Source organism: Triticum aestivum, chromosome 2A, assembly GCF_018294505.1.
Source record: "Triticum aestivum cultivar Chinese Spring chromosome 2A, IWGSC CS RefSeq v2.1, whole genome shotgun sequence".
In the NCBI taxonomy this organism is placed as follows: domain Eukaryota; kingdom Viridiplantae; phylum Streptophyta; class Magnoliopsida; order Poales; family Poaceae; genus Triticum; species Triticum aestivum.
In genome coordinates, this window is record NC_057797.1 from 632,839,682 (window position 1) to 632,911,770 (window position 72,089).

The 72,089-nt window shown below is 48.1% G+C and overlaps 1 protein-coding gene and 1 long non-coding RNA gene across 2 annotated transcripts; both read left to right on the forward strand.

Moving 5' to 3' along the window:
* Positions 1-1,366: 1,366 nt before the first annotated feature.
* Positions 1,367-5,807, forward strand: LOC123189898 (beta-glucosidase 16). The gene is made up of 12 exons (XM_044602415.1): positions 1,367-1,665; positions 1,801-1,867; positions 2,661-2,722; positions 2,840-2,915; positions 3,009-3,083; positions 3,207-3,294; positions 3,468-3,720; positions 3,817-3,932; positions 4,065-4,314; positions 4,407-4,509; positions 4,644-4,746; positions 5,362-5,807. Exons 1-12 carry the CDS (start codon positions 1,537-1,539, stop codon positions 5,567-5,569), a joined length of 1,530 nt encoding a protein of 509 aa, XP_044458350.1. The 5' UTR covers positions 1,367-1,536; the 3' UTR covers positions 5,570-5,807.
* Positions 5,808-6,258: 451 nt separating this feature from the next.
* On the forward strand, positions 6,259-8,312 carry LOC123189899 (uncharacterized). Its single transcript, XR_006496040.1, has 2 exons — positions 6,259-7,161; positions 7,259-8,312. It is a non-coding gene; the product is annotated as an uncharacterized lncRNA (long non-coding RNA).
* The last annotated feature ends 63,777 nt before the right edge of the window (positions 8,313-72,089 follow it).

A 72,089-nucleotide genomic window follows, 5' to 3' on the forward strand; every position in this document is an offset into this window, starting at 1 on the left:
AAAAGTTTGAGTCATTTTGTCCCTCTAATCTTTGATTCTTGGCTTCGCCACCGGCAATGTTGCAAGGTGAAGCATGTTGAAACAACCAACACTGAAGAAGCAGAGAGTTTGTTTGGATTTCTGATGCATTTAACTCAAAATAAACCTGAGTGGTTTGGATGTATCTTTTAATTATGTAAGGAGGTTTTTATAAGGATACTATGATAATCCCTATGTTAAGAGCGTTTATAGGTCAGTAATGTACTTAATTTACAACTTTTGACCCTTTCGTAACAAGAAAAGAAACGTCTACACCCAAGTCATGAACCTAGTCTCTTATGATACTATTTGCCAGATCTAATCAAAGGTCCTTGCGGTACTCCAGGTCAATCGATCAGCTGCAATGCATCTAGTCTCTCCTGTTTTTGCTGCTTGCTTTCATTTTTTAAGCCATGCCCTTTGACCCCCTGTCCCCCTTGCATGCACTTCGAATGTGCACCGACCAACCACTGATGGGCTTCCTGGCCCTTGGCCATGCACCTGGCCACACATGCATGGCAATATCTGCTCTGACATGGTCGAACAAGTGCCGCCTATCCGTCCACCGCCAGATTTTATTCTCGCCTCCGCTGTTGTACTGTACTCCCACGGAACTTGTTCCCAGAGGAAACAAACAGACAGTCACCCTGCGCAGAGCGAGCCAGCGACACCCTCTCGAGTCCACACCATGAACCACACGACACGTCAGGTCACACCTATCGAGGTGGCCAGCCCATCCGTTGGAGATAAGATGAACCAGTTCCGGTGGTTGGTGGCTCGCCGCGCGCGGCCACGGTTTTCCTGTGGCAAACTCTGGCGAGACGCACCCCGCCCCACGTGAGCGACACATGTCGCCGCCATGCCGCGCACAAATTCTCCGGCTACACGCAAGGCCGCACCGGCCCGACCAGACCGGATCAGGCAATGCTTACCTACCCTGTGAGGCGACGACCCTGTCGCGTGCCGGTCAGGTTGCTTTCCCCGGCTTGTTTCTTCCCCCGGACGACGCATCAGAGGACGTACGAGCGAGAGCAAGCTTGCCAGCATCGAGGACCCGGCGCTTTGGGAGAGCTGATTCGACGGGCATCGTCTAGTCCGCCAACGAGCCAGCGCCATTTTGTGGTGCGTCATGGCTAGCTTTCATCCATCATCGCCCTTCAGTCGCACGTCGCTCTCACGCGCACCATGTGGATCTCAGTTACCCCAAGTCCCCAGCCAAAGCTTGGCCTGGCCTTGTGGCTTGTGGGCGGTGAGCCGGCCGGCGCGGTAAATATCGGCGGGGCCGTACGTACTGCGTAGTATATCGGCACTTCGGCAGCGGCCCGAGGCAGATGACCGCGACTCCCTCCGTAGGAGTAGCAGTTTATATAATCGGTAGTGACAGGGACATGGCGTAGTACTTCGCTGTTGCCTTTAAATAAGCTTTGGCCGAGGCGGGGCTAGACCAGACCACAGAGCCCTCGTAGAAACGAAGAGGCGTCGCCTTTCTACCTAAGCTTAGCTAGCTACCTTGAGGAAATGGCCGCGGCGACGGCAATGGTCATCATGCTGGCGGCGCTGGCGATCCTCGCGCCGTCCGCGCGGGGGCTCGACCGGGCCGAGTTCCCGCCCGGGTTCCTCTTCGGCGCCGCCACGTCTTCTTACCAGGTTAGTAAGTGGTGGAGCTTGGCCGGCTTCACCCTCGTCGTACTTCTTCTCTCTACCATTCGTTCCCAAGGCTCACTTCAAAGAGAGCAGCCAATTTAATTACCACGGCGCATGAACTATCATCTCTGGTCCCAGATCGAGGGCGCGTACCTGGAGGACGGCAAGGGCCTCAGCAACTGGGATGTCTTCACCCACACCCAGTGTAAGCAATCACCTCCCCAATGGTTTTCTTCTTCCTTGCGCTTCTCCGATTAATCCATCTTGCTGAGGACAAAGCTGAAACTGAGCGTGCTTGCTTACGTCCACCGAAACCTAGAGACAGTGATAGCTCATAAGGCCGTACGTAAATAGCAATCACGCGAGTAATTTACCACATGCGGCTGGATTATTTTACTGCCGACAAATTATTACCAGCAAGACAGAGACATAAGCCAGCCATGTCCTAGTACTGCTAGGGTCCAAAAAAGATAACCTTGAAAGATTCAGGTTTGAGTAGTGAGATCCCTAGGCCGGACATCGGAAAGATACGGAGGCCAGCACCCATTTCACTGTCACCGATGCAGGTGTGGCAAACACATCTCCTTTTCCTCGAGTTTATATAACTTAGAAAGAAACGGCGTCGCCCTGTAGTATTTTCTTTATCTCCCAAGTGGGATTTGAATATTTCATTTATCCAGTAGGCGTGTATTCTTATGAGACAGCGATGCCACAACTGCAGCAACACTCTGCCGATAATAATGCGGGTTTTTCTTTTCAAAAAGGAGGATTCTGCATCAAGCGATGCACACAACCATAGTAATAATACAAGTGGTCATAGAATTTTTGCGCTTTATCGGTGTTCTATATGGCAATTGATGTCGAGCGGATGAACTAACACCACAACCATTGTCCGATCTGCATACATCTGAAAGAAGATCAGCCAACGCATGTGATCCTCTCTATTTTAAAACTTAGGCAAAGCTTATGTGCTCTGAAAATGTTTTCGTTTGCCACAGCTAGGGAAATCAACGATGGACGGAACGGAGACGTGGCGGATGACCACTACCACCGTTACATGGTACAGAGTTGATTAGCCCAACATACAATCATCAGTAGTACTTGTCATGTGATTACGCATCTCTTAATTTACTGTGCCTGCCTATGTAACCCTTGACACTACCTTGTTGTTGACCAGGAAGACGTGGAGATCATGCATGATCTGGGTGTCAACTCCTACAGATTCTCGATCTCATGGGCGAGACTCCTACCAAGTATGCATGCCAACACGAATCAATACACAAAATTAGCATTACCAAAATTTTGCTTATAGCTAATTAACTGTCGTTGAATCATGGTCCTCGTAGGAGGCCGGCTTGGAGGCGTTAACACGGCTGCAATAGCTTTCTACGACCGCCTGATCGCCGCGCTCCTTGAGAAAGGTAGGTAGTCTCACACGCCACGCCACACATCTGATCGAACGAGGAGATTCAACTCTAGCTAATCTTCAACGAAGAGCAATCCTAAAACGCACGCGGTAATTAAATGCCAAAAATGTCAAGCAGGGATAGAGCCGTTCGTGACGCTGCATCACTTCGATCTGCCGCACGAGCTGGAGACCCGGTACGGCGGTTGGCTGGGCGCCGGAATCAGGTACGTGCATGCGACTCCTACTGGTTGCACATGCTCTGCTCCCTCCCTCTGACTTGACTTTAGCCACGTTCCCGGTCTTTCCGTCTACTACGTTTCTGCCTAAATCAGGAATGTGCATGCGACTCCTACTGGCGCACATGCTCATGCTATAATTAACTTTTGTTCCTTCACAGGGAGGAGTTTGATTACTACGCGGATGTGTGCTTCAAGGCGTTCGGCGACCGGGTCAAGTTCTGGACCACGCTCAACGAGCCCAACCTCTTCACCAAGTTCGCCTACATGCTGGGCATGTACCCGCCCAAGCACTGCTCCCCGCCGTTCGGGACCTGCAACAGCGGCAACTCTCGCCGGGAGCCCTACGTCGCCGCCCATAACATGATCCTGTCGCACGCCGCCGTCGTCGACAACTACAAGAGGAACTATCAGGTGAACCCAAGAAACTGTAATTTGTCACCGGGAGATCATTTCTCAAGAGCCGAGACGCCTTTGTCTTAGCCGTTCTGATGCGTGTGTACATGCTAGGCAACGCAAGGAGGATCGATCGGGATTGTGATCGCCATGAAATGGTATGAGCCCCTTACCAACTCCACGAAGGATATCCTGGCTGCAAGACGGGCCTTGTCCTTTGAGGTGGACTGGTATGTCCTTTCTTCTTTCACCTTCTATGCAACATGAAGTATGACCTTTTTTTTTATGTTCGCATTAGCTTTACAATAACAACAAAAACTGATAGTACTATGACATTTCTAATCTTTCCTTTTCTTTTGCAGGTTTCTGGATCCGATATTCTTTGGTGACTATCCCAGAGAAATGCGCGAGATGTTATCATCAAACTTACCAAAGTTCACCTCCGAGGAGAAGAGGTTACTCCAGAGCAAGGCAGATTTTATCGGTGTAAACCATTACACGGCGATCTACGCCAAGGATTGCATCTCTTCTCCATGCGACATTAAGACCTACGAGGGAAACGCAATGGTCCAAGCTGTAGGCGAAAGAGACGGCGTTGCAATTGGAAGACCTGTAAGAACTACTTCCATCTGTTACCATCATACACACACACACACACTCTTCTCTCTCTGACATGTTTGTATATACGGTGATCAACCATGCAGACTGCATTCCATGGTTACTATGACGTTCCGGAAGGTATGGACCTGATCGTCAAGTATGTCAATCAGAGATACGAGAACACGCCTGTCTACATTACTGAAAATGGTGAGTGGCAAGAGGGTCTTTAGGAATTCACAGTGCATTCAGTAAACTCCCTAGGGATTGAGAAGTTTCTAGTGTCTCCTAATTTGCTTCCATAGGTTTTCAATGACCATGTGTTCTCGTACGCTTTATCTCAGGCTACTCGCAGCTTAGCCATAACAGTATGGAGGACTTGATCAATGACGTTGGAAGAGTGAACTACCTGCAAGGTTATCTCACATGTATCTCTTCAGCAGTCAGGTAACGTGCCACCATTTGTGATCATCATGCACATTACACTATTTATCGGTGGAGTCTTTAATAAATCATAAACCTTCCTCAAAATAGTATACATTGAGTATATTGCTAGATGTTACCCCGATAAATTCACATTGAAGCAAGCACTTTGAAATAGTATGCCCATAAAGAATGTTAATTCTTTTCATTTGTTACGTGCACTAGTAAAAATGAAAATTGAAGAAATAAGAATCAGTTCCTGCAACTCCTGCATTCCGAATGTGTGTACTGACCTGGATGTAAATTTAATTCAGTTTTGCTAAAGCACATCTAGATGTGCCATAAGTATTGCACATCTAAGTCATATATTATTGATCTTACGTTGAGATTGGTGTGGATATTTTCTTTTTCTCTTTTCTTTTTCTCTTCATGCTTAATTCACTCACTTAGATATGCAATAAGTAGGGCACATCTAGATGTGCCCTAGACATTCCCAATTTAATTCTAGTGTTCTTTATACTACCTTGACAATTGATAAATAGATCGGAAGTTTTCCGGCAAAAAAAAAACTCTTTGTTTATGCAAATTTGTTAAACCTTGTCTAACACAACGTATACCGGACCTGTGGCATGCTTACAGGAAAGGAGCAAACGTACATGGCTACTTCGTGTGGAGCCTCATGGACAACTTCGAATGGGGTTTCGGTTTCACCGTGAGGTTCGGGATTTATCACGTGGATTTTGAAACGCAAGAGAGGACTCCAAAGATGTCAGGGAAGTGGTATCGAGACTTCCTCACGGGCTCTAGGCCGGTCGACCAAGCGCAGACGCTAAGAGCAGATTCATGATACTTGCAACCATTATATTGTCAGATCCAGTTACCCCTGAAATGAGAGTATAGATACTGTTTTTAATAGGGAAAAAATAAAGATAACGCTAGTTTGCTAAACATCGTTCCAACACTTCCCTAATAGCGTGCCTAGTAGAAATGTAAATCTAGGGTGCTGTAAAGGTATATACCACCGACTCTGCCACTCTGGAGGTTGTCATCACTTTGGGTAATGGAGGGGCTAGTGATGCATTGGAGCAATGCCTGCTCCATGTGGTGGACCAGGTGTGTGTGCATTCCATCGCATGCGTAATCTGTTCAAATCATAGGCACTATTGACGGTTATATAAGGCGGGTTAGGGACCCCCATGGCGGAGGAAGAGAAACCACGGGGCTTACTTGCTTTCCATGAATCCCATCCTTAGCCGCCAAGGAAGGGAGATTGTAATATGCAAGACAGGTCTTGCTGGTGATTTTGTACATCTCCAGCGACCACTGTAATACAAAAGACAACAAGGCAGGAGTAAGGCCTTACCTCTCCCCTAGAGGACCAAAACTTAGGTAACCTGCCATGTCCCCGACTTACCATTCCGATCCTCCGTGCGCTCGCCCTTGCAGTACAAATTGTAGCTCCCATAGGCCATTTGTCGGGCAATGGAGGTGATGGGCAGCGCGCGGGGGGGGGGGGGTGGGCTTTCATAGCCACAAATGAAGCCGCGTGGCCATCCAAACAACCTCTTGGGGAATCGGGGGGAGTGGTGGACGCCATCAATGGGCACGGTGGCGCACGTAGCCATGTACGCACATCACACAACTTCAAAGTCCGGTTGTGGCACAAGGAGGAAGAAGCTTAAACTACCAACCTCCCAAGTCTTGAAATATGGAGGCTACATGGCTGTTCATGACGCAAGCTCCATGAATTATGACGATCAGGGGCCATATGACGACTGTGCTAAGCTATCATTTTGATATAAAAAACCATCAATTTAGCACTTATTATGGTGATGGGGTCACATGGCGGCTCTTCTACAGTTGCTCTTAGCACTACTAGGGTAAATCTTATAGGTAGAGACTTAGCAATAGTGCGGCTCTGTAACACGCGTTACTACTAACTTACAACACCGCCGGGAGGAAAAGAACGCTACAGGTAAGCCTGTCAGTAGCGCGGGCAAGCCGAACCGCGCTGCTGCTAAGTGGTCCCCACAATACCCACCAGGCTACCTATAGTTGCAGCATGTTCCACTAAACCCCTACTATTGCTAAACCGATAGCCGTAGCACGTGTTACAGACCCACTACTGCAACTATTGTGAGAACGAAGGGAGGAGCGACCATCATCGACGGTCGAATATATCAGAGGGGGAGTGACCATCATATACACCACGTGAGATGAGAGTTTTCAAGGATGACTCGACAGACCAAAAGTCAACCTGTGCCGAATAGTGATATGTGTGTTAAGTTCCTGATAATTGTTGAGTTCCTAAAATGTCTGGCGATGATAGGATCCTGAGTGCGATTACTGCGGCGACGACCGAGGTATGTGCAACATGCATCACCTGGAAAATGGTAGGTTCTTCACCATCAAGCTAGATGAGACGCTCGATGTTTTTAGGTATGTAATTAACGACTACAAGTATTTTTTTGTAATTAAGCATGACTTGTGCTTCTTTACTTCAATGTGTAATTTCCATTTTTTACTATTCAACTAGTGCATCGTCCCCTGCCATGCAAGACTGTATGACTTGGAGAAGCTCGGTTTCCAAGATACTGACAATATGGAGACGAAGATATCTCACCATAAGACTCAACATGGTTACACTTTTTGGGTTAAGCTCTACAATACAGTTAATCACTCACATTTTGGTTGCTCAAATTGAAGAGCTCTATGCAAGGCCTATGTATTTCAGGAGGATATGCAAATAACCTTCGATATTCATCTTGAAGATGATATTGAAGATAATATCAACATTTGGGTGGATGTCGATGTGCTTCCAGTTCTACCTCTATGTGAGTTTGTCAAACAATTTTTTTATTTTTTATTTTTATTTAAAAATAGTTAACAGCTTATTTCCATCCTTCAACAAATATACGAAAGGTAGTAGTCAAAACCTACTACATTTATGGCTCTGAACTAACTTGCGAGGACAAAATTCATCTTGTCTCATTTATTAATGATGTTGAGACTTTCAAGAGCAATTACGAAATTAACTCCAATTATGCTCAATACGTGCCATTAGTCCATGTGTCGAACTACGGTAACATCCATGAAAATAGCATGGTAAGATTTTTTATTATTATGTCTCCAGTGCATCTTTTGCATACATTCTTCTTAAGTTAAACTACATTGCTAACCATGTTATTATTATGTTCTTCAACACAAACTCCTGAAGGATCGTGTGCCTCATATGATGTATATGAAAGGTGACACGAATATTATTAGCTTACGGCCAAGTCTGCCTATGGTTCACCGCAGTGCATACTCGATTTCTCGAAGAGATGAAGACCTCACAATCAAAGGATGGAGAAAAGTTATGAATGATCGCAGGGAACTACTTGGAAGCAACATGGTGCGCAACCCACAAATTGGAGCGAAGTGGATCTCTATTCTCCATAATGGAGATTTAGGGGCTATCCTGTTTTATACTATTTTACCTGAGCGAGAGTAGCAGGTCCTAGCTCGTACGCATCATGTGCTAAGAACAATTAGCTAGTGTTGGTTATGACTATGATGACGATGATGAGTTATTATCATTATTACGATGATGAGTTATGTGCTAGAATGTGCTAGAATGATGACTTGTTATATGACTATGATGATGAGCAGGAGGACTTGTTATTACGATGATGATGATATAATAACTCATCATGATATAAGAATCGCTTAATTGCTACCGTGTCAAAACTTGTATAACGGTGTATAAATACAGTATAAGACAAAAGAAATGAAATACAAACGAATAGTAGTAGCAAGGGGTAAAGGCACACGCTGCTAGTACTTAGCAGTAGCACCGGTCTAACCCCATGCTACTTGATAACTGACTTAGCAGTAGCGTGTGTCAGACCAGCGCTACTGATAGCTGACTTAGCAGCAGCGCGTGTCAGACTAGCGCTACTGCTAAAAGGTAGCTGTAGCGCCTGTGCTACTACTAGGCAAAAAACCCGCGCTACTATTAGGGTTTTCCATCCAATGAGATGACAAACTGTTGTCTGTTGAGGTTGCTTTCGATGGCTTATTTCTTCCCCTGGACCGCGCATCAGAGAAAGACCAACTAGTTTGAAAGTGCTAGTTATCGACTAGAGGGGGGGGGGTGACTGGGCGATTTTTATGAAAGTCTTCAAAACACGAGGTCTTTGAAGATAAACAGTAGAAATTGACCTATTGATATGCAGCGGAAGGAAGACTACACTAGACCAGCCATAGTCAAGTAAGCAATGAAGTGAAAGCACGAAGACTATCAGCAACTAGGTAGTATGGATCAGGATGAAAGACAGTATGAAGCCAAACAGTAAACAGTCTTCACTTAGTGAAGTCAATCAGATTAGAGAAGTAGGCAATGACTTCACGAAGACAAACTATAAAGTAAAGGGAGTGGGAGATACAACCAGTTGCTTGGTGAAGACAGGGATTTGGTAGACTAGTTCTAGTTGCTGTGACAACTGTACGTCTGGTTAGGGAGGCTGAGATTTAACTCAGAAGACCGTGTCTTCACCTTATTCCCCTTGAGCTAAGGACACCCAGTCCTCGCCCAATCACTCTGGTAAGTCTTCAAGGTAGACTTCTAAACCTTCACAGACTCCGTTCACCGGCGATCCACAATGACTCTTGGATGCTCAGAACGCGACGCCTAACCGGCTGGAGGATTCACAGTCCTCAAGTGTAACAAGTCTTCAGGTCACGCGGACAGAAAGACTTCAGTGATGCCTAACACTCTTTTGCTCTGGGTGTTTTGGGCTTTGTCCTCGCAAGGATCTCTCTCTCAAATGCTTCGGAGGTGGGTTGCTCTCAAACGACAAAAGCCGTGCACTAACTCTAAGCAACCACTAATTTATGGTCTAGGGGGTGGGATATTTTAGCCAGGAGGCAACCCGACCTGATTTGTCCGAAATGACCCTGGGTCACTAAGTAACCGACATGTGTCCAGCGGTCGGATTTCAAACACACGCGACAGCTTGACTTGGGCTAGAAGTAAAGCTGACTCATCCCGCTTTGGACAAGATTTGCTCTCATTGTCTTCGCTGTAAGACATAGGATTTTGGTTGAGCATCACTTCAGTCACTCTTACTTTGTTCACTTGGACCCCACTTAACAGTACAGTGGTTCCTATGACTCAACAAAGAAGAAAAGGAAACTACGAAACAACTATGTCTTCGCACTCCATAGTCTTCACATGAATGTCTTCTCATGTCATAATCTTCACTGTGAATGTCTTCACAAACCACCATTGTCTTCAATGTCTTCACACATTTGTAGGGGTCATCTCTGGTAGGTAAACTGAATCAATAAGGGACTACTACCTGTGTTATCCTGCAATTCTCACAGACACATTAGTCCCTCAACCAAGTTTGTCGTCAATACTCCAAAACCAACTAGGGGTGGCACTAAATGCATTTACAATCTCCCCCTTTTTGGTGATTGATGAAAAACTGGTTGAAGTTTTCAATGGGGATAAAAGTATGTGAAAGTTAAGGATTAAGGCATTGTCTTCATAAGTATCAATAGGCTCCCCCGGAAGATGTGCATATAAATAGTTTGCTTTTGAATGCAAATGCACATGGCAGGTTTTACTCTGTGGAGATCCTCTTCAACTTACAAAGACAATTCATCATGCATATATAAGAATAATGAAGATAATGACATGCACAATGAAAAATGGGCATCTGCAAAATGACTTCATGCAGAATTACATCACAAAGTAACAGTAAAAGGTAGCAGACGACCATCGAGTTTAAGTGTTACAACTCAAAAGCCAAATAGTTTCAAAATGAGAGTTGCAAGAACTTAGCACATCCATATGGACCCGCTTGAAGACTATCAACTCATATGATTCTCCCCCTTTTGTCAGTAATGACCAAAAAGGTTGGAAGACATAGAGTATCTACTCGTTCCCAGCAGGAGTAGACGTTGGAGCAGGGTCACCGTTTGAGTTTGGTGGTGCAGAGGGGCCTGACATAGTATCATGATGCAGTGCAGTTAAGGTTGGTGAAGTGGCGTCGTGTTCTTCATTGACGACTCGGGCAACAACAGTTGCAACCGAAGATGAATGCTCAGAATCTTCAATTGAGGGAGTGCGACACCAACTTGCATTTTGAGGAGGCCTAGAGTCAAACTTGAAGTTCTCGGTGAAGCCGTCTTCGTGAAGATCTTCTTCACGACAGAGCATTGGGAGTCCTGGACTAAGGGCTCCTCGGGTGTCCGGGCTATTTGATATGGGCCGGACTTATGGGCCATGAAGATATAAGGCAGAAAACCCTTCCCCGTGTCCGGATGGGACTCACCTTTGTGTGGATAGCAAGCCTAGCATTCGGATGTGTTATTTCCTTTCTCTGTAAACCGACTATGTACAACCCTAGACCCCTCCGGTGTCTATATAAACCGGAGGGTTTAGTCCATAGAGGCTAAGACAAATCACGTAGGCTAGACATCTAGGGTTTAGCCATTACGATCTTGAGGTAGATCGACTCTTGTAACCCCTATACCCATCAAATACAATCAAACATGACGTAGGGTTTTACCTCCATTAAGAGGGCCCGAACCTAGGTGTAACATCCCAAATTTTCAATTTGGAATGTTATACACTAGATCATCTATGCATATCATATTTTATTTTGCATTTTGGTTGATCCTAGAAATTCTACGCAACTCAATGACCCACGGAGAGAGTTGGGGATTTCGTTATTTTCATATTTGAGTTTTCTCAAATTTTGAGAACCGGATCATTTGATTTTATTTATTTTATCATCAATTATTTCTATTACAAAAATATGAGAGAGGGAATAAAATGACTTTCCCAAAATAAAGAAATATCGAGGATCAAATAATAAAATCAAATAAGATTTTATTTTGGAGTTTTTCGGTGTTTTATTTGAATTTAGGAAAAATGTGCATTTTTCAAAATTGCATTTCGGTCCCAAATAAATGTTCACCTTGTGCGTCTTGATTTTCGAAGCCCATGAAAATTTATTTCGGAATTTTTGGAGTCCTTTTAGTATTTCTTCTTATTTTTCTTCTGCGCGTAATAAAAAAAACGAACCGACCTATGGGCCCTGCCCGACAAGGACTCCGGCCCGCCAGGGCTTTATAAGCCGGGGCAGCCCACCCGGGGCAAGCCCAAGCTGCCAGCCCCACCTCGAGCCCTGTGCCCCGCGCCGCCGTGCCGCCTCGCCGCCCGCCGCCGCCGCCGCACGCAGCCCGAGGTTCGCCGCCGCCTCGATTTCCGTGCTGCCGTTTTTTTCTCCGAAAAACCGTCGGTTTTTTGTCGGTTTTTTTAGTTTTTTTAGATTAAGTTTTTTTTAAATAGATCGGTTTTTCTGGTTTATTTAAATAGTGAGCGTTCGTCTGTTCATTCGTTCTAGCGAACGTTCGTCGTTTTTCTTTTTCTCGGGTTAAATCCGTGATTTTTCTGATCGCGATTCCTGATCCGATTTTCGTTTTAGTATAACTTTTCGCTCGTTTATCGGAATCAGGCGATTCGAGCGCCTGGAGTTTTGTCTCGAAACCCTCTATCTGTTTAACCAACTTAAACCAGATTTTGCTACTGTAAAATTTTCCCTAGATCCAGATTAGTAGCACGAAGTTTTTTTCTTTTGCCGTTTGACTTTTGTTGCTTCATTCGATTTGATTCTTTTTGCCAACCGGAGTTCTTAAGTTGAACCTTCTGGTTAGATCTCTTATTTGCGTTTTACCCGTGCATTAGATGAGTACTTATTATATGCTTGTTTGTTTGTCTACGATAGAATACCCGGAGTGCGCCGCCTGTTACTTCGAATCTCCAGGTTTTGCGGATCATCAGCAAGGCAAGTAACACTTTGATCATACCTTTCCTACTACCCAGTTTTATTGCATTAGATCAATCCTCACACATTGCATGATTAGGATCTAATTAAATTGTGGGATGGGAAGTAGTTGAGGTAGTACCTATTACCTGTTTATTATCAAACCTTTGGGAGTTACTTCTACGTTTGCTTATTATGCCATGCTATGCTAGTATTTGTGGATTGGGTGAGTGATATCCATGATAGATGTGAGTTTGTTAATTAATGGTTTATCTAAGGTGGCAACTTAAACACACATCTGGGTGGATTGAGGCACCTGGGTATTCCAGGACTTGCCTATTTTCTTTTGGACCGCCACCCAGGCTCAAAGGGATCATGAGACTATTCATACTAGAAACTTCCGTGTGCAGCCACAAGCTATTATGGGCTCTAGCATAGTTGACTAAGTCGTGCGAACTCTTACAGTGGTAGACTAGCAGATGTAGGGGATGTAGGTGGTACGGTCTACCCGATCGTAAGGTGCTAGCGCTTCTGAAAGACTATGTCTCAGTCATCCGTTTTCTCAAACACCATGTAGTGCGAGAAACCAAACGGAGGCGATCGAGTCTTGTGGGGAAAAGTGCGCAAACCTCTGCAGAGTGTAATAAACTAATCATGATTAGCCGTGTCCCCTGTTATGGACATCTTGAGTATCTAGTACTTGGATTATCATGCGAATCTCAACAGGTTACTCTAAATTAATTTTGTTGGGTTTTGTTTAATGATGATGCTTAATTGGGATTGAGAATGCTGTCAACCATTCTCAATGTTTAACAACTACCGTGATAGTTAAATAAATCTATTCCTTTGAAGTAGGGAAAAATTGGCTTTATGCATAACTGTAACCATAGAGCTTTCCACCAGCCAAATATGCATATAGTATAGTTGTTTCATTCCATTACTCTCTATGTGTTACCTTGCCAGCATATTCCATGTGCTGACCCGTTTTCGGGCTGCAACGTTAATGTTGCAGACTTTTCAGACGATGATTAAGGAGTTTTTAGGTCGTGGTTCTATACTCAGTGATGCCGTTGGAGTTGATGGACTCACTTATCTTCCAAGCCTTCCACTATTATCGATATTAGATGGCCTTAAGCCACATTTGTTGTAATAAGTTCTCTTGTGAGACACTCGATGTAATAAGTGTGTGATTGCTACTCTGCTATAAATCCTCCAAGTACTGTGTGGTGTCAGCATTACTGATCCAGGGATGACACCGAAGCACAGAGATCAGACTGTTTGAGGTCTGGTTGCTACAGAGATGGTATTAGAGCACACGCTGACTGTAGGACACGGCCACTAAGCTAAAGACCTAGATCACTTTTCACTCTCTTCTCTTCTGACTTCTCATCTTTTCTACTCTTTAGGAGGGCAGATGCAAGGAACAAGTTCACGCAACCGGATAAAGATACACCCTTTGGACGTCACTTGAAGGAAGTCACTAGATACCTGAATATAGGAGTACCAAGCTTCACCGGAACCTACAATGCCACTTTACCTGAAGAAGAGCACTGGATGATTCAAGTTCAAGTTCCAGTAAGGATGTTCATGCCAGTCACTGAGCCCATAGAGTATTTTTTTGATGTACCAACTTGGAGTCTAGGAAAGAGCATGGCAGCTCACATTGCCATGGGACGCATTGGAGAAGTCTACCGCAAGGATCTCAAGGATACTATCTACCAGATTTGTGGGTGCCGAGATGAACACTGGGAGATGATCAGCACCAGGAAGGATAGATCAATCGCAGCTTTTATCCAGGAGTTAAACCAGCACATTCGACGACAGGAGAACCAGATGTGCGTCGACATGATAGATCTGAAGAAGGTAAGGACAAGAATCAAGAAACTGGAGGAATAACTCAAGGCTACACGTGAAGATTATGAAGAGGAAATTGAAGTATTGGTGGATAAGAATGCCGACCTAACTATGAAGCTAGCAGTATTTATGGGAGGCCCTACGCCAGTAGATGAAGACGAAGAACCCAAGGAGATTAGCCCGGAAGACTACATCATCATCGACGGCACCGACTCGGATCCAGATAGTAGAGATGATGAATATGTTGATGAAGCTGGAGCAGATATCATGGAGTCTACAACCGAAGAATATTTCTAGTAGACCACCTCATCAGTAGTAGTAGTCCACCATGTAAATATAGTAGTGCGAGCACTTTTGCGATAGTTAGATCGATTGTGTGCCCTTGTTTGATTGAATGAAGTGAATTGTTTGCTTTTGACTCATGTGCATATGGGTAGTGTTTTCTCTTTAGACCCCCTCTATTCTTAGATCTCATCTTTTCTAAACCCTCAGATGCCTCCGAGACGTGACCCCGGATTTGCCTTTCCACCAGAGCTCACCCAGTTGATCCAGCAGCAGAACACATTGATGCAGTTGCTAGTTCAGAATCAGAATCAGGGGAACAACAACCACAACCCACCACCACCACCACCTGTTGACCACTTAGCCCGTTTTCTTAGGCTGAATCCGCTGGTGTTCTCCACTAGCACCGAGACGATAGTAGCAGATGATTGGCTCCGCAAGACAGCTAGGGAGTTAACCACAGCAGGATGCACAGATGCAGAGAAGGTGAAGTTTGCCGCACATCAGCTAGAAGGACCCGCGGCATCATGGTGGGAGAATTTCACAGCCACTTTCCCTGTCGACACTATCACATGCGACCAGTTTCAGCAGGCTTTTCGTACTGCCCATGTTTCAGCAGGAGCTATGGCCATGAAGAAGCGTGAGTTTCGCAACTTGCGCCAAGGAGGACGGACAGTTGGCCAGTATGTGGAGGATTTTAGTAAGTTAGCACGTTATGCACCAGATGACATCGCTACGGATGCAGCTAAGCAGGAGAAGTTTCTGGAAGGACTGAATGATGAGTTGAGCATGCAGTTGATGGTAGCAACCTTCAACAACTACCAGGAGTTGGTAGATCGTGCTCTTATGATTGAAGGGAAGCAGCAGCAAATTGAGAATCGCAAGAGGAAGTATGGACAAGGGAAGTACAATTCAGGAGCTCAGCAGAAGTCACGTTTTACCCCTAGACCGGGAGGACATTTTCAGCATACCCATGGAGGAGGTAGCTCGCACAATCAAAATGGCACCAAGAATGGTAATGGCAATGGAGGAAGCAACGGCCAGAATCGCACCAACCCATCAACCCCAGCCAAGAAAGACCTGAGCCAAGTCACTTGCTTTAAGTGTCAGAAGACCGGACATTATGCCAATGAATGTCCTGAAAGCCAAAATGGCAATGGAAGTTCTGGGAAGAAGCCGAACCCTTTCAACAGAGGACAGGTGAACCACGTTAGTGTGGAGGAGGTTGAAGCTCAGCCTGATGCAGTAATAGGTAAGTTTTTGGTTAAGTCATTTACTGCACTCGTTCTTTTTGATACTGGTGCATCGCATTCATACATCTCAAGGGGATTTGTGGATAAGTATAACCTATCAACCCAAGCCCTTAGGTCACCCATGTTAGTAACCTCGCCTGGAGCAGAATATATGGCTAGTCTATGGTGTGATCGGTTACCATTAAGGATTGGTAACTATACTTTTCCCTCAGACCTAATAGTATTGGAATCCCAAGGATTGGATGTGATATTAGGCATGGATTGGTTATCAAAGTATGAAGGGAATATTGAATGTGCTAGTAAGTCAACTTTGCTTACCACCCCAGAAGGGAGAAGGATCAAGTATGTATCCCGACATGTGCCAAAGAGGACTCAAGTAAATTGCCTAACAGGAGTTGTGCAGGAGGAAGTACCAGTGGTAAGGGATTTCCCTGAAGTATTTCCAGAGGAGTTGCCAGGCATGCCATCGGATAGAGATATTGAGTTTTTGATTGAGCTATTGCCAGGCACAGGGCCCATATCAAAGAGACCATATAGGATGCCAGCAAAGGATTTGGTGGAGATTAAGAAGCAGATTAAGGAGTTACTGGATAAGGGATATATTCGCCCAAGTTCTTCACCTTGGGGATCTCCAGTACTTCTAGTGGAGAAGAAGGATGGATCATTAAGGATGGTTGTTGATTATCGAGGATTGAATGAAGTAACAATCAAGAACAAGTACCCACTACCAATGATTAATGATCTGTTTGATCGATTGCAAGGAGCTAAGGTATTTTCCAAGATCGATCTGCGATCAGGATACCACCAGTTGAAGATTCGAGAATAGGATATACCTAAGACAACTTTTACCACCAGGTACGGGCTATACGAGTATACCGTTATGTCATTTGGTCTGACTAACGCACCCGCATATTTTATGAACATGATGAACAAAGTATTTATGGATTTTTTGGATAAGTTTGTTGTAGTGTTCATTGATGATATCCTGGTATATTCGAAGAATGAAGAGGAGCATAAGGAGCATTTGCGTTTGGTACTTGGAAAGCTCAGAGAACATCAATTATATGCCAAGTTCTGCAAATGTGAGTTTTGGTTGAAGGAAGTAGGATTCCTTGGACACATTATATCTAGAGAAGGTATATCAGTTGATCCCACTAAAGTTGATATCGTGACCAAGTGGGAAGCCCCAACAACAGTTGGAGAGATCCGGAGTTTTCTTGGACTCGCAGGATACTACCGGAGATTTATTGAGAATTTCTCAAAGATTGAGAAGCCTATGACTGAGTTGTTGAAGAAAGATACCAAGTTCATATGGACGGAGGAATGTGAGGCTAGTTTCCAGGAGTTGAAGAAACGTTTGGTTACCTCACCAGTGTTGATTTTGCCAGACCAGACCAAAGATTATGAGGTGTATTGCGACGCTTCACGTCGAGGACTTGGAGCAGTACTTATGCAGGAAGGGAGAGTTGTTTCATATGCCTGAAGACAACTGAAACCTCATGAGCTGAATTATGCCATGCATGATTTGGAGTTAGCAGCCGTAGTGCATGCTTTGAAAACATGGAGGCATTTCCTCATTGGAAATCATTGTGAGGTGTACACGGATCATAAGAGTTTGAAGTACATTTTCACACAAAAGGAGTTGAATCTCAGACAAAGGAGATGGTTGGAGCTCATCAAGGATTATGATATGAGATTGCATTATCACCCCGGAAAAGTTAATGTAGTAGCTGACGCATTAAGCCGTAAGAGCCATGTCAATACATTAATGACGGGAGAAATACCCAAGGAGTTAGCAGAAAATCTTCGTGAACTATGTTTGGAAATAGTTCCGAGAGGCTATGTAGCAGAGATTCAGTCAACATTGATGGATAGAATCAGAGAAGCTCAAAGGACTGACAAGGAGATTGCCGCTATAAAGGAGAAACTTAGCAAAGGAAAAGCTAAGGGATTTCGTGAGGATGAGCACGACACGCTATGGTTTGAAGACCGTGTTTACGTGGCCAATGACCTGGAGATCAGGAAGTTGATTTTGCAAGAGGCACACGATTCACCATATTCAATTCTCCCAGGAAATACCAAGATGTATTTGGATTTGAAGGATATTTTCTGGTGGACCGGAATGAAGAAGGATATTGCGGAGTATGTAGCAATTTGTGATGTATGTCAGAGAGTAAAGGCAGAGCATCAGAAGACACCTGGGTTGTTACAACCATTGCCGATACCCGAATGGAAGTGGGATAAGTTAGGCATGGATTTTATCACGGGATTGCCCAGGACTCGTTCAGGCTATGAATCGATTTGGGTTGTAGTTGATCGATTGACGAAAGTAGCTCATTTCATCCCGGTAAAGACCACTTACACCAGTGCTAAGTTGGCAAAGATATACATGACCAGGATCGTATGTTTGCTTGGAGTTCCGAGGAGTATCGTATCAGATAGAGGAACCCAGTTTACCTCAAAGTTCTAGAAGCAGTTGCATGAAACTTTGGGTACCAGGTTGGAATTCAGTACAACTTTTCATCCACAGACAGATGGACAGACCGAGAGAGTTAATCAGATTTTAGAGGATATGCTGAGAGCTTGTGCACTAGATTACGGATCTAGTTGGGACGATAATTTGCCATATGCAGAGTTCTCTTACAACAATAGTTACCAAGCCAGTTTGAAGATGGCCCCTTTTGAAGCTTTGTACGGAAGGAGGTGCAGGACACCGTTGTCGTGGGACGAAGTTGGAGACCGCCACTTGTTTGGACCTGACCTGATTAAAGAGTCTGAACAGAAGGTGAAATTGATTCGCGATAGGCTCAAGGTAGCTCAATCCAGACAGAAAAGTTATGCAGATTCTAAACGCAAGGAGACAGTTTACGAAGTCGGAGATAGAGCTTATCTTCGAGTATCTCCACTTCGGGGAACAAAGCATTTTGGAGTTAAAGGGAAGTTAGCACCACGATTTGTAGGACCATATCGAGTTTTGGAGCGTATGGGAGAAGTGGCCAACAAGTTGGAATTGCCGAAAGAATTGTCAGGAGTTCATGATGTGTTGCACATATCCCAGTTGAAGAAGTGTCACGCGGAGATGGCTGACATACCTTTGAGAGACACAGTGCCATTGGAAACTATTCAGTTGGATAACGATTTGACCTACGAGGAGAGACCCGTTAAGATTCTCGAGTTTGCCAGGCGAGTTATCGCAGCAAGGTTATCAAGTTTTGCAAGGTTCGGTGGAGCCACCACACGAAGGATGAAGCCACCTGGGAACGAGAGGAAGATTTGCTCAAGGACCACCCTCACCTATTTTCTAGCCAACCCGAATCTCGAGGGCGAGATTCATCTTAAGGGGGGTAGGTTTGTAACAACCCAAATTTTCAATTTAGAATGTTATACACTAGATCATCTATGCATATCATACTTTATTTTGCATTTTGGTTGATCCTAGAAATTCTACGCAACTAAATGACCCACGGAGAGAGTTGGGGATTTCGTTATTTTCATATTTGAGTTTTCTCAAATTTTGAGAATAGGATCATTTGATTTTATTTATTTTATCATCAATTATTTCTATTACAAAAATATGAGAGAGGGAATAAAATGACTTTCCCAGAATAAAGAAATATTGAGGATCAAATAATAAAATCAAATAAGATTTTATTTCGGAGTTTTTCGGTGTTTTATTTGAATTTAGGAAAAATGTGCATTTTTCAAAGTTGCATTTAGGTCCCAAATAAATGTTCACCTTGTGCGGCTTGATTTTAGAAGCCCGTGAAAATTTATTTCGGAATTTTTGGAGTCCGTTTAGTATTTATTTTTATTTTTATTCTGCATGTAATAAAAAAAACTAACCGACCTACGGCCCGTGTCTGACTAGGACTCCGGCCCGCCAGGGCTTTCTAAGCCGGGGCAGCCCACCCGGGGCAAACCCTAGCCGCCAGCCCCGCCTCGAGCCCTGTGCCCCGCACCACCGCCGCAGCACGCTGCCCGAGGTTCGCCGCCGCCTCGATTTTCGCGCCGCCGTTTTTTTCTCAAAAAACCGTCGGTTTTTCGTCGGTTTTTTTAATTTTTTTTTAATTTTTGGTTTTTTAAATAGATCGGTTTTTACGTTTTATTTAAATAGTGAGCGTTCGTCCGTTCGTTCGTTCTAGCGAACGTTCGTCGTTTTTCTTTTTCTCGGATTAAATCCGTGATTTTTCTAATCGCGATTCCTGATCCGATTTTCGTTTTAGTATAACTTTTCGCTCATTTATCGGAATCAGGCGACTCAAGCGCCTGGAGTTTCGTCTCGAAACCCTCTATCCGTTTAACCAACTTAAACCAGATTTTCCTACTGTAAAATTTGCCCTAGATCCAGATTAGTAGCACAAAGTTGTTTTCTTTCGCCGTTTGACTTTCGTTGCTTCGTTCGATTTGATTCTTTTTGCCAACCGGAGTTCTTAAGTTGAACCTTCTGGTTAGATCTCTTATTTGCGTTTTACCCATGCATTAGATGAGTACTTATTGTATGCTTGTTTGTTTGTCTGTGATAGAATACCCGGAGTGCGCCGCCTGTTACTTCGAATCTCTAGGTTTCGCGGATCATCAGCAAGGCAAGTAACACTTTGATCATACCTTTCCTACTACCCAGTTTTATTGCATTAGATCAATCCTCACACATTGCATGATTATGATCTAATTAAATTGTGGGATGGGAAGTAGTTGAGGTAGTACCTATTACCTGTTTATTATCAAACCTTTGGGAGTTACTTCTACGTTTGCTTATTATGCCATGCTATGCTAGTAGATGTGGATTGGGTGAGTGATATCCATGACAGATGTGAGTTTGTTAATTAATGGTTTATCTAAGGTGGCAACTTAAACACACATCTGGGTGGATTGAGGCACCTGGGTATTCCAGGACTTGCCTGTTTTCTTTTGGACCGCCACCCAGGCTCAAAGGGATCATGAGACTATTCATACTAGAAACTTCCGTGTGCAGCCACAAGCTATTATGGGCTCTAGCATAGTTGACTAAGTCGTGCGAACTCTTACAGTGGTAGACTAGCAGATGTAGGGGATGTAGGTGGTACGGTCTACCCGATCGTAAGGTGCTAGCGCTTCTGAAAGACTATGTCTCGGTCATCCGTTTTCTCAAACACCATGTAGTGCAAGAAACCAAACGGAGGCGATCGAGTCTTGTGGGGAAAAGTGCGCAAACCTCTACAGAGTGTAATAAACTAATCATGATTAGCCGTGTCCCCGGTTATGGACATCTTGAGTATCTAGTACTTGGATTATCATGTGAATCTCAACATGTTACTCTAAACTAATTTTGTTGGGTTTTGTTTAATGATGATGCTTAATTGGGATTGAGAATGCTGTCAACCATTCTCAATGTTTAACAACTACCATGATAGTTAAATAAATCTATTCCTTTGAAGTAGGGAAAAATTGGATTTACGCAAAACTGTAACCATAGAGCTTTCCACCAGCCAAATATGCATATAGTATAGCTGTTTCATTCCATTACTCTCTATGTGTTACCTTGCCAGCATATTCCATGTGCTGACCCGTTTTTGGGCTGCAACGTTAATGTTGCAGACTTTTCAGACGATGATTAAGGAGTTTTTAGGTCGTGGTTCTATACTCAGTGATGCCGTTGGAGTTGATGGACTCACTTATCTTCCAAGCCTTCCGCTGTTATCGTTATTAGATGTGCTTAAACCATATTTATTGTAATAAGTTCTCTTATGAGACACTCGATGTAATAAGTGTGTGATTGCTACTCTGCTATAAATCCTCTGAGTACTGTGTGGTGTCAGCATGACTGCTCCAGGGATGACACCGGAGCACAGAGATCAGATTTTTTGAGGTCTGGTCGCTACACTAGGTAAACATCGTGTCACCCTTGTCTCCTGTTTCCTTCGATCCTCAGGCGCATAGTTTGGGACCCCTACCCGAGATCGGCTGGTTTTGACACCGACATTGGTGCTTTCATTCAGAGTTCCACTCTGCCATCAATGGAAGGATCGATGGCTCGTTCGATCATCAACAATGATGTAGTTTCCGGGGAAGTTTCCCCCCAGCCAGATTTTTACGTTCGGCAACTTCATTCTGCGTGCCAACTCAATTGGCCACCTCAAACAAATCGATAGCTATGCCCCTGGTCATTGGATCTGTTTCGGGCCTCTAAACTATGTCCCTGATATCCAAGGAGATTTGATCTTCGAAGAGTTTGCAGCCCCGATCACCGCTCTGGCCTGAGATCTACAGCAAATTGCCGGGTCCGAAGATGGGAGTTTGGAGCCCACCAGACTCTCGGCTATGAAACTCGCAATCGGGGATCCGGAGGCGACTTTGTCTCCGGCCAGCCCGCAGTCAGGCTGGGTGCACTCCGTTATGGAAGGGCCGGACTCGCCCCCGGACTCTAGCTCCGAACTGTCAAAGCCCACGCTCAGCAAGCATGGCTAAGAGGCCGTTGCCCTGGTCAGCCCCGTGGACTCTCATTTACCCATCCAACCCTCACTCTTAAACGAGGCTCTAGACTTGATGCGGTCCCTCGATATCACAGAGGAATCACGTTCGAACTATGCCCAGCCCGGACTAGGGGCTGAAAACAGGGAATTTTACGTCCCACCCACCACCCACTTTATAGCGACCATCGAGGACTTAACCGATATGCTGTATTACACCTCCGAAGACATCGACGGCATGGACGATGATGCCGGAGATGCACAAGGCCAAGACCCGTCGTTTACCGGACATTGGACGGCCACCTCCACATACGATGTGTACATGGTGGACACACCCAAAGAGGATGACGATGTAGATAGGAAAGATCTGGTGGAGGACAAACCTAATGAGGCACTGCCGAAGCATCGACGCCAGAGACGCCACTCAAAATCGCGGCGTGGCAAAGACAGTAATACCGGCACTGGAGACGATAACACTCCGGAGGGTGCCGAAGACCCCGAAGCCCCCGTCGAGCCCACATCCGAACATGATGATGTGGAGGAGGGGCAAGTTAACCCGGAAGATCTGGTCGAGAACGAGGACTCGGAGGATAGCAACTATCTACTGCTCTTCGAAGACGATGTCAGCCTCGGCAACGAAGATTTCATCATGCCGGAACTAATCGCCACAGCAAGAAGCCTAAAAAAGCAGTAGCAGCGGCTCCAAGCTAAATAGGATACACTCAACGACAGATGGACTCAGGTCCTAGCTGCTGAAGAATATGGCCTTCAACGCCCAACAAAAAGCTATCTGAAGCGTCGGTTACTAACAAAATTCGACGACAAGGCCGTCAAGCCAATACCGTCGAAACATGACCACGCTGATGAACCAGACCGGCCACCACATGGGCGAGACAAAGTGGCCACCCACGGGAAATACCAACCCGCACCACCATGTCGTAAGGGCAGAGAGACAACGGCTCTAGGATACACCTACGACTTATGACAAGACCTGAACAATAGAACAGGTCAAAGAAGATCAATCTATGGATCAAGGGCGCGCCCCCCAACATGAGAGTACGGCCGTCAAGCTTGGCCCGGCAGGCATAACCTCACCTGGGCCGAAAACCGCATACGGACTTCATCCGAACTGCGTCGTGACATCACCCTATACAGAGGCGCTGCACACCCCTTATGCTTCACTGATGAGGTAATGGAGCACCAGTTACCAGAAGGGTTTAAACCCGTGAACATTGAATCATATGATGGAATGATAGAACCCGCAGTTAGGATTGAAGATTTTCTTCTCCACATCCACATGGCTTGCAGTGACGATCTCCATGCCATCAAGTACCACCCCCTAAAACTCAAGGGACCAGCACGATACTGGTTAAACAGCCTCCTAGAAAACTTTATTGGTAGCTGGGAAGATTTGAAAGATGCCTTTAGAGACAACTTCCAAGGTACTTATGTTCGGCCTCCAGACGCCGATGACCTTAGTCACATAGTCCAAAAACCCAGAGAGTCAGCCCGGAAGCTCTGGACTAGGTTCTTAATTAAAAAGAACCAAATTTTTGATTGTCCGAACGCTAAAGCCCTCGCGGAAACACAACGTCCGCGACGAGTGGCTCACCCGACACCTTGTCCAAGAAAAACCAAAGTCCATGGCAGCTCTCACCATACTTATGACCCGCTTTTGCGCGGGAGAAGATAGCTGGCTAGCCCATAGAAGCAACAACACCGGCGACCCCGGCACCTCTGAAGCCCGAGATGGCAACGGCAGGCCATGACACAACAAACACAAGCGTCGAAGCAACAACGAAGATACCGAAGACACGACGGTCAACACTGGATTCTGTGGCTCTAAACCCAGCCAGCGGAAGAATCTATTCAAAGGAAACAAAGACGGTCCATCTAGTTTGGACCGAATGCTAGGTCGGCCTTGCCAGATCCATGGCACCCCAGACAAGCCTGCCAATCATACCAACAGAAATTCTTGGGTCTTTAAACAGGTCGGTAAGATAAACACCGGGCATAAGGGGAAAGGGCCGCCCAGCAAGGATGATGATGAGCCTCGCCCAACGAACACAGGGGGACAAAAGAAATGCCCCCAAGATAAAAACAATGAGTATGATATCTGTCACTCATATCCCCAAGCAGGAGCGCAAGCGTGCACTAAGGGACGTTTACGCCATAGAGCCAGTCGCCCCAAAATTCAACCCATGGTCGGCTTGTCCAATCACTTTTGATCGCAGAGATCATCCGACCAGTATCCATCATGGAGGTTCGACAACATTGGTTCTCGATCCAATCATCAACGGATTCCACCTCATGTAAGTCCTCATGGACAGCGGCAACAGTCTTAACCTGCTTTATCAGGACACTATCGTAAAATGGGTATTGATCCCTCAAGGATTAAACCCACTAAAACCACCTTCAATGGAGTAATACCTGGCGTAGAGGCCTGCTACACGGGGTCAATAATGCTGGAGGTAGTCTTCGGCTCATCGGATAATTTCCGAAGCGAAGATTTAATCTTCGACATCGTCCCCTTCTGCAGTGGTTACCATGCACTGCTCGAACGAACCGCTTTCGCCCGCTTCAATGCAGCCCTGCACTATGACCATCTAAAGCTCAAGATGCCCGGACCACGTGGCGTTATAACAGTCAATGGAAACATGGAGCACTCCCTTCGTACTGAAGAGCATACCACGGCCCTAGCAGCTGAGGTACAGGGTGGCCTTATAAAGCCAAATACTACATCGGCAGTCAAGCCCTCGGATACTGTCAAACGAGTCCGGTCTACCCTGCAGAATGACAATCCGACTCGTCCAGAGCTAGATTAGCAATCCGGCCTCCATCAAAACCCCAACAGAATTGCGGCATACGTACCGCGCGTACATAACTATGCAGTAAAGATACCATGGGCAAGGACGGAGGCACACTAAAAACAAAGTCCACAATACGGCTCGACCCTATCCGGACGCTCATATTCTTCCTTTTTCTTATTTTTATTTTCCAGGTTCTTAACAACCCACATCACTTTTTGATGGTACCAAGGGCCCTCTTCCAGGCCCCTTATATACACTCTATCGTTGATCCTCTCAAAGGATCATACACCAAGGCGAAAAGCGGCGGAGACGTGCTGCAGAGTGTCAAAAGGATCTTCAAGATCACCTTTTCCTTTTTTCTAGGACCCATATAAAGCTTTCCCTTGTTCTCAAATTCTTGGCATGTAAAATAGCCTTGATAATTATGGCATTCTCTGTAAAGAGCACGTTAGACGTATCAATTAGAATATATCGAAAGCAGTTTTGTCCTACCTTATTCGGTATTGGCCTATTCCATAATCTGTATTCCGTCTTCATGACTAATTGACATATACACATTGGCATTAATTGCCAGGGGCTTTATTCAGCCACAAATATTCAGAAACAAAAAGTCCGAACACTTTCATAGTACACTTCGGCGTCCCGAATACCGCATTATATGCATCAGCTCTGAATCATGTCTTTGGTCAATAGTTGGGTTGCCCAGATCCTGTGGTTACCACCTTACGTTGTGCTTGTTCGGCTAAGGTAGTAAAGGGAAAAATACTGCGATTGTGTTTCTGGCTCGTCCGATTAAATACCTCAGTAGAGAAAGCTGAAAACTGACTGCCATGATATGGCGAGAGCTGGTCAGTGGTTCAGTGACTTATTAAATCTTTTCATGATTTTTTCCGTATTACACGAAGGACTGGCCTTCACCCGGCCAGGCATATAAAGCACCCAAGTTCGGCTAGCTGAACAACACTAGGGGCTAAGTCTATAATCACATTGTCAAACTCCTATGGCTAAGTGAGAGTGGTAAAGCCGCATAGTCCGATTGCCTAGTTCGCCGCACGACCACCTCCTTTCTCGACCAAGACGTTGGGATAAGAGCGGTCACGTGCTATTCCGAACACCCCCGTAGTATCTACGTGGGGGCTGAAGTCAACGACTGGCAAACTTTCAGATAAAACAAACGACCGCACAGGAGGAAAATAATTTGAGACAAACAAGCAAGCATATTATACAAAGGCCTTGTTTCATAATACAAAGTCGGGATAGCCCGGATACATTCATTCAAATATCATATCTTTCGAGCATTGACCCTCTATTAAATGGGCTCCTTCTAGGAAATCTTAAAAATAGCACTCCGGCTTGCGATAGTCCTTGCCTTTGGGCGGCCCTTAACTGCTACGATGGCGGCCTTCATCATTGCCCAATGCATCTTGACGCGGGCAAAGGCCATCCGGGCACCCTCAATACATGAGGAGCACTTAACATCTTCAATTCGTGGGCGTCGGTAAGCTGCCTGACCAAGCCGAAGTAGCTACCAGGAATGGGTTTGGCTGGCCATAACCAGACTATGATGTCCTTCATGGCCAATCCGGACATCCTATGCAGCTCCGCCGACTGCATCATCTGGTCGTTCAGCAGCGCTGGACGCTTCGGTGCTAGGTACTGTGACCAGAATAGTTTCTCCATTGTGTTCCCCTCTTGGGCCCGGAAAAACTTAGCAGCGTCAGCGGCGCTCGCCGGAAGATCCGCAAACGAATTTGGAGAACTCCACAAGCGAGTAAGCGGTGCATATTCTTAACTTCTGAACTTACTCTGCAAAAGGAAGGGCTTACCAGCCGCTATCTTCACAGCCTACTTAATCTCCTCGCGAGCCACCCGAGACTTAGTCAGCGCCTCCCTGGCCTGTTGGAGAGCCTTGGAGAGTTCGGCTTCTTGAGCCTTATTCTCCTCCAAGGCCTCACACTTACGAGCAGCATCTTTGAGCTCCTACTCGACTTTGGTCACCCTCTCATCATACTGACGGCGGGTGGCCAGTTCAGCCTTTAAATCTACAGCTGCTTTATCAACAGCCTCTCTACTCTCCCGCTCCTGCTCTTGGACCCGCGATAGGGCGCCCTTGAGAGTCTCAATCTCGGGCGCACTACCTGCAAATCATTTACACAAGCAAGTGAGTTAGCTTTAAACTCCTCGAATATAATTTCAACCGTACAAGTATGTACCTTGTGCCTCATCGAACCATTTGTTAATACAGTCGAGATGATCATCGGCCAGCTTCAACTTCCATTTGAGCTCGGAAACTTCAGCGGCCTGGGCGGTCGCCGCCAACAGGGAAGCCTGTAAATTTAATAGATAGGTACATCACCTTCTGAGATATTCATTTGATCCTCTGTTCGGCTTTGTCCAAAACCGAACATAGTCTCAGGGGCTACTATCTGTATACAGGCACAAGTTTTTTCATATAAGAGGCGTCTTACGTCGCATACCTCGAAGCCTGTTAGTAGGCTTGTAAAGGCTCCATTCAGCCCGCTCTTGGTGGATTGAATCTTCTCAACCACCGTGCCCATCATGGTATAGTGCTCCTCCATGATAGAAGCACGTCAAAGTGCTTCCGTTAGAGTGTCCGGCACCTCCAGATTAATGGAGGTTGCCAGTGGAGTCGGAGCTCCCCCTCCTTCAAAGGGGATATCTAGAATGATGTTCGGCTGGGGGCCAGATTGGTCATGGCCCCTATTGTCAGTCTCCATAGGGGTTGATTCCCCCATTGTCAGTGTACTAGAATAGGGGTACCCTAGTACCCCGAACTTGTGCACGGGCAGTTGCAGCACCCCGCGGCAAGGCTTGCCGGGCGAACGCCAAGATCCTCCGTGGTTCCCTTGGAGCCATTCAAGAACAAAGTATTTAAGCTCAGGAGACAAGGCCCCGGCAAGAGGAGCTTGCCGGGAAGGCCAACCAAGGCACTCCAAGGAACATGCCACGACGCGCCATGCGCTCCGGCAAGGCAACAAGGCCCCGGCAAGAGGAGCTTGCCGGGAAGACCAACCAAGGTACCTCGAGGCCCGGTGAGCGACAAGCTTCCGGACCCGACAAGATAACAGCAGCGACAAGGCGCTTGCCGCGGCAGGCGGCCACTCTGTGCCCACGCTCCAGCGCATCCACCAACGTGTCGCTCTGGGGGCCTCTCCAGGCGCGCGTGGCGGGAGGCTGTGCAGCCAGCGGTGCGCAGTGGCATGCGAAGCTGACAAGATCGCCATCGTGGCAAACGGTGGCGCCCCTAATGGTCCTTTTCTGCACTGTTTGGGCGACTCAGACGGGCATTTAATGCCCTTGTCCCCTGCCATCAGGGTTAGGTAGGGTACACTGTACAAGTAACTGTACCAACCACCTCACTTTTTACATTTGTACCCTTCTCTGCGTTGCCACCTGTCGGTGACCCCTTTAGCGTATGAAAGGAGGCCCATGCGCAATGTAGAGGAGGTTCGACTGGTTTGGAACCCATGAAAACACTACGCTCTCTCTATGGAGCAAGAACACAAGATAATCAAACAAGCAGCAGTAGGAGTGTTATCTCTTCGGAGAGCTCCGAAGCTGGGTAAACTGCTCGTGTGCTTCGCCTCGATCTGCTCTTCGTGTGATCTCCGCACCCCGCCGAACCGAAAGGGGCTCGGTCCGCCGGCCCCGTAGGTGTTTGTGGATCAGTTTCCTTGACATCTTTGGCGCGCCAGGTAGGGGGTGTCGAGATTGTGTGAACCTGATCCGGTGTTCACACGAGCTAGATCTTCATTCCCTTCATCAACATGCCACCGAAGAAGAAGACTTCGGCGGCAGCCGCTCCGTCCACGTCACTTCCGCCACCGTTGGAGCAAACGGGTGGTGGAATGGACGCCGACGGAAGAATGGACGTCGACGAGGAAGCTTATGATGCAGCCATGTCGAAGGACAAGGCTGCACAAACCTCGGCGACTGTACATGTTCCGCGTCACTCTCAGGAGGCGCAAGACCAACAGCGTCATGGCACTTGCAGTGCCATATGCATGATAGGCCAAGACCAAGCTGGTGGATCTCGGGGCGCTCAAGACTAGCATGCACGCCAGCGTGCTGGCATGAGCGAGGCATGGTTGCCTGGACGGGATACTGCTCCTTCTAACATCTTTAGAAGTCCGAGCACGTCCCGCTCCTTGCGCCGTCCGCCACTGCCACCCACCACTCCAGCAGAAGCTTTGGCGCGAGCTCAACTGCTCCTAGATTACCCTCCGACGTCGGACAAGATCGACGAATGGAGGGACACCATTCAAAGTATCATCGGCTACGCCAACGGCGACACTCCACGGCGGCCGAGTGCGTCGCCGCCGCGGCAGAGTTGCCGGGCGCGAGCCGGTGGCGACGAAATGGGTGGAGGTGCAACTACCATGCAATCACCACCCCGAAGGCCAAGGTCACCGACTCAACGGATCCACCTCGACAGCGACTCCACCGCATCGTCGGATCCGCGAGCTCGTCGCGATCAGCGCCAAGTTCTTCATGATCGACAACAAGAAGACGCTCGAACTCGCATCGAGCGCCGAAGAGAAGCGCGACGTCAATCCGACAAGCGCGCTGGGCCCTCTGTTGACATGCATGCGCCAGGGGAACCAGGCGATCTGCCGTACGCGGTAGGTTGCCCTGCGTTCACTCGTGAGCTGCGGCAAGTCCAGTGGCCCAGCACGAAGAACTTCAAGCCAGACGTACCGGAGAAGTACGACGGCAAGACGCATCCGTCGGAGTTCCTCAGCATCTACACCATTGCGGTGCGGGCTGCCGGGGGACGGGATGACAAGATCCTTGCCAACTACTTCCCGCTGGTGCTCAAGCCCAACGTCAGATCCTGGCTCATGCACTTGCCGGACAACTCCATATCCTCTTGGGCTGATCTGTGCCATCAGTTTGTTGGCGCCTTCACAGGCAGACACAAGCCTCATGGCCAGGAGAGTGATCTTCATCTTCTCGCCCAAAAGGAAGGAGAGCCCCTGCACAAGTACATTCAGAGATTCAGTAGTGTGCAGCACAACATCCCAGACGTCCACCCTGCCGCGGTGATCAGCGCGTTCCATCAGAACGTGCGAAACCGCAGGATGCGGGAGGAAATGGCGATGTGTAAGATCAGGTACGTCAGTGAGTTATATGCACTGGCCGACAAGTGTGCATGTGCTGAGGAAGGGAGGAGACTCCCCGGAGAGAATGTAGGAGCGGGAGGATCTGACAGTGAAGATGCTGCCCCGGCAAGGAAAAACCGGTGGCGGAACAACAGGAAGAGGAAAGGCAAAGAGGTGCTAGTTGTTGAGCAGTCCGGCAACGGTGGTGGCACCAAGAAAGCCAAAGCTGGTGACTCCGGCAAGGAGGTTGCCGCGGAGGTGGCGGGCGCCGACAAGCAGGACGGCACCAACAAGCATATTGCAAGATCCACCGCACCAAGGGCCATGATCTCCAGAGCTGCAAGAAAGTCGAGCAGCTTGTTGAGCAACAGAAAGATGAATACGAGCGGCGCGACAAGGAGAAGGCCCAGGAAGGTGCTGGGGGATCCGGCAAGAAACGTCCCGGCCGAGGAGGACGCCGCGGCAAGGCCAAGCAGCGGCAAGGAGACAGACCTCCTCGCGGCCGCGACAAGGATGAAGATGACAACGACGATGAAGACATGGATGATGAGGAGACTGATGAGCAGGAGTTCCAGAAAGCCACAGAGGTCCTGTGCGTTGACGGTGGTGCTTCTCTGCATACCTCGCACCGTCAGCTCAAGCAGTGGGTGCGGGAAGTTAATGCAGCAGAACCACCCGTCGAGTCACGCAAGCCTCTGAAATGGTCCAGCACGCCTATCATCTTTGATATTGAGGACCACCCTGATCGCATAACTGCGGTCGGGTGCTTGCCGATGTTGGTTTCACCAACAATCCGCAACCTCAAGGTCACTAAGATGCTAGTTGACGGCGGGGCCGGCTTGAACTTGATCTCCTCTGCGGTGCTCTAGAAACACCAGATCCCTGACAGCGAGCTCGAAGAGACCGATACATTTCAAGGAATCAACCCGGGAAGGAGCAAGCCGAAGGGAAAGATCATGTTGCCGGTAACATTTGGTAGCAAGCTGAACTTCAGGACTGAGAGGGTCACGTTTGACGTTGCTGACTTTCCATTACCTTACAATGGAATCCTTGGCCGTCCGACACTCACCAAGTTCATGGCAGCCTCTCACTATGCGTACAACGTACTGAAAATGCCAGGCCCGATAAGTGTCATCACTGTCCCTGGCGACAAGAAGGATGCTCTTATCTGTGCCGACAAGATCTACCGGGAAGCAGCAGCCGTAGCAGAACGCAAGAAACTTGCTGCTGAAGCTCCTGGGGGGAAGATGAAGACCAAGTCCGGCAAGAGCTCTGATGCCCACTCCGGCAAGCGCACCTCTTCGGAGTGCTGCGCTATCGTCGAGGACGCACCATCGAGCTCCACCAGAAAGTGTAAGAAGGCAATGGTAGCTCCACCTGAGACCAAGAAGGTGTCCGCCAAGGAGGACGGCACTGGTGGTACCTTCACCATCAGCGCCACTCTTGACCCCAAATAGGAAAGCACGCTCGTTGCTCTCCTGCGGGCGAATGTCGACGTGTTTGCGTGGCAACCGTCTGATATCCCCGGTGTTCCCAGGAAAGTAATTGAGCACCACCTTGCCGTCTGTCCTCTTGCGTGGCCCGTCAAGCAGAAAGTCAGGAAACAGGCAGTGGAGCGCCAAGAATTCATCACAGAAGAAATCAAGAAGTTGGAAGCAGCAGGCCTTGTCAGAGGAGTGCTCCATCCCACGTGGTTGGCCAATCCTGTTGTCGTGCGCAAGGCTAACGGGAAATGGAGGCTTTGTATTGACTTCACTGATGTTAATAAAGCTTGTCCCAAAGACCCATTTCCCTTGCCACGCATTGACCAGATTGTTGACTCCACAGCCGGATGTGATTTGCTTTCATTTCTTGATGCATACTCAGGATACCATCAGATCTTCATGGCAGAAGAGGATGAAGAGAAAACCGCATTTATCACCCCGTGTGGCACATACTGCTTCGTACGGATGCCTTTCGGTTTGAAGAATGCTGGTTCAACATTCGCAAGGGTAGTCCACCACGCTTTTGAGCCGCAGATGCACAGAAATGTGGAAGCCTACATGGATGACATAGTGGTCAAGAGCAAGAATAGGGCGACCCTGATTCAAGATTTAGACGAGACATTTGCAAATCTGTGCAAGATCAACCTCAAGCTTAACCCCAAGAAGTGCGTGTTTGGAGTCCCTTCCGGCAAGCTTCTCGGGTTCTTCGTGTCTCAGCGGGGAATTGAAGCCAATCCCGACAAGATCAAGGCCATTGAGTAGATCGAAGCACCAAAGCGCGTCAAGGATGTACGAAGGCTTGACGGTTGCGTGGCTGCTCTTAGCAGGTTTATCTCTAGATCTGCTGAGCGCGCCCTGCCATTTTTCAAATTTTTGAAAAAGGCAGGTCCAATAAAATGGACTCCGGAGGCGGAGGCTGCGCTGCAGGACTTGAAGAGATACCTGTCCTCCACTCCAACACTTGTCGCACCTAAGCTGCAAGAGAAGTTGCTGCTGTATATAGCGGCAACCAATCAAGTGGTTAGTGCTGCGTTAGTGGCGGAGAGGGAGGCAGATGATGAGCCAGCAACCACGGCAGATGCATCCAGCGACAAGCAGGGGGCTTCGCCGACAAGCTCTGGTCACGACAGAGATGGACCTCCGCAGGAGCATGATAAGATGCAGAAGAGAATGGTGCAGCGTCCAGTTTACTTTGTCAGTTCCCTTCTACAGGGGGCTAGATCAAGGTACTCTGGTGTGCAGAAGTTTCTTTTCGGCCTCCTCATGGCCTCGAGAAAGCTGCGCCATTACTTCCAAGCACATGAGATCACAGTCGTCACTCGCTTTCCGCTGAAGAGGATACTGGAAAATCCAGAAGCGACAGGCAGGATTGTCGAGCGGGCGCTGGAACTGTCAAGCTTTGGCCTCAAGTTTGAGAGCACTTCAACTATCCAAAGCAGAGCATTGGCAGAGTTCATAGCAGAATGGACGCCAACACCAGATGAAGAAATTCCAGAGACAAGCATCCCCGTCAAAGAGGCAAGCAAAGAGTGGCTGATGTACTTTGATGGTGCCTTCTCACTTCAAGGCGCCGGTGCGGGCGTGCTGCTTGTCGCGCCCACCGGAGAGCACCTCAAGTACGTAGTCCAGATGCACTTTCCCAAGGAGCAAGCAACCAACAATACTGCAGAGTATGAAGGATTGCTTGCCGGTCTCAGAATCGCAGCAGACCTTGGGATCAAGAAGCAAATTGTCAGGGGTGACTCACAGCTTGTCGTCCGCCAAGTGAACAAGAACTACCAGAGTCCATTGATGGAAGCATATGTTGATGAAGTGAGGAAGCTAGAAGAGCACTTTGACGGCCTACAGATGGAGCATATCCCAAGAGCTCAGAATGACATTGCTGATGGCCTGTCAAAGTGCGCCGCACTAAAGTTACCTGTGGAACCAGGGATCTTTGTGCTCAAGTTGACTCAACCATCCGTAACACCATCAACTGGACAGAGCAAGAAGAGGAAGTTGGTTTCTGGTGACTACTTTCCGGCAGAGCTCCCCGAAGCCACCGCCAAGAAAGTCCCCAAGATCAACACCAAGGATGCTGAGGGGCAGTCTACTCCGGCAAGCCTTATGGTTTGTTCCGTTGAAGAAGACGCTCCCGACAAGTTTTGCTCCGGCAAGCTTGCCGGGGAACATCAAGCTCCAGCAGGGCCGCAAGTCCTTGCCATAGAAGCGGATGTTCCCACAGCAGCAGATGTGCCTTTAGTCCTTGTTGTCGAGCCACAAGCTCCAGCATGGGCACAATAGATTGTCCATTTCCTTCAGACAGGAGAACTTCCCGAAGAGCAAGAAGCGGAAAAAGTAGCCCGACAGTCAAGTATGTACCAGTTTGTCGATAGCATACTGTACAGAAGAAGACTCAACGGTGTGAAATTGAAGTGTATTTGCCGGGAAGATGGACAAAAGCTGTTGGCAGAGATACATGGAGGCATATGTGGCCACCACATTGGCGCAAGAGCACTTGCCGGCAAAGCTTTCCGGCAAGGTTTCTTTTGGCCGACAGCCCTCCAGGATGCAACTACACAAGTAACCAAGTGTGAAGCGTGCCAGTTCCACTCCAAACAGATACACCAGCCAGCTCAAGCTCTCCAGACGATCCCTTTATCCTGGCCATTTTCGGTCTGGGGGCTCGATATCCTTGGCCCTTTCCCCCGAGCTGTCGGGGGCTTTGAGTACTTGTACGTGGCAATCGACAAGTTCACAAAGTGGCCGGAAGTGCAGCCAGTGAGGAAGGTGACAGCACAGTCAGCAGTCAAGTTCTTCAGGTCAATTGTTTGCCGTTTCGGGATCCCTAATAGGATCATCACCGACAATGGCACACAATTCACGAGCCGCACCTTCATGCAGTATGTCCAAGACCTTGGCGCCAAGGTCTGCTTCGCTTCTGTTGCTCATCCGAGAAGCAACGGTCAAGCAGAGAGGGCAAATGCTGAAGTGCTGCGCGGGCTCAAGACCAGAACTTTCGACAGGTTGCGCAAGTGCGGAAGAAACTGGATCGAGGAGCTGCCGGTGGTTCTTTGGTCGATCAGAACGACGCCAAATCGAGCCACTGGCCAGACGCCTTTCGCTCTAGTCTATGGAGCAGAGGCAGTTCTCCCCACGGAACTCGTATACGGATCGCCTCGAGTGCTCGCTTATGATGAGCTTGAGCAAGAACAGCTGCGACAAGACGACGCGCTGCTCCTTGAGGAAGATCGTCTCCAGGCTGCTGTACGAGCTGCTCGATACCACCAAGCTTTGCGCCGCTACCATAGCCGCAAAGTTAAGGCCAGAAGCTTCGAGGAAGGCGACCTTGTTCTTCGGCGCGTTCAGTCCGCCAAGAATTCCAACAAGTTGACGCCGAAGTGGGAAGGCCCTTATCGGGTGAAACGAGTCACTAGGCCCGGCGCTGTCCGCCTTGAGACCGAAGATGGCATTCCGGTGAGCAACTCCTGGAACATAGAACATCTCCGTAAGTTTTTCCCGTAGGGCGCGGTTGCCGAAACCCGTTCCGGCAACCACCTTTTGTACAAGTCTTGCCGCTGTTGCATGTAATCCTTTGTACAAAGCCGGGCGCAGATCCCATGCATAAATAAAACCCCATGTGCTCCGCACAACTTGTCCATTTCATGCATTAGTTTCTTTCTTGCATGCGTTATCTAACACTTTGTGCAGCACCTACATCCGGTAAGCAATAACGAGCTGAAGGGCTCCATATCATTATTTTCTCTTCTTTCTTTTTTTTTCAACAAAGGAAAAGAAGGTTCCCTCACACACAAGTTTGCCGGGGGGGAAGGAGAAGATTGTGGTATGGACCAGGCGTCGTTCAAGAAAAGTTTTGCCTTGCCGGGAAGCAAACGACAGAAAAGCTAAGTTGCCAAAGTTTGAGCAATCAGTTTTTAAATTTTTGAGTTATCTTCCTCGAACGACCCTGCTTTGTATGGAAAACCTGTGCACGGAGGAACCAACTCGTGGCTAGTTGCGCCCTTACTTTGTTTCGAGTCCTCTCAACAACTTAAGTGTGCTGCATCTAGTCACGACAAGGTTTCTTGTCGGAAGCAGCGCCGCCAGCAGGCTGCTGACGTTCCGCACTCAGCGCTCGCGGCTTGGGTGCCTGCGCTGACAAGTTCCCTAGAAGCGTAGGGTAAAAACATAGAAAGGAAGGAATGTAGTAGAGGAAATAACATAGCAATTGATAACAGAAATAAAGTTATAATACAAGATAACTTGTCGCAGCTCTAACAGACTGTTTTCATAACATGATTAGCAGCGACAAGGGAAAAGAAGAAATGGGCGGCCTAGTCTACGCGATCGCCCTCAACCCTCTTGATCTCGCTCAGCTTGTCCATAATGGGTGCGACAAGGGCCTTGAGTGCGTCCCGATCAGCGTCTGGCGGCAAGGACTTGAGGACGTTGGTGAAGCTGAGGCCTGGATTGTGGAAGGCCACCTTCATCAGCACCTTTTGGAGAACCCCGGCGCAGATTCTGCGCGACTCATCGGCCAGCTGCTTTGGGATCCTCTCCCGGAGCCGCTGGAGTGCCGTCGCCACGCCCTTGAAGAACAGGCTGAGCTTGGCGCTGGGTTGGAGATTCTCGTCGGAGGGATACCCAAAGTCCTCCATCCCTAGCTGCGCCAGCTCCTCGTCGATGACTGCGGCAATATTCACCAGACCCTCGGTCCAGTGCTCCACAGTATCTTGTCAGCCTTGACATTCTCCGACAAGGTCTTCTCCCACTCCTTGGCGTCGTCCAGCGTCTGCGTCAGCGTGGCCAGCTTCAACTCTAGGTCTGCATTGGAATCCTTGGCGGCGCTGAGCTCCTTGCCCCTCTCAGCGAGAAGACCTTGCAGCTCACCGTGGGCGGCAGCATCCTTCTCACACTCACGCTTGAGCGCGGCAAGCTCCTCGCCGCTCTTCCCGATGTTGGCCTCCAGCTGCACCACCTTCTCCTCCAGCTCTTTCTTGGCGGCCTCTGCGGTTGCGGCAGCGTCCTTTGCTTCCTTGAGAGCCTCGCCAAGTGCTTGCTCGCGCTCGGCGAGCTCCTCCTCGTAGCTGTCGAGGTTGGCCTTCCGCTGCACCAATTCGCCTTCTCGCGGGGACTGCTTCTCGGCGGCCAGCCTTTGTTCCTCCTCAGCTTCGGCCTTCTCGAGAAGGAAGGCTGTGCGCTCCTCGGCGAGTCGCTCCCGCTCCCGTGCCAGGGACCGGAGAGCTTCTTGATTGTGGCCCCGGAGCTCCTCCGCGTGCTTCTCCATATCAACTCCCGCCTTCATGACAAGCGCTTCCCGGGAAGCCAGCTTGGCTTGCCGTGCGCGGTAGAGTGACAGCAGCTTCCGCAGCAGCTGCTCCTCCTTAGGCTCGCCACTGCTGCTACTGGGCGCGTCGACCAACGACAGTCCAGCGGGGGCGAGCACCTCCTCATCGAAAGTTTCCCCCTCGACCGGCGCCCTGGAGCTCGACGCCCAGGGTAGCTTGATGAAGATATCGTCGCCGACATTCAAGTAGGCGCCGGGCTAGGGCTCCTCGAAGCCCGGCTCCGCAGCAGCAGCAGAGGGATCGGCGGTTGGCGCAGCGCCTGGTGCTCTTGCGGCCTCAGGGTCGTCAGTGCGATCGCCCGACCCCTCGCCGGCTTCTGCGGCAGCAGCCTTGGCGGCCTCCTCGCCGGCGGTCTCATCAGCACCGGCCCCTTCTTCGTTGGCGGCGGCGTCGTCAGTGCTGCCATGCGCGCCTTCCTCGCCGGCGCCCTCTGTCTCCATTGGCTCAGCAGCAGATGGGTCTGAAGAACGAAGAAGGGAGAAAAATCAATCAAAATCCAAGAGAAGAAAATCAGAAGAAGAAGAACCCAAGGGAAAGTTTTTGGACAAGTGAATTACCTGTGCCAAGATCTGCAGTTGCGGTCTCGGCCGCCGCAGGATCGACGGTGCTGTCCCTTGCTGAGAACTGCCCCTTGCCGGAGAGTTCTCCCTTGCCGGAGAGCGCTCCCTTGCCGGGGACTCCTCCCTTGGCGGCGTAGTCGAAGCAGATGGCACTTCGGGACCAGCTTCCGGGCGCTCCTGATATGGCTGCTCTGCTCCTACACAAATCAACAAGCAAGATATCAACAAAGGAAAAAGCACTCATGCGCGCCTGACAGCAGAAAGCTAACTATGAACTTACGCTGGGGGCTGCGCTGGGGGCTGCTTTGAGGAGTGGTTGCCGGGTCCGTCAAGGTGGTCTCGGACCCACCCCCTGCTGACACGGTGGGGTCATCTTCGATGACAATCACCGCGGCCTTGGCCCTCTTCGCCGCTCTCTGGGCCAGCGTCCTGAAAAGAAAGGAGTTCAGATTGAAGCAAGTCAGATACAAGATAAAAACAGCAAGATTGAAGAACTACAAGAGCACCAAAGAAACTTACTCTTCTTCCTCCTCGTCGGAGCTGAGCGCGGAAAGATCGAAGTCCGGCTCCCCTCCGGTGCGGCGAGGCGGAGGAGTAGGATCCCTTGCCCGCTTGGCGGGGGCGGTGGCGGTGGCCCGGGAAGATCCCGCTCCAGTTGCCGCTGCTGCGTGAGGCGCTCCCGCGGCAACATTGCTTGCCGCGGTAGAGCGTGTCGCACGGCTCGGCGGCTGTTGACCCGGCTGCCGCCCCGCTACGTCCGCGGCCCTGCGAAGACGCCTTCTTGGCGGGGCCGGGGGCTCCGCCTGCGGCAAGCTTTCTGAAGGCTCGGGCTCTTCCTCGCCGGCCTCGCTCGGCTCAGCTTCAGAGCCGGCAGGCTCTTCCTCGCCAATGAACTCCGCGCGCTCGGCGAGGTTTGCCGCCTCTGCCGCCTCCGCCTCCTCCACAGTGAACCCGAACGCGCCCGCGGCAGCTGCGGCCGCAACCTCTTCCGCCCTAGTGGCGATGCGCTGCAGCTCCTCGTCGGTGGTGTCACGGGTGAGGCTCTTCTGCTCGTCAGCGCGGACCGGCACTTCTTCCAAGTTGTCGAAGAACGCTTGCACGACGTCATCCGCAGGCTCTTGCCAAGTTGGAACGATTCCGTGTGAATCGCACAACGGCATCATGGCGCGGATCCGGTCAAGCGAAGAATTATTGCACAATGGAACGACGCCCCTCGCCAGCGTGAATGGGTGCTGGGGATCGCGTTTGAACAACTCCAGGAGCATTGCATCCAGCTCCAAGACGGTGAAGTTGTAGTTGAGGCCCGGCCGCAGCCTCATGATGTCCGCCGAGTTCTTGAATTCCCAGGCGGGCCTCCCCCTCTCCTGCAGGGGGGCGATGCGGCGGCGGAGGAAATCTGCGCCTACAGCGCCTACAGTGAGCCCGGCAAGCCTGAGGCGAAGGATCCTAGTAATGGCGATCTTCAGCCTCTCGTCTTCCGGGGCCACGTTGCTCCAGTCATTGCCGCGCACTATTGGAGCTTGGCGCACGGCGGTGAAGGGCTGCGGATTCTCCTCGACGATCCAGCACCACTCCGCTCTCCACTCCTCCCACTTGCTGCGGAGCTCACCCTCCAAGTACGCCTCCTTCTTGCCGACTCTCGAGATCCAGGCGATCCCTCCGGCAAGCGGCTCTCCTCTCTCTACCCGAGGCATGAAGAAGTGGCGGAAAAGGGCAACATTGGGGTGGACTCCGACAAAGTTTTCGCACAAATGTGCGAAAACTGCCATGGTCAGAACGGCGTTGGGGGTGAAATCAAGGAGGCGGAGGCCGTAGGTGTTCATGATATCGCAGAAGAACTCCGAGAAGGGCGGGCAGAGCCCGCAATAGAAGAACAGCGCGAAGAATGGGTACCCGTTTGGAGCCAGTTCCGAAGCAGCGGCCGGGAGTACCCTCGTGCGCGGATGCGCCCGCGTCTCCGTCGCCCAAAAGAGGTAGAAGTACTCCCTCAGCTCCTTCGCGCCGAGCTGGGGGAGAAGATCGCCCGCTCCTTCCGCAGCGCCGCGAGCCGCTGCGCCTCGGCCGACTTCACGCCCTTTCCCTTGTCGGCCTTCGGAGCCATGGCGGAGGTGGTGGGGGAGGTCGACGGCGTTGGTGATGTTGGTGGCAATGGGGGGCGGAGCGCTGCTCTCTCGGCTTCGAGAAGAAGGGGGGAGCGGCGGAGGTTCGTGAAGATGGAGTAGTAGCAACCAACGAGGGGGAACGAACTGCCCCTATTTCCTCTGCTTATAAAGAGGGACGGGGCGGACGTTTCGCCCTTCTGAATAAAGAACCACCCACGATCTCTCCCACGACGCCGCATTCAACGCGTGCCGTTAGGGGAGAGCGCGGTGGATACGGAGCGAGATTCGGCGTGGCCCAGTCCGCGTGTGCCCGTGCCCTGTCTTGGGCCTGGCCCAACAGCGCTCGGCACCGTGTCTGGCCCAGGCCCGGGGGCTCCTGTCGGTGTACTAGAATAGGGGTACCCTAGTACCCCGAACTTGTGCACGGGCAGTTGCAGCACCCCGCGGCAAGGCTTGCCGGGCGAACGCCAAGATCCTCCGTGGTTCCCTTGGAGCCATTCAAGAACAAAGTATTTAAGCTCAGGAGACAAGGCCCCGGCAAGAGGAGCTTGCCGGGAAGGCCAACCAAGGCACTCCAAGGAACTTGCCGCGACGCGCCACGCGCTCCGGCAAGGCAACAAGGCCCCGGCAAGAGGAGCTTGCCGGGAAGACCAACCAAGGTACCTCGAGGCCCGGTGAGCGACAAGCTTCCGGACCCGACAAGATAACAGCAGCGGCAAGGCGCTTGCCGCGGCAGGCGGCCACTCTGTGCCCACGCTCCAGCGCATCCACCAACGTGTCGCTCTGGGGGCCTCTCCAGGCGCGCGTGGCGGGAGGCTGTGCAGCCAGCGGTGCGCAGTGGCATGCGAAGCTGACATGATCGCCATCGTGGCGAACGGTGGCGCCCCTAACGGTCCTTTTCTGCACTGTTTGGGCGACTCAGACGGGAATTTAATGCCCTTGTCCCCTGCCGTCAGGGTTAGGTAGGGTGCACTGTACAAGTAACTGTACCAACCACCTCACTTTTTACATTTGTACCCTTCTCTGCGTTGCCACCTGTCGGTGACCCCTTTAGCGTATAAAAGGAGGCCCATGCGCAACGTAGAGGAGGTTCGACTGGTTCGGAACCCAAGAAAACACTACGCTCTCTCTCTGGAGCAAGAACACAAGATAATCAAACAAGCAGCAGTAGGAGTGTTATCTCTCCGGAGAGCTCCGAAGCTGGGTAAACTGCTCGTGTGCTTCGCCTCGATCTGCTCTTCGTGTGATCTCCGCCCCTCGCCGAACCGAAAGGGGCTCGGTCCGCCGGCCCCATAGGTGTTCATGGATCAGTTTCCCCGACACCCATGTTCTCGGTAGCCGAGGTGTTACCTTCTGGCGCCATCTGGACGACCTCCCACACCTCCCCATAGTTTGGAGAGGCTTTTCGGGACAACACTTCGGTGTCGTCCATAACGGTTAGCGGGGAGGCATGCGGAGGTGTCTCGCTCTCCACCATCCCCAGCTCTAGAGAATTCCCCAAAGATGATGATTGGGGAAGATCGCGGGCCGGACTGAGGCACACAAAACAAATATGTTAGAATCACGGTTATGAAACTAGACATACGCATAGTATCCTTGGGGAGTTACGAGGCGGCCAGGGGCTTCAATCTGGGGCGCCATTCGGGAAAGGCTTCAGCATCCGAATCCGAATTGTTCGAGAGGGATATTTTCTCCCTCTTGGAGGCCTCCTCTCCTAGGTCTGTAGAGGCCGCCCTCTTCTTCTTCCTCCCCTTGGGGGGGATTTCTCTCTTCTTCTTCCTCTTCGTCTTTATCTCCCTCATGGGAGGAGAGAGCTTCGGCGTCTCTGGACATAGTGTCCGAAATGCCTTTTCGCGGAGGCCACCTTTGGGATCCTTGCCTTTCTTCTTGGCCTCATTCTTTGGCGCCTGATAAGGCGCCGGGATCATCATCCTCGCTAATAGAGGAGTGACTGTGTTTTCTGGTAGCAGCGCCGGACACGGGATCTGCTCCGCCTTCGATATCCAGCCCTGAATAAGGAATGGATGTCATAGTATACTCCTTAACTTATGGATCGAAATTATGTTCTGAAGTTAGAAGCTTACCTCAGTTGTCGGATGCACGCTGTCAAGACCAATATCTTCGGTCTTCTCCGGCCACGACTTCTGGGCTTTTAAAAGCATTTTCCAGATCTCTTCGTGTGTTGTACCGAAGAAGCGCTGTAGGGTCTAAGGGCCGTCCGGATTAAACTCCCACATGCGGAGAAGTCTGCATTGGCATGGGAGGATCCGGCAGAAGAGCTTCACGTGAATCACGTCGGTGAGACTGGTGTGTTTCTTTATCATATTCTTGATGCGCTTTTGCAGCGTCATCACTTCTTCGGTTGACCCCCAGTCCAGACCCTTGTTGGTCCAAGACGCGAGCCGCATGGGAGGCCCAGATATAAATTCAGGGGCAGCCGCCCATTTTGTACCATGAGGCTCGGTGATATAGAACCACTCCCGCTGCCACACCTTCACGGTCTCCAAAAAGGCCCCCTTGGGCCAAGTGGTGTTGGGGAGTTTGCTCACCATGGCGGCGCCGCAGTCGGTGTGCTGCCCGTCAACCACCTTCGGCTTTACATTAAAAATCTTGAGCCACAGGTCGAAGCGGGGAGGAATGTGTCGGCATCCTGGGAATGGGGGTGCCCAGACTTTCCTTCCTGCGGCCCAGGGCATGGCTCATCCAGCGGCCCAGGGCGTGGCTCATGGTATGACCCATCTTCACCATCAACCACTCAAGATCCTCGCGAGCGGCCAGGCCTCGCGAGGCGGACGACACCAAGACCTCCTCCGGGGTGGCCTCGCTAGGCTGGCTCCCGAGGAGAGGAGATATCTATGCAAGGGGCACCTCACGAGGTTCACGTGAGGTGAGCCATGACGACCAAGGCCAGGCGGGTGCCAGCGAGCGCAGGGTATCAGTTTCCTATTTGGTGCTAAAGGGGCAAGCGCGGGTGAGGAGTCCCGAGGCATCAGGCAAAGCTTTCCATATCGGTCCAACAAGACCAAGACCAGCAGGACGGAGGTCACCGCGGAGCCCACAGCGGTGTCACCACTAGAGCCTTTGGTAGGCGAAGACCACCTTCTGTCAGGATAACTTGTACTAGCTGTCTCCCTTTGAAATTGGCCGTTGTGTGATCTCTTCCCGCCTAAACATTTGGGAAGAGGACCAGGGCCTCTATAAATAGGACTAGCCACCACCTTAGCAAGAAGAGGGATCATTGAGACCATCGTCACACACACAAGCTCACCGAGCAAAATAACACCTCTCCTCAGGAGGCTGTTCATCCCTTGTACTAGTTCATCCTCAGCCCACGAGGCAATCCACCACACCACACTACAGTAGGGTATTACACCACAATGGTGGCCCGAACCAGTATAAACTCTCGTGTCACTTGTTCCTTGGGTTCGGCGAGCTAGGCTTAGAGATCATTGCGAGAGTGAGCGAGGAAGAGAGAGAGATCTTCATGTGCACCCAAGTGTTAGAACCTCAAGGGTTTGCCGGAACCCGCGATCCGACATTTGGCGTGCCAGGTAGGGGTGCACTGAAGCTGTTCTTCTGTTGATTCGCGCTCCACTGCTCCACCGCATCCATGGCTGTTGCTCGTCGAGCCCGTGCTGAGCGCCGCGCCCTCGCCGCCCGCATTGCTCAGATGACGACCGCTGGCGGACCTCCCCGCCGTTCTCCATCACCTGCTGTCAATGCCGCCACTGGACCGACACTAAACGAGCAGTAGGCTTCATCGTTGCACCCCTTAGTGTAGTGAGACGGACGCACCGCTGATACGTCTGCAACGTATCTATAATTTTTGACTGCTCCATGCTATATTATCTACTGTTTTGGACATTATAGGGCTTTATTATCCACTTTTATATTATTTTTGGGACTAACCTATTAACCGGAGGCCCAGCCCAGAATTGTTGTTTTTTGCCTGTTTTAGGGTTTCGAAGAAAAGGAATATCAAACGGAGTCCAAACGGAATGAAACCTTCGGGAACGTGATTTTCGCAACGAACAAGACCCGGGAGACTCGGACCCTACGTCAAGAAAGAAAAGAGGAGGCCACGAGGTAGGGGGCGCGCCCACCGCCACCAGGTGCGCCCTCCACCCTCGTGGGCCCGCTGTTGCTCCACCGACGTACTCCTTCCTCCTATATATATCCACATACCCTCAAACGATCAGATACAAAGCCAAAACCCTAATTCCACCACCGTAACTTTCTGTATCCACAAGATCCCATCTTGGGGCCTGCTCCGGAGCTCCGTCGGAGGGGGCATCGATCACGGAGGGCTTCTACATCAACACCATAGCCCCTCCGATAAAGTGTGAGTAGTTCACCTCAAACCTACGGTTCCATAGTTAGTAGCTAGATGGCTTCTTCTCTCTTTATGGATCTCAATACAATGTCCTCCCCCTCTCTTGTGGAGATCTATTCGATGTAATCTTCTTTTTGTGGTGTGTTTGTTGAGACCAATGAATTGTGGGTTTATGATCAAGTCTATCTATGAACAATATTTGAATCTTATCTGAATTCTTTTATGTATGATTGGTTATCTTTGCAAGTCTCTTCGAATTATCAGTTTGGTTTGGCCTACTAGATTGATCTTTGTTGCAATGGGAGAAGTGCTTAGCTTTGGGTTCAATCTTGCGGTGTCCTTTCCCAGTGACAGTAGGGGCAGCAGGGCACGTATTGTATTGTTGCCATCGAGGATAACAGGATGTGGTTTTCTTCATATTTTATGAGTCAATACCTCTACATCATGTCATCTTTCTTAAGGCGTTACTCTGTTTTTAATTTAATACTCTAGATGCATGCTGGATAGCGGTCGATGAGTGGAGTAATAGTAGTAAATGCAGGCAGGAGTCGGTCTACTTGTCTCGGACGTGATGCCTATATACATGATCATACCTAGATATTCTCATAACTATGCTCAATTCTGTCAATTTCTCAACAGTAATTTGTTCACCCACCGTAGAATACTTATGCTCTCGAGAGAAGCCACTAGTGAAACCTATGGCCCCCGGGTCTATCTTTATCATATTGATCTCCTACTACTTAGTTATTTTCTTTGCTATTTACATTGCCTTTATTTTACTTTGCATCTTTTATCATAAAAATACCAAAAATATTATCTTATCATATCTATCATATCTCACTCTCGTAAGTGTCCTTATAGGGATTGACAACCCCTATTTGCATTGGTTACGAGGATTTATTTGTTTTGTGCAGGTACGAGGGACTCGCGTGTAGCCTCCTACTGGATTGATACCTTGGTTCTAAAAAACTATGGGAAATACTGACGCTACTTTGCTGCATCATCCCTTCCTCTTCGGGGAAAACCAACGTAGTGCTCAAGAGGTAGCAAGAAGGATTTCTGGTGCCGTTGCCGGGGAGGCCTACGCGAAAGTCAACATACCAAGTACCCATCACATACCCTTATCTCCCGCATTACATTATTTGCCATTTGCCTCTCGTTTTCCTCTCCCCCACTTCACCCCTGCTGTTTTATTCGCCCTCTCTCTCTATCCTCCCTCTCTATTTGCCTCTTTTTGCCCGCTTGCTTTTTGTTTGCTTGTGTGTTAGTTTGTTTGCTTGTCGTTATGGCTAGTCCCTTATCTTCTCCGTTATCTCCTAAGAATGAAATTTTAAATTTTAAGCAAAGGGAGGGAGAAAATCTAAAAGATGCTTGGTATAGAATTTGCAATGCTCAAAATAAATCTACTAGCAAGCAATCTACTTCCGTTCTCCTTCGCAATTTTTATGTAGGCATTACTCCTTGGCACCGTTATGTTCTTGATACTATTACCGGAGGGAACTTTTTGGGTAGCCATACTTTTGATTCTTATAATGCTATATTAGATTTATTTGGCTCACCCCCTCTCTTGGTTAATGGAACTATATTAACTTTGGAGCATGTAATGCAAAGGCTTGCGATTATTGAAAATAAGGTTGTTGCCATAGAGTTAATTGAAAATTTGAATAAAAAGATCCACAACCGAATCTCTCAATATGGATCTAAAGTAGGAGTTACTTCGAAAGATATTAAAGAAAAGGAACCCATAGTTAATGAGAAAATAAATCGCGATTCCGTTAGGATTCATAAATTTGAGAATATTATTACCAACTTGGGAACCACTTTTTCTTCCGGAAAGAATACTCCAAGTCCTTCCACTAAAGTTGCCAAGCTTATGTACGTTCCTAAAAATAAGGGTGAATCATCTAGTAAGGAAAATGCGTATCTCAAATCTATAAGTATTCATCCCAATCTTTTTGCTATCATTAAGGAACCATTTTTTACAAATGAATTTTTCAATGTTGTGCCTAAAAGTTTGATAATTATAAAAATAAAGAAATTTCTAAAGATGGTAGATGCCTCATTGAAGAATTTCCTACCAAATATGGCAATACCTAGATCTATTCTTGATTGTTATGCCTAGCTAGGGGCGTTAAACGATAGCGCTTGTTGGGAGGCAACCCAATTTTATTTTTATTACTTGATTTTTTCTCCTGTTTAGTAATAAATAATTTATCTAGCCTCTGTTTTGGTTGTGTTTTTTGTGTTTAATTAGTGTTTGTGCCAAGTAGAACCGTTGGGAAGACTTGGGGAAAGTCTTGTTGAACTTGTTGTAAAAACAGAAACTTTAGCGCTCACGAGAACTGCTGCCATTTTTATTTGGAACGTGCTATTTAGTTAATTATTTTTGCAGATGATTAACAGATAAATTGCTGGATAAATTCCTCACGTCCAGAAATTTATTTTAGAATTTTTGAGGTTCCAGATCTTGCGCTAGCTACAAATTACTACAGACTGTTCTGTTTTTGACAGATTCTGTTTTTCGTGTGTTGTTTGCTTATTTTGATGAATCTATGGCTAGTAAAATAGTTTATAAACCATAGAGAAGTTGGAATACAGTAGTTATAACACCAATACAAATAAAGAATGTGTTCATTAAAGTATCTTGAAGTGGTCTTTTATTTTCTTTCGCTAACGGAGCTCACGAGATTTTCTACTTTAAGTTTTGTGTTGTGAAGTTTTCAAGTTTTGGGTAAAGATTTGATGCATTATGGAACAAGGAGTGACAAGATCCTAAGCTTGGGGATGCCCATGGCACCCCCAAGATAATCTAAGGACACCTAAAAGCCAAAGCTTGGGGATGCCCCGGAAGGCATCCCCTCTTTTGTCTTCTTCTATCGGTAACTTTGCTTGTTATGTTTATTCGCCACCTAATATGTGTTTTGCTTGGAGCGTCTTGTATTATTTGAGTCTTTACTTGTTAGTTTACCACAATCATCCTTGCTGTACACACCTTTTAAGAGAGCCATACATGACTTGGAATTTGTTAGAATCCTCTATGTGCTTCGCTTATATCTTTTGAGTTATATAATTTTGCTCTAGTACTTCACTTATATCTTTTAGAGCACGGTGGTGGATTTGTTTTATAGAAACTATTGATCTCTTATGCTTCACTTAGATTATTTTGAGAGTTTTAATAGCATGGTAATTTGCTAAAAATCCTAATATGCTAGGTGTTCAAGATTAGTAAATTTTTCTTAAGAGTGTTTTGAATACTAAGAGAAGTTTGATGCTTGATGATTGTTTTGAGATATGGAGGTAATAATATCAAAGTCGTGCTAGTTGAGTAGTTGTGAAATTGAGAAATACTTTTGTTGAAGTTTGCAAGTCCCGTAGCATGCATGTATGGTAAAAGTTATGCAACAAATTTTAAACATGAGGTGTTATTTGATTGTCTTCCTTATGAGTGGCGGTCGGGGACGAGCGATGGTCTTTTCCTACCAATCTATCCCCCTAGGAGCGTGCGCTTAGTACCGAGGTTTTTGATGACTTGTAGATTTTTGCAATAAGTATGTGAGTTCTTTATGACTAATGTTGATTCCATGGATTATACGCACTCTCATCCTTCCATCCTTGCTAGCCTCTTCGGTACCGTGCATTGCCCTTTCTCACATTGAGAGTTGGCGCAAACTTCACTGGTGCATCCAAACCCCATGATATGATACGCTCTTTCACACATAAACCTCCTTATATCTTCCTCAAAACAGCCACCATACCTACCTATTATGGCATTTCCATAGCCATTCCGAGATATATTGCCATGCAACTTTCCATCATTCCGTTCATCATGACACATTCATCATTGTCATGTAGTTGACATAGTATTTGTGGCAAAGCCACCGTTCATAATTCTTTCATACATGTCACTCTTGGTCCATTGCATATCCCAGTACACCACTGGAGGCATTCATATAGAGTCATCTTTTGTTCTAGTATCGAGTTGTAATCATTGAGTTGTAAATAAATAGAAGTGTGACGATCATCATTTTCTAGAGCATTGTCCCAAGTGAGGAATAAAAAAAAGAGAAAGGCCATAAAAAAAGTGAAGGCCCCCCCCCCAAAAAGAGAAAGGCCATAAAAAGTGAAGGCCCCAAAAAATGAGAGAAAAAGAGAGAAGGGACAATGCTACTATCCTTTGCCACTAGTAGAAAAAGGGTCAAACGTGAAGCACATTAGTGCCGGTTTGATTTTGGCTCGGTACTAATGGTACCATTAGTGCCGGTTCGGACGGATTTGCATTAATGCTGGTTCGTGTTGAACCTTTAGTACCTGTTCGTGGCACGAACCGGTACTAAAGGGGTGGTGGCAGGCTGGCGTCAGGCCGGGGCCCCACGATCACCTTTAGTACTGGTTCATGGCACGAACCGGTACTAAAGGTCTGACCTATAGTACCGGTTTGTGACACAAACTGGCACTATAGGGCAATTTTCAAACTCTACCCCCCCCCGTGTGTCGCCATTTCAGTTCTGAAAAAATCAAAAGAAAATGATAAAAACTTCAAAAAATAAAATCCTTTGAGAGGTAGTTATATTACTACATCTACTAGTTAGGAAAATTTAAAAACTACAATTTGGACATGTTTTGCAAAAAGTGTAGGGAAAATGTAAAACAGCTATAACTTTTGCATACGATGTCGGAAAAAAACGTATAATATATCAAAAAATTCAGCACGAAAATCCGCATCCGATGAAGACCGCCTATGGCCTGTTTGGAATTTTTTTAGTATCCTCAAATTCCAAAAGGAAAAAAAAGATATGGTCAAATTTCAGTTTGTTTAAAAAAGTTGGTTAAATCTGGTCAAACTACTTATTCAAGAAGTATTAATGTTACTACATTACTATTCAAGAATATTAGTGTTACTAAATAATTATTTCAATTTTTGAATTTTGGTCAAATCTGGTCAAACTATGGTCAAACTGTGGTCAAACTATGGTCACACTTATTCAAGAAATATTAGCGTTACTAATAATTACTGTTTTTTAGAATAATAATTTCAAACTCAAACAGTGAAATGTGTGACTTCATACTCAAGCTAAATTCCTGAGGGTTAATAGGATTGACATCTTACTATTGTCAGGAAAACAACAAGTGCAGACTCGGAAACGAAGGAGAATAGAACCCGAAAGTCAAGCGTGCTCGGACTGGAGTAGTGAGAGGGATGGGTGACCAGTCGAGAAGTTAGATGATTTGGAATGAGTGATCCACACTTGAGCAGTTAAGAGAGGTGATTATAGACTAAATCATCAAATAATTCAAAAAATTAAAAATAAAAAAAAATCCAAAAAAATCCAAAATTTTCAAAAAAAAAAAATTCAAAAAAAAACCCATACCAGGGAGCGAGCTCACGCCACGTGGTGGAACTTTAGCGCCGGTTCGTGCCGAACCGATACTAAAGGGGGGGGGCCTTTAGTGCCCACCCTTTAGTGCCGGTTATGGAACCGGCACTAAAGGCCCTTACGATCCGGCGCTAAAGCTCCGTTTTCTACTAGTGTGCCACACTTGTGCTTCAAAGTAGCACCATAATCTTCATGATAGAGAGTCTCTTGTTTTGTCACTTTCATATACTAGTGGGAATTTTTCATTATAGAACTTGGCTTGTATATTCCAACAATGGGCCTCCTCAAGTTCCCTAGGTCTTCGTGAGCAAGCAAGTTGGATGCACACCCACTAGTTTATTTTGTTTAGCTTTCATACGTTTATAGCTCTAGTGCATCCGTTGCATGGCAATCCCTACTCCTTGCATTAACATCAATCGGTGGGCATCTCCATAGCCCATTGATTAGCCTCATTGATGTGAGACTTTCTCCTCTTTTTATCTTCTCCACATAACCCCCCTCATTATATTCTATTCCACCTATAGTGCTATGTCCATGGCCCGCGCTCATATATTGCGTGAAAGTTTATAGGTTTGAGATTACTGAAGTATGAAACAATTGCTTAGCTTGTCATCGGGGTTGTGCATGATGACACACGGTAACACACTCAGTTGATTCATTTTAATTAAGTTAAGGTTCAAGTTATCTACAACCGGACATTAACAAATTCCCATCTGCCCATAACCGCAGGCACGGCTTATGAAAGTTCAAATCGCTGTAGGGGAGTCCCAACTTAGCCCATGACAAGCTCTCACGGTCAAAGAAGGAATAGACCTCCTCCCAAGAAGTTCCAATCAGACTCGGTATCTCGGTTCTTCAAGACACTTCGACGGGTTAAAACAAGACCAGCAACACCGCCCGAATGTGCCGATAAATCCCGATAGGAGCTGCACATATCTCTTTCTCAGGGCACACTCAGATGAGCAAGACGTCGGGTAGGCCAGCCCAGAGTTGCCCCTGGTAGCCCCGGACATCGCTCGGTGGGACCAACACTCAAAGGAGCACTGGCCCGGGGGGGCTAAAATAAGATGACACTTGAGTCTGCAGAACCCAAGGGAAAGAAAAGTCTAGGTGGCAAATGGTAAAACCAAGGTTGGGCATTGCTGGAAAAGCTTTAATCAAGGCGAACTATCAAGGGGTTCCCATTATAACCCAACCGCGTAAGGAACGCAAAATCCGGGAACATAACACCGATATGACGGAAACTAGGGTGGCAAGAGTGGAACAAAACACTAGGCGAGAGGCTGAGCCTTCCACCCTTTACCAAGTATATAGATGCATTAAGATAACATGGCCAAATAATGATATCCCAACAAGTAAATAAATGTTCCAACGATGAACGGCCTCCAAGCTTCACCTGCAACTAGCAATGCTATAAGAGGGGCTGAGCAAAGCGGTAACATAGCCAATCAACGGTTTGCTAGGACAAGGTGGGTTAGAGGTTTGACATGGAAATTTGGGAGGCTTGAAAGCAAGTGGTAGGCATCGTAGCATTGGCATAGCAAAAGAGCGAGCAAACTAGCATAGCAAAGATAGTAGTGATTTCGAGGGTATGATCATCTTGCCTGCAAAGTTGTCAGAGTTGACTGGATCCTCGAAAGCAAACTCAACGGGCTCCTCGTTAGCGAACTCGTCTCCTGGCTCTACCCAAACAAGACAAACAAGCAACAAGGACACAATCAACCACGTGCAAGGATCAAGCAATATGATGCAATGATGATATGCTATGTGGGATGCGATGCGGGATGCAAAATGCAAGATATGTCAGGAAATGCAAGAACCTGGCCTCAACTTGGAAATCCAAGTGTGCCACTGGAAAGATGGGATGAAATCGCTTGAAAACGATATAAAGAATGCCGGAATCGGAATTACGGTTTGGAAATGGCAAGCAACTCAAATATGGCCACGTTCTGCGATTTACAGCAAGTAGCCAACTAAATGCAATGAGATGAACATGCTACAGCACCCAAACATGACAACAAAAGACATGGCAGGGATGCAATCAAGATGCTTAACAAAAGTCTAGCACTGAGCTACGGCCAATTCATCCATTAACAGGTTCAAACAAGCATGGCAAAAATGCATATGGCAAACAGATCTCAGACTTAGTGAAATCAACACTTGTCTGGAATTTCAGATCAGGTAGCCCACTTCGGAGCAACAAAACTACATGCTACAGGACCTGAACATGGCAAATTAAAGCATGGCATGGAGCTACTCAAAGAGCTTAACAGATAAACAGATCAAGGACTTTGTGGAATTACTAAGTCCCTGAAAACAGAATTAACAAGTGCACCACTTTGCAAGCTCGTGCTAGTCACCACACACATCACAAAAAAATACATGGGTTGCACCTCTGGAAAGATGACAAAACCCTTAACAAAACACATGTAGAACTCATGGGCATAGCATGCACACAATAATCATGGCAAAAATGACAAAAGGCTAAATGGAGTAGCAGATCTGACAATTATCTCAAGTAGCCCTCTTCTAACAGCATTTCGGGCATCAAGATGAACTCAAATGAAAATGATGCAATGGAATGAAATGATGTACTCTTTGAGATGAACATTTTGATATGCTATATGCATGAATCGGAGCTACGGTTGCAAAGTTACGAGGCTATGAACAAGGGCACTTGGGCTAGGAAAAACCGGGGACTTAGAAGAAATTTACCCCGCGCGGATCTAGGGTTTGACCCGGCGCGCGAGCCGAGGCGAACTCCGGTGAACACTGTAGCTCTGGCGAGCTCGACGGAGCGGTGGGAGGCGAGGACGAGGAAGATCCGGCCACTCCCGGCCAGATCTGGCGGCGGAGATGGCGGTGACGGCCGGCGAGGACCTCGGGCGGCGCGGCGAACTCCAGCCACCGGAGTGGGGTGGCGCAGCGGAGGAGCAGGCGCCGCTCCTCGGGCGCTCGGGCGGCGAGGTGATGGGCTCGCGGGGGCCGGCTACAACACACACGAGGCCTTTTCGGTCCCTCGGTTAACCGTTGGAGTATCAAACAAAGTACAAATGCCATGAAACTTGATAGGCGGTCTACCGGTAGTAAACCAAGGCCGGTTGGCAAGTCTCGGTCCAATCCGGAAATGTTTAATCCCCACACACGAGAGAAAGCTAGAAATGACCACCGGAGGAGAACGAAGCACTGGAATGCAAAAGGGACAACGGGGAAAATGCTCGAATGCATGAGATGAACACGTATGCAAATGCAATGCACATGATGACATGATATGAGATGCATGACAACGATAACAACACATGGAGACAAAAAAACATGAACCTGATAAAATAAAATAACTTAACACCGGAAACGGCAAGAGTTGGAGTACAAATTTGGAAAGTTACATCCGGGGTGTTACAAACCAACATGTGGCATCAGAACAAAACTAAAGCATATTAATTATATGTGCACTGGTATGTAATTTAGCACATGTAACATGTTCACTGCCAGAAGTATGGCTCTATAGGTGCAAGCAGAATAATGCATCTCATGAAAAACTGAATGATGCCCTGAAGAAATTCAAAGGTGCGGTGCTTATGCTAGGAAAGTGAACGTAGGCGCCGGCCGTTGGATAATAGTACCTAATTCTCGGCGGCGTATGGGTATAGTTGTCATACTTGATAGCTAAGGATTGTCGATGGTGCTCGTGTTGCGGTTGAGTTTGGGCCGGCTGTCGCTGTCGCTGAAGCGGCTCCGGCGCTACGGTTGCAGCGCCTGTCGACATACAAGAAAGCTCATCTGTGGTAAGTGAATAGTTGCACGATAAAGAGAAAAAACGAAGGAGTAAAAATCGAAATAACCTGATGAGGCTGCAGCGTTGGTAAAGCAGGGCCGGTGGAGTTGAATATGGCGTCCGTGGAGCGGGTCCGATGCAGTGGACGAAGGCTTCGGCGGGCGCGTTGTAAAGTGCTTTCGTTGAGGCGGATCTGTTGCGGCGGATGAGGGCTTGTATGAAGGGCCATCGAAGGGGCAGACAAGGGAGTCAGTGAAGGGCCTACGCTGTGGTGGGCGAGGGCGCCGGTTAAGCAGATCTGGTGCGGTGGACCACGATGGCGGTCAAGGAGATCTGGAGCGGTGGACAAGCCAGTCGCTGAAGCGGCTCCAGTGAAGTGGTGAGTTGGCAGTTGGGGGTTCCAAGGTACGGAAGGTAGATCCGGCGGGGTGTGAGGTCCACCGCTGTGGCAGAGGACTAGATTCGGCGGCCTGCCGTGGTTGGGGTGTCGGGGAGGGGAAGGGGAGGGGTTTTGGGGAAGAATGTTGGGGGCAAAGAGGGGAATACAATGGAGTTACCAAAGCAGCCCTTTTCCGTTCATGTGGCAGGGGTAAAACAGGAATATCGCAGGGCTAAACTTTCGGGCGCGTGATATTTCGATGTGAGCGGGAAGTTTGAAAGCTTTTGGCGCCTAAAATTATAAGTATTCTGCTCTCGTACGTCCGACTATGATATCATGGCCGACAATTTGTTTGTTTTGCACGCAAAAAATGTGCAAGTTTTGAAAATCAATGTCTCCAACTCGAAACTTAGATTGTCCATTCAATTCAAATATGGATCATTGAGCTACTACAAGAAAATACCATCATACGGTCCAATTCAAATGAAATTCCAAATGTGTTTATCCTAAATATGATGACAAAAGCAAAAATGTGTATGTGTATGAATAAAGTGGATGATTATAAAGTTTGAACATGCCCGTATGTGTATATCTCTAGGTTTGATATATGAATTTGAAATCACAAAATCCCGACTTAAAAAATGTACCTCTGTTTAAATGAATTACAAAATCTAATGATGGAGCCAAATTCCAGAATTCCAATCTTAGGTGTAATTCTGGTACATCAAGGTATATCACGCATGTTCAAAAGTATCGTTATCTCATAGTACAAACTGTGAAACAAATTGATCAACCATGAGTGCACAATATCTCAATTACACTAAAGTCCCTCAAATATAGACACCTCACTCTTTATCTGAAGTCAACCCCCCACCACACACACACACACAGAAGTCGTTCTCTCCCCCAAACACCAACACACGAGCACATTAACACCCTTCTCTCTTGTAAAGTCCGGACCCCAACATAGGTCTCTATCACTTTGTCTCTCGGGCATGCACACATCTCTTCCCTCACTCTCTAGGTCTCCCGCTATCTCTCTTACCCAAGCACACGCACTATGTAGAGTGTATATTTCCCATACACACAAAACGTTGCCCCCAAATGTCTATCTCCCTAGTTATGTGGTTATCGCGCACTCACCTCACACACCCCCCCCCACTGCAAGCAAGCACACTTTGTCTCCTTGTGCACCACTCTCATCTTTCTATCTCTCTCACATGCGGACCCGCCCTAGCTCCTTCCCTGTATACATATATGTCGTGAATCTTTGCATAGCTCCCTAATTTATAATCGTTCTCGATTTCACACATTGTTCTCTACACCATCTATTCTAGCTCCTCTCATGAAGTCCCTATCACACACACGATGACTCGCTTCCCTTGCATCTCCGTTCATAGGCCAATTTCGGACAAGATCAACATTGTCTCCCTATCTATACGCCATTTAAGGACACAAACGACCCCTCTCGCCCCCTCTCTTCCTCTCTCTCTCTCTCACTCTCTCTCTCCGTTGCTAGCTCTCTCTTTCTCTCGCTCTCACACCCCTCTCCCACAAACACACTCGATGTCTCTTCCAAATAGTCTGCTCCCCCCGCCCACACCCGTGCTATCTCGCTACTACACATGTCACACCATTCCCCCTTCCCTTGTACTAGGTTCACATCATTAGTGGTCTCTCTACTCCACATACACTCTCTCCCTCTCACACACAAACACATGCACAAACACACACAGACATGCACAAAACCCATTTACCTGGATCCTCATCTCTCCTCATGTCTGCATGTGTATCTCACTCACTCACTCTCTAATTATGTATATGTGTCTCCACGTTACACATCACAAAGCCCCATGTACATGTCTCTCTCTATCATCCACACACATAGACACAAAGAATCTGTTATCATTGCCTCAGTCTCTAACATATCACACACGCACACACACACACACACACACACTCTCTCTCTCTCTCTCTCGCAAACACGCTCAACAAGGGTTTCCCCGTGAATAACTTACCATCTATTCATGAACAGTCGTGGCAGTACGGCGAACACGAGACGTGAAAAAGAATAAATCTACACGTGCTTAGACCACCTAGTATGACTACTAGGACTAGAGAAAGCCAAAAAGCGCGCCGCCGTCACCCCCTCCTTGTCGGCGACGGGAAAATCTTCGTTTTACACAGTCGAGAAGTCATTGTGCTAAGGCCCCACATGTCGAGGCGTTGAATAGAATGTAGATGCTAGTTTACGGAAGCAAGTATCGATAATACATTTGTATCTCCATACTTATATTTCTTCTCTTATAAAAAACCGAGTTGGTGATGATGGTACGTGTGCCATCTTGCAATATAGACCGTCCGGTCTAATCTGATGGATGGAAATTAAACTAAAAGATACCCGCACCCCTCTCCACATTTGCAGACAAGGCCTTCCTTCGTTCATCCTTATCTCCAACAAACCTCATTGTTGAGCAATTAAGAAAGGAAGCCTCTGGAACAAACTGGCCTGGTGGCCGCTGCCGGCGTCGTCAATCCCCATGCATCCGCTCAGTTCGACCACCAACCACCACCACACCCCACTCCTCTTCACCTTATCTCATATTTCTCGAGATATCATTAGTTTTTACACATGGGATTACTCCCGCAAGGGTCAATCACAACAAGTGTTTTATAAAAAAATGCATCTTGATGTTTCGTGCAATGCACGGATCTTGCTAGTACTCCTACACAAGACTAAGTTGGTGATGCTGGTGTGTCTGCCATCCGTCGTTTCTGACCATTAGATCTACATCTAACGATTGTGAGGTAAGTTGTTGCCTTTTCTCACCAACATCCCACTTGTCTACCAATTTGCAGAAAAACCCATAATTAGTATCTTAAAACCAACCACATCCCTCCCTGACCTCACCAAAACAGCCCAAGGAATATATTCTAATTGAAACATAATATATCTCTAGTGACATATGTATATCAAAATTAGAGTGTTTTGTACCAAGTTTGTGAATAAGTATTATTCTAATTATGATTCATTGCAACGGACATGAACATTGCTAGTATTTCCAACCATGCATTTCTTTTCCTAGTATTCCATAGTTTCGAGTTTTCCATCAAGATATTAGTCACTCATGGTTGATATTTACTTTCAATCATGTACACATATGCACTATGTAACTAGCCTTGCTTATTGGCTTCCAAAGCTTAACTTTCACTCCTACTTACAATATGTAGAGTATTTAACAAAAAACTACCACTTTCAACCAGCCCTAGGAGGAATCTATTGTACAAAAAATAGCAAAAACATACCCAAAATTTCTTAATCCATGCCAAAAACTACCTAGTACTCCTACTGATTAGGTTCGTTTAAACCCATTTATGACAGGGTTGGCCCACATGTCCGTGCTGATGAGGCAGCTTAAACCAACACATTTTGGTTTGACTGTTGACACAAGGGACCCACATATGACCTTCTATCCTGTTATTCCCCCTCAAATCATTATTTTTCCTGAACATTACTTCAAATAGTACTGATGCGTGTTTGTCGGTGGCGCCGGTGATGAGCGAATTGGCTGCCGCTCCGCTGGACGGGCAGGACGCCGCGCTGGCCTCCGCACGGGTTGGCAGGCTGGCCCGAGCATGACTCACGAGCGAGCAAGTCGCCGTGCTGGCCTTCGCTCAAGCAGATGGCTGGCCTTAGCGCGGCGCGCGCAAGTAAGCCGCCGCGCTGCCTTGCCAATCTAGCTAGCAAACCTTGCAGACAAGCAGCTGGATGGAGTTATCTTGGCTAGCTAGCAGCCGCGAGCGCAGGACGGATTTGGTATCCGGGCTGCCGCAACATGGGCTCCGCACCGCTGGCGGTTTTGACCTCGCCTTCTGCCGGCGGCGGTAGCTGCGTCCCATGGCCGAGGATGACTAGGTGGATGGGCCGGAGGTAGGAGGTCACTTGAGGATTTTTGTTGGTAAGAGCATGTACAATGGTTTATAAGGTAGTCTTATCTTAAGTCTGCCACGTATGCAAGTGGTAGTAGTTTCTTGTCATTTTAGTGGTTTCTTGCATTATTAGAGCAAGTACAATAGAGTTGAGTCAGCGGGCTATAAGAAATAAAATACTACTACATGTTGGCTATAAGATGGGCTGTAGATGACATGGCACTGGCTTATAGCCAGCAGCTGGCTATACTATTAACCATGCTCTTAGGGGTTTCTTGTAAGGAACAATGTACGTACTACTAGCGACAAAAGGCGATTCTAGGTTGTGTTGTACTCCAACGAGTACTACTAGTGGTCGCGGGAGTGTATACCTCGTTTTGTCATTTCGATCCCGGCCAAACGCACGGCGGCCTTTTAAAAAAATAGTACTACTACACTTCGCTGCGAGCCAATATTTTACACGGGGAGTTTGAGTTTTGAAGTCAAACGGACATGCGGCCCCACAATCTGGGTGCTAGACAGCCTAGCCATGTGAACAGGTTTTCCTTCCTAGCATCCCGTGGCTCGCATGCTCGCCCTAGCCGCACCTTGCTTGCAGCTTCCAGCTAGTAGCATATTTAAACTAGCGCCTCCCAATTAAGCCCGAGGAGCCGGAAAAGCTTGGTGGGGCATTGGGAACTATGCAATATGGCTTTGTACGTAAAGTGCTCTACTACTACTCTATAGCTTGTGGCGTTGCATGCATGGACTTCACTCCATTATCGGGTCTACTATAAAAGAAATTCCTCTTGCTGCATTTTTTTTGAAATGGAGGCAAAAGCTTTGCTTCATCTCATTCATAAAGAAGGAACTACTAACAAAGTTCGACGAGATCCATTACACCTCCACAAATGGAAGCGAAAAGCCTAGTCTCGCTGTATCAAATAACTCAAATGTTCTGCCCCCGCAGTAACCGTCGCTGATAAACAGGTTGCTAGTGTGTGCGTGAGAGGAGCGGCTGAGTAGGCCAGCTACATGAGAGGAGCAGCTGAATATAGCACCGAGAGTACCCACTAGGCCACTACGCAGGTGTACTTCCCCTGCATTGATAGTACAGCGATGGTTCTAGAGAACAGTAGTACCCTCCACTTCCAACTGTAGCTCCTTGGCCCTGAGATTCAAGAGTTCAAAACTTGTGCACTATACTAGACTAGACTAGAAGTACAGTACATCGCACTACTAGTTGAGAAAAGTAGTACTAGTACTGCTATAGTACGAGTACGTACTCCTCCGTCACATAATGTAAGACGTTTTTTGACACTTGTTGGCGTGTACAAAAAATGGCAAAAACATACCCAAAATTTCTTAATCCATGCAAAAAACTACTACCTATTGCCAAAAATTTCTTACTAGTGCTATTATTTACAGTATAATGCAATCCCATAACGTTCCACAATCCCTTTCTTTCAAAAAATTCTCTTCTGGAAAGAAGATTGCTATCTCCACGCGAGCTTCTCATAGGCCAGCACCACCGCATGCAGTCATGTGAGAGAGAGGGAGACATCCATGCAGCATGCAGAGAGAGGAGAACGCGGGCGGATAGCCAATGGGCTGCATGGGGCATTTATAGCTGCTAACTCCTCCCATCCATGCGCCAGGGGTATTTCCGTCCAGAAAGCATGCAGCGAGCCCCTGCCTTGGTATCCGGGTCTGCTCTTATGCACAGAGTAAAAAGAATCGGAGGGAGTACTATTAGTAAATAATAGCCTCACCCCTTCGTTGAGGAACGATCTACATTTGGAAGGGACGAGGCCCTGCGGTTACTACGCTCTTATCTCCTCCTCGCCAGTTCCCCTCCCCCTGAAGAGAAGGCAATTCGTCGCTGCTCCCATGGATTCGCCAGGCGGTTCTCCTCCTCGTCGGGGCTGGGAAACCTTGGACGACGATCCTGTGGGAGAAATCGCATGCCACTCCAACGTCCTCACCGCCGCAAGACTCGGTGCTTCCTGCACCAACTTTTTCAAGACACTTCTTAAACAGGCCATGCTTGTTGGTCTTCCATGCATCCTCGAGGAGAAGGTTCTTTTATGGGACAATCCTTCGAAGAGTCCACCGCTCCCTAGCCATGGTTGCACGTTGACTCCGCTAGAGTTGCCGACGTTGAGAGGTAGTCGGATTTTGTCCGATGAGCAAGTCAGTAATGGAGTTGATCATGTAGTACTTAGTTATTCCATTTCCATCCCGTAATTTCTCCACTGCCCACCGTCTTATATATAGGTCTGGGTCGGTGCCAACGAAGATTGGCTTGCATACCTCGGGCCGGATACCACCATCATTTTGCACTACATCCACAGCAGTGCGGCCGTTCCGGTAGACCCCTTCTCCACCATTGGGATCGGCCTTCCGGACTGGCTGGGCAAGAATACGTATGATGATGCCTACATGAGATTGAAGAAGATAGCAATTGTTGACCCGCCAACAAAGCAACACGACTATGACGATTACTATCTCATAGCGGTGTTCGACATAAGGATTGCCATCAATGCAGGAGGCAGTAACGGCAGAGGCTGGCACATGTTGGCTGCGGCAGATTTGTACCCCTACACGTTCGAAGACGCCGTGCGCCATCTAGGCCGCATCTTCGCGGTGACAAGCCAGGGGACTTGTTTCATCTGGTTGACATCCCACAGTACAGGAGATTACAAACGGAATGCACAAACCATCATTTGCATCCCTAACGGTACTCCATTATTTTGTAGGGACCAGTCATCCCCCGATCAAAATAAGATCGTCGATCCTGGATGTGCATTTGCATCCGCGATTCGGTCTAACCTAGAACCTTGTAGCTGACTTTGGCATATTGGGATCAACTATCTTAGTAGTCGTTACCCATGGTACCACTGATGTGCAACATGGTTACATAATCTACCACGATCGGACCGTCACCATCTACCCAGGTATTCCATTTTTTAACCCTCTCGCTTTCTCTTTCACTGTTGTACTAGTAGTATACTTTGTAGTACTAGTAGGAGTACTTTTTACCTTGGAGGACGCGTATGGCTAGCTAGGCCCTTGAAGACTTGAACCCACTAGCTGCCACCATTTTTGTTTTTCCATGTCTTACTATCTCATCCATGTAGCCAAGAGTGGCTATATATAATAAGCCGATTATTTTACTTCCTCTATACTAGAGTAGTACTATTTGCTACACAGTATTACTGACCGCCACATTTGATCACAACATTATTTTGCATGGACCTTGACTATGTACGTCACCATGTGTCCAGATCTGGGATGCCGCGTGTACCAGATGAACGGCGCCGAGTTCGACCCCCGTGATGCTACGTGGGTGCCAAGGAACACTCTTGGAGAGTACTCACTTTTCATCGGGGATAGCTACCCCATTGTGAAAGGATTCCACCTTCCATGCACGACACGGAAGGCCTGCCGTTCATGAAGCATGGTTGTGTCTTCAGTGTGCAACGCCGGATGAATGACATGCTGGGACACGCTATCCCTGATTTATGCCGCTTCAGCTTGGATGAGTCTCCATCGTGTGGAACCGGACTAGAAAGCTGCGACAATGATTCCCGTTGCCCACCGCTATGGATCGTGCCATCCATGAAGAACACCTGGGACTGGAACCTGGAGGAGGACATGTAGCCCATCTATAACGTGTAAGTGGAGTACGGTAATTGTGAACGGTAGCGCTGTGAATATATGTAGACTAGTCGTGCACAAATTTATCATGTGAGTTGGAGATGAACTTGTGTGGCATACTGGCATTTATCCTTTATAATTAATTACTAGTAAATGTGTTATGTGTACGTGCAACTTGTGTGGTTGTTGCACGGGCTCCAACATGCTCTTTGAGAAAAAAGGTGGCACAGCTTTGGATATACGTGACGTGGCGGCATCATACAGTAGCATCATTCGCTATAGTTGTACTAGTACACTCCTACTAGGACGACAACTCCTATAAAACATTGCGCTTGGCTCTTTGCCTCTTTGGGAGGTTCAACAGTTCGTACTCGTGTGAACCTTGCACTTGGCTCTTCACCTCTTCGGAAGGTCCAACAATGATGATACTACAGTACAATATGCTTCTAGCAATCTGACACCGATTGAACTGTTGCACGTCCACCGCGAGGGCGAGGGCGAGGGAGAGGGAGAGGGAGAGGGAGAGGGCACTGTAGTCAAAACCCTCTCCTCGTCCTGTGAACCACCGCGCGCGTGGGCGAGGGAGAGGCGTAGTAAGCAAGCTTCTCCTCGTTCGGTGTGTTGACGGGACACATCAAAGCAGTACTAGTACTAGTAGTAGTAGTCCATACTGCGTCCTTTCCAGTTAATATGGCTTAACTTGAAACGAGAAAATATATTGGCAGTCAATGTATGTAACAGTATGCTCTTTACGGTCACTATATATAGTTTTGCGGCAATTATGCGATCACTAGCTCATCGTAGAGCACCGTATTGCACCCTACTGACCGGCCACATAGTCGACGTGGCACTTTCTTGACTGGTTAAATTGTCACCTGGTTTCTGGGTCCCACTTGTCAGTTGGCAGAGCAAAGAAATCAGTTAAACAAGACTTTACGCAGGCGCGACACGAGTCCAACCCTTGCGCGCGAACCGCCCTGGCTGTGTATGTGAGTGCATGCACGTGTCCTCCCTCGGTCTTCCAACAAAGAGTGTACTACATGATGTACATCTACACTTCCAATGCATTTAGCCTTTAATCTAAATCGATATTGATTGACTAATGCACCGACTTGTGCTGTAGGTATAGGCTACATGTCTCTCCTTAGTTACAACATGCAACGACCTTCATTTAATCTTCTTATTTCAATGGTCGCATGCACACATAAGTCTGCTACTTTTAGGTGTTAATTATGCCCTGGTCAATGTGTAAATCTCTAAATGTATAGTCTTTCACAAACGTAGGGAGTAGGTTGAGCACTTGAGCGTCGGCGTGTGTGTTGTGTCGTGTGCTGTGTGCCGCATGGGTGCGTGAGTGTTGCGTGCGTCCATGTGTACGTGTGAGTGTTGCATGTTGCATGCATGCATGCATGGGGCTTACTCCCTCCCATTGACATGTTCATATTTCAAGCTTCCCCTGTTCCCTCCATATGGTGATACTCCCTCTGTTACCAAATAGTACAGAGTGAAAGCCTCCCTCTGTTCCCAAATACAGAGTATTTGTCTTTCTACAGATTTCAACAAGTGACTAGGTACGGAGCAAAATGAGTGAAGTGAGCGTAGAGGCATAGGAATACTATAGAAAGGAAGTCCTCGCGATCCATTTATTCCCCATCTCGGTCAGAGAGAACTATTCAACTAGTCTCTTCTTCCTCCTCCTCTCTTCTTCTTCCTCCTCTCTTCCCCATCGTCGGCCGCACACCATTTACCCCCGCTCACTGCTCGCCCGCCGACGCCATCTTCCTTGGTAGCTCGCGCATACCATATCCCCCTGCTCACTACTCGGCCACACGAGGAGAAGTTTCTTCACTCGCCCGCCCGAATCCACTTCCCCGCTGGCTCGCAGGCACCAAAAACCCCAATGGTTGAACCGACTGACATGCAGATCCGCGATTGGAATTCCCTCCCCGATGTTCTCTTGGAGCAGATCTGTAGTCGTATGGACCTACTCAGCACCGTCCGTCTAGCCGCATGCTCGGTGTCTTTGTACCGTCTACTCGTCTGCAACTGGCCGGCTCTTTTCAAGACACCCTGCTTGCTGATGCCCGATCCTTGCAGGTGGCCCAAACACCGACTTGACGATCCTACAGAGGTTTCCGTGGTGCCCCTCGACATGCTACCACTACCCGTCCACTTGTCCTTCATGCGCGGCCACTACTGGGCAGGCATGAAGGCCAACTGGATCGTCCTCATCCACCACACGAGTAGTCCGTGGCGTCTTGTGGATATCTACACCCAGCGGGAGATCACCCTTCCATCATTGGATACCACCGCCATCGAGCCTCGCGGCCCGCCGGACACTCCTGCCTACTATGCACGAGACGCGTCAAGCTTTTGGCTCGACCTCTGTTTGCAGAAAGTTGTAATCTGTGAAGTGCCCACACCATCAGAAGACTACATGGATTACAAGCTCAATGCCTTGTTCAACCAGGGATTAGTCTATCTGGAATCCGGTCACCATACATGGTTATGGCTCATCATCAATCATGTTGAGGAAACATTTCTGTCTAATGCTATAGTGCATGATGGCATCGTTTACGCGGTCGACGCACAGATTGGCTACCTATATCGGTGGAATCTATCGTCATGTAATTGTTCTATCTCATCTCATCTCTACCTTATGAATACGACTGCCTGTTCATTTGTTACAAATTTAGAATGCATAGCATGTCTATAACCACATCATTGCTATATGTTCCTCTCATTTCCTAGATTTTTATGACCACACATGTTATTGTTAGAGTTGATATGAGAACAATTGGCATCTAATGATTGTTAGAATACATATTATGAGCATAACATCATGATTGCTATATGTTACTCTCGTTTACAAGATTTTTATAACAACGCATGTTATTGCTTAGAGTTGATATGAGAACAGTAGTAGTAAGTGCTATGGTGGAATATGAGTAGGCACTGTCATAGCTGTTTTCCTCTCATTGTTACATGATGTTTGAACCATGACATATTGCTAGAATATGAAAGCCATTGGCTTATTTTTTAACTTGGGGTATGATTATGACCATGACATTGCAATTCTCTGTCTATGATATGTGTCACTGTTATAATAATCTTAATTCCACACATACTCTGAACATGATTGTTTATTTTTGTCCTTTTGGTCTCCAATTTGAATTGTTATAGCAGACGCAAATGCGCTGGCCTTCATGATTCTAGGATCAGGAATCATACCAACCATTGAGTGGTGGTTTATCGCTCGTTCAGCTGATGGCGGTCATTTGATGCTCATACGCATGTACCAAATTGACCAAACCATTACATCAAACCACATGCAGTACAATGCGTGGGGTGTTCGTGACATTGATGGCTATGGCTGCTTCGTGTTCGATAAAGATCCCAGCTCCATTGGGCCAGGCATATTCAACTAGAGGCGGGTTTACAGCCTCGGCAACCACTCCTTGTTCCTCGGGCTCAATTATCCGATCATCCAACCAATCATCGATCATATCACCGGCGATGATTACTGTGCTATGTAACTTCCATTCGCGAGGGGGGCTGTGTTTACACATCATACCATGGGTTTCATGAATCAACATATCCAGAGATTCGTCGACACAGCTTGTTGCCAGATAATCTTCAGTCTGTGAAAGGCATCAAGCTTCCATGCGATGGATGGCTTTTGCAAACCCGACATGCGGCGATGTGGTTCATGCCAACAGCAAATTGGCACAACTTGATTCGTGCTGATATCTAGACTGAGCCATGTATTCTACTGCTGTAGCACGACCCTCTTTTGTTGGATATTATGTACTGTTGTTAGTTTGAAGCACTCCTCTGGTTTGAAGGATAGATACCTTCCTGGGATCAAGTGCATCCTAACTCACCTGCGTAGGATGTACTGATAATGATGATGGAGATGCTGTGTAGAAGCCATATATATAACAGTTAGACTTCAAGTGCGTACTTGTTAGTTAAACCTATGTATAAATTGTGACACTAAATACGACTAGTAAGTAGTACAGTAGCAGTACTAGTATACATCGGTCAAATTATTCATCATGTCCACAAGAATCCCGACGGCGTGTTTGGGTATTCTGGACTTCAGATGTGGAGTACCACTTATGTGTCAAAATCTTTCATCATTCACTTAAAATAGCCGATTGATCATACATTGAGTACCATATAACTGGAATTATTGATGCAAGTCGAAGAAGGATTGGCCCGTGCGGCCGGCTGGCGTCAAGTTCGATCCCACGGATCAGGAGCTGATCGAGCACCTTGAGGCCAAAGTGAGTGCTGACAGCGCGAGATTTCAGTCTCTCATTGATTTGTTCATAACAACCATCGATAGTGAGCACGGCATATGTTACACCCAACCTGAGAAACTTCTAGGTAAGACACCGATCGGCCGTCTACTTGCACAAACATATTCCTTTGTTTATAGCTCTATTTTTTTAGACATAGACCTCATGAAGAAATTACAATTTGACAGTTAATAAAAAGTGAAACAAGTGACTGCAACATGACAAAGATGTTATGAAAATGCCAACTATGTACACTAAAACATGTATTCCACAATACTGCAGGTATTACACTGAGTGCCCTAAGGAAGCATTTCTTCTAGCGCAATTCTAGGGCGTTCAAAAGGGGCGTGTGGACGCGTCACAAGATACAGTCAGAGTGCGGCATGCACGCGATGTGGCATAAGACCGGCAATACCTTGCCGGTGATGGTCAACGGCCGGCAGACGGGTAACAAAAAAGGTTCTGGTGCTGCACACCAACAAGAACTTCGACCAGCAGAGGACCAACTGGGTGATGCACCAGTACCACCTCGGGGACCTGGAGCAAGAGAAGGAGCGGGAGCTGGTCCTCTGCAAGATTTTCTACCAGACGAACACTAGGGCCAGGAGTAAAAAGATTATAAGTTAGTTTGGTATTGGTAGTTGTACTACCTTGTCGTCCGCAAGTTGGTATTGTTGTTAATGATCTTTTGGTATGAACTTGCATTTTCTTCCAACCATCATGCCGAGGGTCAACGTGGATATAAAGCTGAATCATTTGTTTCTGAACGAATTTTTCAGACAACTGATTTTTGTTTGATGGATAGCATAAGCACCCGCCGTTCGAATTCCCAGTTCTCCAATTTTTTCGAAACAAGTACATGCACTTATTATCACGATAAAAAAAAATATCCATGCTGCATCCTAGTTATCAGTCAGTACTTGCAGAATTCTCTCGTTTATTGAGCATGTATATTGTTTTTTCAGGTCGAGCAAGTTTCAACTGGGATGTAGATTGCCCAGGGTTGTTTTGTTTTTAACAAGCCTAGCCCATGACGACAACGGGGCACAAAGATCCAGTAGGTATCTACTGGCCTCTGGCCCACCAGCGTTAGTTATATTTTGTCTTACAACATCCGCAGGCAGTTTTTTTTACTGAATCAAACACACAACCCAGTTCTATTTTCCTCTTGAAACGCATGTCCTACATCCGTTTTCTAATCTCTACCTATAGTTTTACTAGTTCATATACACATATCATTATATTGAAAACACATAAAATTCCCTTTTCATATTTACATCCTTATTTTTGTTGTTTTTTCCCACCCAGCACTGATTTTTTTACCACTGGTTTCCCCTTAAACCAACTAAATTGTCCCACGTCTTATTTGCTTACAAAAACAAAATGATTTTTTGGCAAATCAATAAGTTCTTAAAAAATGTTTATCATTTCGGGATTACAATAGTTCGGACTCCACCGAAATATGCAAAATAAGGTTGGACTTTTTGACCGTGGTCCTAGGCAGAAAATGGGCTGTAATAAATTAGTTAAGAATTAGCAAATGGGCTGCAAATTATAAAAAATAGCAAATGGGCTTTATGTTGTCTGCCATAGATTTGGAGGATGACTTGTGGGCCTACTAAGTTCATGCATACACAAGGTTTCTCAAAAAAGAAACTTAGTCAACAATCGACTCTACCAGCGTCACACCGTTAGATGTCAATCTAACGGCAATCGTGATTCTTCAGTCTCTGATCTTCTTGCCCCAGCCACCCAAACCAGCGCCGTCGGAACCGCCTGCTCCCGCCTCCCGTGGCCGGCAGTGCCGCCGAGAAGGCCTCACGGCCCCATCATACTCGCATCCCTGGTCTGTCTATCCCTCTGCTCACCCACAGCTCCTGTTATTTTCGGGCGACGTCAGCTGATCTAGTCAACCCTCGTACTCTCCACCGTGTGGGCAGCCACTGCCGTCTCTTCCCCGGCTCCGTGTCGTTCCCTTCGTAGGCCTCGCCGTCGTCCACTGCCCTAGTGCTCTCGGTGCGGCGTGGTCAACGATGTCCATCCAACGGCCGTAGTTCCTCTTCAACCTCTGGTCTTCTTGCCCCAGCCGCCCAAAGCAGCGCCGGTCGTGCCGCATGCTCCTGCCTCCCGTGGCCGACTGTGCTGCCGTGGAGGGCTCACCGTCCCCATACTACTCCCACCGCTGGCCAGGCCATCCCTCCACTCACCCACTCCCCCTGTTATTCTGCGGCAATGGCAGCCTCACACCGCAGCCGAACCAGTGAACCCTCGTACTCCTCTCCGCATGGGCATCCACTACCGCGTCTTCCACGGCTCCGCGTCGTTCCCTTCCTAGGCCTCACTGTCGTCCACCGCCGTGGTGCTCTCGGTGCGGCATGGTCAATGTGGTCAATGACCGACTTCCATCGGAAGAGAACTGTACATGGAGAGACTGACAACTGGGTCCACGGCAGCCGCAAGGAAGTGCCTCCTTATTACGTGCAAAATAATTATTCCTCCACCTGACAGCAGGGACCCACCGGACGGGCCACCAATATTTCATGGAAAAACCGTTTCCCCCTGACTGTTGGGACCCACCGGACGGGCCACCGTATTTCACGAAAAAAACGTTTGCCCCTGACTACTGGGACCTACCGGACGGACCACCGTATTTCGCGAAAAAACGTTCCCCCCCGCTGTCATCTCGGACCCACCGGAAGTGCCTCCTTATTACGCACAGAAAAATGAATACTCCCCCTGCTAGCTGGGACCCACCATGGTGGGAGGCTGACTTGTGGGCCTACTAACTTGACGAGGATGGAGGGCTTTGTCAATATGAGCGATTCTAGCTCCAGTGACAGTACGATCTCCATCCAACGCCCGTAGTGCTTCTTCAACCTCTGGTCTTCTTGCTCCAGCCGCCCAAAGCTGCGCCAGTCGTGCCGCGTGCTCCCGCCTCTCATGGTTGGCTGTGATGCCGCGGAGGCCTCACCGCCCCTACTACTCCCACCGCTGGCCCATGCTATCCCTCTACTCACCCACACCCCCTGTTATTCTGCGGTGACGGCAGCCTCACGCCGCAGCCGAACCGGTGAACCCTCGTACTCCTCTCCGTGTGGGCATCCACTGCCACGTCCTCCCCGGCTCCGCGTCGTCCCCTTCCTAGGCCTCACCGTCGTCCACCGCCTTGGTGCTCTCGGCGTGGCGTGGTCAATGTGGTCAACGACCGACTTCCATCGGAAGAGTACTGTACGTGGAGAGGCTGACAGCTGGGTCCATGGCCACAGCCAGGTTTTTTTGTGATTTGCCAAGTAAGTCGCTTTGTTAGGCCTGTTGGGCTGCAAATCTTTCAAGACGAGGAGAGCTTCATTCGGCTGGCTAAGAAAATAGCCCATCAGTAATGAGAAATGGGCTGTACATTTTTAAAACACATCAAACCAACAATTAGTTTAAAATATCTTTTTTTCATTTCGAGATTTTAAATTACATTAATTTTTATGCATGGAGAATTTGTTGGACTTTATATTGATATACATTTATTTTGAAAATCAGTTTGAATGTGAGTCGAAATATCGGGATTAAAAACAGTTCCGACCGCACCGAAATATGCAAAATTTCGTTAATTTTTTAACCGTGGCCACAATATGGGCTATAATGCTAACAAAAAGAATATGGGCTCCAAAAAACCTTAAGAATTAGCAAATGCGCTGTAAATTATTAGAAATAATGGCAGATGGGCTGTATGCTGTTTTCCACAGATTTGAGGCTTTCCTAAAAAAAGGTTGACGCACAAGCAGTGGCTGTTGGATGTCCATCGAATGGCTGTCGTGCTTCTTTAATCTCTGCTCTTCCTGCTCCAACCGCTCAAACAAGCGCCGGCAGGACTGCCTGCTCCCTCCTCCCTGTGGCCGACTGTGCTGCCGTGCAGGCCTCACCACCCCACCATACTCCCATCGCTGGCCTAGCCATCCCTCTACTCACCCACACCTGTTGTTATTCTCCGGCGACGGCAGACGAACTAGTAAACCCTCGTACAGTCGTACTCCCCTCCGCGTGGGAAACAACTGCCGAGTCTTCCCTGCCTCCGTCTCATTCCCTTCCTAGGCCTCGCTGTCGTCCACCGCCCTGGTGCTCTCGGCGTGGCCTGGTCAATGTGGTCACCGACCGACATGCATCTGAAGTGGACTGTACGTGGAGAGGCCGACAGCTGGGTCCACGGCCGCACGCAAGGAAATGCCTCCTTATTACGCGCAAAATAATAATTCCTCCACCGGACATCAGGGACCCACCGAAAGGGCCTTTGTATTTCACAAAAAAAAATATTACCGCTGCTGACAGCTCGGACCCACCAGCTATATCTTCGCACGCAAGGAAGTGCCTCCTTATTACGCTCAAAAAAATGAATACCCCACTGCTAGCTGGGACCCACCTTGGTGGGAGGCTGACTTGTGGGCCTACTAGGTTGACGGGGACGGAGGGCTTTGTCAACTTAGTCAATATGCACGATTCTAGCTCAAGTGACCGTACGATGTCCATCCAACGGCCGTAGTGCTTCTTCAACCTCTAGTCTTCTTGCTCCAGCCGCCCAAAGCTGCGCCGGTCGTGCCGCGTGCTCCCGCCTCCCGTGGCCGGCTGCGATGCGGCGGAGGCCTCACCGCCCCCTACCACTCCCACCGCTGGCCCATGCTATCCCTCTACTCACCCACACCCCCTGTTATTCTACGGTGACGATAGCCTCACGCCGCAGCCGAACAGGTGAATCCTCGTACTCCTCTCCACGTGGGCATCCACTGCCACGTCTTCCCCGGCTCCGCATCGTCCCCTTCCTAGGCCTCGCCGTCGTCCACCGCCTTGGTGCTCTCGGCGTGGCGTGGTCAATGTGGTCAACATCCGACTTCCATCGGAAGAGTACTGTACGTGGAGAGGCTGACAGCTGGGTCCACGACCACAGCCCAGTTTTTTGTGATTTGCCAAGTAAGTCGCTTTGTCAGGCTTGTTGGGCTGCAAATCTTTCAAGACGAGGAGAGCTTCATTCGGCTGGCCGAGAAAATGGCCCATCAGTAATGAGAAATGGGCTGTACATTTTTAAAACAGGTCAAACCGACAATTAGTTTAAAATATCTTTTTTTTTTCATTTCGAGATTTTAAATTGAATTATTTTTTATGCATGGAGAATTTGTTGGATTTTATATTGATATACATTTATTTTGAAAATCAGTTTGAATGTGAGTCGAAATATCGGGATTAAAAACAGTTCGGACCGCACCAAAATATGCAAAATTTCGTTAATTTTTTAACCGTGGCCAATATATGGGCTGTAATGCTAACAAAAAGAATATGGGCTCTAGAAAAAACCTTAAGAATTAGCAAATGCGATGTAAATTATTAGAAATAATGGCAGATGGGCTATATGTTGTTTCCACAGATTTGAGGCTTTCCTAAAGAAAGGTTGACGCACAAGCAGTGACTGTTGGATGTCCATCGAACGGCCGTCGTGCTTCTTCAATCTCTGCTCTTCCTGCTCCATCCGCTCAAACAAGCTACAGCGGGACTGCCTGCTCCCTCCTCCCCGTGGCCGGCTGTGCTGCCGTGCAGGCCTCACCGCCCCACCGTACTCCCATCGCTGGCCTAGCCATCCCTCTACTCACCCACACCTGCTGTTATTCTTCGGCGATGGCAGACAAACCATTAAACCCTCGTACAGTCGTACTCCCCTCCGCGTGGGAAACAACTGCCGAGTCTTCCCTGCCTCCGTGTCATTCCCTTCCTAGGCCTCGCCGTCGTCCACCGCCCTGGTGCTCACGGCGCGGCCTAGTCAACGTGGTCAACGACCGACATGCATCTGAAGTGGACTGTACGTGGAGACGTCGATAGTAGGGTCTACGGTCGCACGCAAGGAAATGCCTCCTTATTACATGCAAAATAATGATTCCTCCACCTGACATCAGGGACCCACCGAAAGGGCCTCTGTATTTCGCGAAAAAAACGTTACCGCCGCTGACAGCTCGGACCCACCAGATATATCTTCGCACGCAAGGAAGTGCCTCCTTATTATGCTCAAAAAAATGAATACCCCCTGCTAGCTGGGACCCACCTTGGTGGGAGGCTGACTTGTGGGCCTACTAAGTTGACGGGGACAGAGGTCTTTGTCAACTTAGTCAATATGCACTATTCTAGCTCCAGTGACCGTACGATGTCCATCCAACGGCCGTAGTGCTTCTTCAACCTCTGGCCTTCTTGCTCCAGCCGCCCAAACTAGCGCCGGTCGTGCCCCGTGCTCCTGCCTCCCGTGGCCGGCTGCGATGCGGCGGAGGCCTCACCGCCCCCTACTACTCCCACTGCTGGCCAAGTCATCCCTCTACTCACCCACACCCCCTGTTATTCTGCGGTGACGGCAGCCTCACACCGCAGCAAACCAGTGAACCCTCGTACTCCTCTACGCATGGGCATCCACTGTCGCGTCTTCCCCGGCTCCACGTCGTCCCCTTCCTAGGCCTCGCCATTGTCCACCGCCCTGGTGCTCTTGGCGCGGCGTGGTCAACATGGTCAAGGAACGGCTTCCATCGGACGTGGACTGTACGTGGAGAGGCTG

Excerpts from the sequence above, each read along its gene's own strand:
- LOC123189898 (XM_044602415.1), top strand. The coding sequence starts at position 1,537 with ATGGCCGCGGCGACGGCAATGGTCATCATGCTGGCGGCGCTGGCGATC. Across the intron at positions 4,510-4,643 it reads TGTCTACATTACTGAAAATG|GCTACTCGCAGCTTAGCCAT; the intron begins GTGAGTGGCAAG and ends GCTTTATCTCAG. Across the intron at positions 4,747-5,361 it reads TGTATCTCTTCAGCAGTCAG|GAAAGGAGCAAACGTACATG; the intron begins GTAACGTGCCAC and ends GCATGCTTACAG.